This window comes from Amphiprion ocellaris, chromosome 6 (assembly GCF_022539595.1).
Source record: "Amphiprion ocellaris isolate individual 3 ecotype Okinawa chromosome 6, ASM2253959v1, whole genome shotgun sequence".
NCBI lineage: Eukaryota > Metazoa > Chordata > Actinopteri > Pomacentridae > Amphiprion > Amphiprion ocellaris.
In genome coordinates, this window is record NC_072771.1 from 37,013,151 (window position 1) to 37,085,239 (window position 72,089).

The window sequence follows — 72,089 nt, forward strand, 5'->3', positions numbered from 1 at the left end:
AAACTAAAGAACATGCCAATTAACTCTGTGAAAAGGTTATTGAAAAGCATTAGTCAGGGGAGGAAGACTCCAAGACTCCAGCCAAGAGGAGCAAGAACACACCTAAACCTCTGAACCATCCCACTATGATCGAGGAGTATTTTGAAGCTCATGGCAGTTCAAAAGTCTTGACATCAGATCGTACACTTAAGCCTTTAAACACTCCTAAACTCAACAGGGAGATGTTGGTGTGCCTCTTAGGAGAAAAACCATCCTACAACTCAAAAGAGACCTTCTCTATTCCAGAAATTTCCAAAACACTGAATATCCCTCAGACTAGAGCAAAACAGAATGACCGAGCAAGAAAGAGACGAGTGAGGTGAGGCCACCAGGACACCTAAGACTTCTGTAAAGGTTCTCTGTGGCTGTGCATACAACAACTGCTCTTCACTAATGACAGCTTTATGGAAGAGTGGCAAAGAGAAAGCCACTGTTGGAAAAAAAAAACCTCGTATTAAATCTAGACTAGAGTTCAAACAATATGTCTGACAGACACCAAACTGCACATCAACACAAACACACCATCCCCACTGTGAAGCATGGTGGTGGCAGCATCATGAGGTGAAGCATGGTGGTGGCAGCATCATGAGGTGAAGCATGGTGGTGGCAGCATCATGATGTGGGGATGCTTTTCAGCAGTAAGCACAGGAAGGCTTGTAAAGGTAGAGCATTAAATGAATGCAGCAAAATATGGGGAAATCTTAAAAAACAACCAGATGCAGTCTGGAAGAGAACTGCAACCTGGAAATAGATTTGTTTCTTACCAAGACAATGACCTGAAGAATACAGTCAAAACTAGACACAAATGGTTTAAAGACAACAAGGTGAATGTTCGAGAGTGGCCGAGGCAGAGCCCAGACCTCAATCCAACTGAGAATTTGTGTCTAGACTGAAACAGGCTCTTCACCAAAGCTGCATCTACTAAACACTGACTTGAAGGGGGTGAATACTTGTGCAATCGCTTATTGTACGTGTTTACTTTGACGTGAAAGAGTCATTTTTGGGAATTCGTATCAAAGTCAAATTATATTGACTGGGATTCAATATTGAAAAGCAATACTTTTTACAGGCACAGTATATATGAGGAACAGTGACCTAGACATTAGAGAAGCAGGCTAATGGACCAGACTAAGCAGGCTGTATCTGGGTCGTGAAAGTCAATCAGCAATGCTTTCCATTAAACAAATGTGCACCTCAAATGTACCAGCCTCTCATGTTTTTTTCATTTTGTCATTACCATTAACAAGATACACTTGAGCGAGGCCCTGAACCTGCGGCTCCTCCAGTGAATCTGTGCAGCAGCAGTATAGAAGGCAGCTTCCAGGTGTGAACATGTTTTAACTAAATGTGATCAGGATGGATTTGCAAAAGAGCCCCACGCTGTCCTGAATAAACACTGGTTTAAACAGATATCTTCAAAAAACGGCTAGACAACATTCCAGTATATTTGATCAGATTACATTTCGCTGTTCCAAAAACACAACAAGAACAACTACAAATGAAATGGGGAAAGGGTAGAAATTGTGAGGAACTAGGGCTGTGATTTATAAACTATGGGTAAGATGTATTTTTTGGTTATATAGCTTATACATTTAAATGCTAATTCTAAACTCTTGAAACATACCAGAGCTTAAAACAGCAGATGAAGCACCAGACAAGCAGGCGGTTAGGGTTTTTTTCCCTACTGTATTCAGATTGTGGCATCATCTGAGCAACATTTCTTTTTGGTTTCAGAAACATTCTGAGAAAGTTCTGCAGATTTCTTCTAATGGTGGGATAACTGAAGACGTAATGGGTTATAATATGTTTCCTCAACAACACTCCCAAAACATGCTCAGAACATTACAGTCACAATGTTCCACCTCTTATAAGGAATATTCTGTCATCTGACGTCTCAAAAATGTCTTTTGAATGTTGTATTGAGGACACACTTCCGTTGCTATCATTCGGAAAACGTCTTTTTGAACACACATGATATAATGTGTTGCCTCTATAAAAAGATAAAGCGCTCTACTTTTTAATACATCACATGGCAGGAATGTTATAAAATGGGCAGACTTAAAAAAAAAAAGGCTGTGTGAAACTACTTAGAGTGTAGCAACACTATAAGGCAAACTATGCTGGTTATGTGGTTAATAAACACACATGTGCAGTTCCATACATGCAGCATGTACCGTATGTCAGTCGTATGTACGGAAAGGAGCCTTTAATTGGGTCTGAGTGTATTGACCACTGGCTGCATTATGGGCGGTCGATACGCCGAAGGGTAGCGGTCAAAGGTGAGAGAACCTGTCCTCCTGCCTACATCCTCAGGTTCATGTTTCCACCCCCGGGTCATAATGCGTTAGTTTGTCCATCATGAGCAAAGGTTCAAAGAGGGGATGACTGAGTTTCCATCCCGGTGAGCCCGGTGGAGTCGACCCAACGTGCGTACAGGTTGAATTTGACAGCTATCTGGTCCCTATCCCCAAAGCAGAAGTTCAATTTGATTAAGCATTTAGCCATTCCAGAGGTGCAATTTAATGCAAGGCGGGGAGAAAATACATCTGACTTCCTATTATAAGCCAGATGTTGCCTTATAACGATCCAATTCGGTGCTGAGCAAAGCTACCCAAATAGAACTACTTCACCAGTTTGCATTCATTCATTACAAATGCTTGATTACAAGATAAAATGCTCCATTTAAAAAGTACCATTGCTGCTTAAATAAGTTGCACAATTTCAATCGATGTCACTTGCCGTGAACTTCATTTTCTGGAGCACCCCGTGGACAAATATTCACCATGTTGCAGACATACCTGTGAAAAATCTCAGCATGTGTTAACATACTTCCTTCGTTGATGTCATGGAAATGCATCACAAAGCTTAGACTGCTGTTTACCAGACTTAACAATCAGATGGAAATGTGGCAGCTCCGTGTGATCAAAGAGGAGGTGAATTGCCATTTTGCATATCTAATCCTAGAAAAACAGCGCCTGCAAGAATATAAAGTAAATGCATTATTATACGAAGAAATGTATACGTTTAGGGGCTCTGCAGGACTTTTCTTCCCACATAAAAATGACATGTGAGTAGTAAGCTTCTTTTATGTATGTTTGTCAGCACAAACATACCCCACTGAAGCTTCACAGTGTTCATATATATATATATATATATATATATATATATATATATATATATATATATATATATATATATATATATATATATATATATATATATATATATATATATATGGGCACATATATACTGTATAATAACACTATACATTGCTTTTTCCAGCAGATGTGATTCACACCTGAAATAACCTGTTTCATTATCACAGCATAATTGCAGTCAACAACATGGCATGATTAATCAAAGTGTTTTTTCCCGAACTAGCTGGAATTGCCTCCTTCTCATTTAGAGGAGCACATCCAATCATGACATCACAGGCACATCACAACAAATTAGACGGGGCGGTTTCCATCTAATGATGTTTATCGCTTGATGTGTAGATGTAGGGACTTAATCACATTTCCTTCGCTTGGTGTGAAGCTAAGTGTTTATCCTTGAGCTGGGCTAACACGTTTGTGTTTAGCGATGCTGTAAGTGCATCATGACTGGAAACTTATCTACAGAGGATGTTCAATTACATCCTGACAAGAAGGGAGGTTTTTTTTTTTCTCAAACTCCACGCAAATGCTCTTCTGCTTTAAGCCAATTAAGGGATTTGACGAAAACACTTCTTTCATTATTCATCATAAAGCGTGTCAGACTTGTCAAGTAGGACTGCTCTCACCCTGATCTAAGTGCTGTTAAACACAACACCACCACGAATAGTGAAACGTGTCAGAAACACAGATACTGGCTCCGGGTGCCGCCGGTCTGTTTCCACCAGCTCCTGCCAAGGATTTAGTCCTGTGAAGATGGCCTGCCGAGCCGACGTTAATTAAACTCCACATTTCCATTGATCTCCTTCATCTCTTCCTACACCCTCCCTGCCTCCTCCCTCATTCCAAGTCTCGTCCTAAGGAGGGATTTCTGAATAAGTAATGCAGATTCCCGAGTGCGGTTGTATTAATTGGCCTGTCTTTATGAGCACAGAGCGTTCCTGCTGACCTTTTTACAGAGATAGCCAGTAGCCCAGGGCCGGACGCCTGCAGAGAGACAAACCGCGAGCTGTTAGTCATGGGACTGTATGGAGGCCGCCTCTTAGATCTTCATGGGATGAAGCCGGACGCTTGGGCTCATCGTGCTAAGCGAAAACATCAACCAACAGCCTCATTGGGTTTTCCATGCCCATGTGCACATCCACAACAGCGGGGCTTCATCAGTGATCCAGCAATCAATGAGCAACACTCCAGACAGAAGTGAAGCACGCCCAGAATCGATGGTCATGTTTTCGATCGATGCTGCAAATGATCAGAACCATAATTTCAAGTAGTAGCGTGCAGAATTGATTCACTTGAATTCTACACATATTTGCGTTGCGCTTCTACCCAACTCGAATCTTGCTACTGTTTTTATTGAGTCGAGATGTGCTAAAGGTGCTAACAAGTGGTCGATCCCTGCATGGGGTCTTGTTGTGCAGTTAGTAGCTTCAGGAGTCACATGTTGACATGTTAGCCATCAATCACAGATGCATTTCAGAAATGTTTTGGACATAGAGGCACAGTTATGGAGATGCTTCCAGAATATATGGCCCATTTGTTAGTGCATTTCTGTGTTAAAGTGGTGCGATTGGTGAGTCCATACCCCCTCCTCCTACCACTGGGGACCTGTTATGAGAAACATGATGGATTTCAGTTTCATTAACATTTACACTAAGCTCTCAGCTTGTAAGTGTTTTGTATTCAGATGATGGAACACTGTGTTCTTCTTTAGAAATATTAGTGTGAGCAGGAGTCAGTATTGGTTTTAATTAGAGATGGACCAATTATCGGCCTGAGCGATTACCATGGCCGATATTGGACAGTTTTCCGATTATTGGTATTTCCATTTTTATTGGCCGATTATAATAAATTAAATGCACTACTTCAGGTCTGATGCAGCCTCCTCTGTCTGTCTGTCTGTCTGTCTGTTGTCTCAGAAATGTCTCTCAAGAAGCAAAAACTGAACAAGAAATACAAGCCATTGCCACAAACCAGAAAATTAACTTCTCTCACAGTAACTAAGGCTACGCTAATGGCTAGCAGCTAAGTTAGAAGGTAGCCACAGATTAACTGAAATAAAATCTTGAAAACAATAACTAAAAAAGCTTTAAGATCTGGATGTTAGTGGACAATAAAAGTGACAGAACAGTGGAAAAAATAGAGTAGAACAGCAGATTATTATTATTATTTCTTATCCATATCTAAAACGTGTTATATAGGTATTTTCAACTTTACAGAAAAATCTGTGCAATATTACTTATACTTATGTCTTCTGTATTTCTATTTATGTGAGAAACAGTGCAATATCACTGGCATGTGCATGAATGTTATTTCTATTTAGTACTTATGTATGTCTTGGTTTACTTTTTTAAAAATTTTGTACTTCATTTCCTAGTGCAGTGGTACTGCACTATCTTTCCTGCTGTAACACTGTAAATTTCCCCATTGTGGAATTAATAAAGGCTTATCTTATCAGACGTACGTTCTATTTCTGTTTTATGTATTCAGTTATAGTCACCTTTATCAACGAAGAAGCCTAGTTACTAATGACAGGTTCTCCGCCGTTACATGCCGTTAAAACATTGCTTCTAATGAATATCTGCTCCAAATATCGGTCATCAGCCTTACTTCAATACCAGTAACCGGCATCGGTATCGACCCTGGAAAACCCAGTTTTAATGCAAGTAATTGCACCCATATGTGCCTATATAGATACTTCTGAAACGCAAACTGAGTCAACAGCAACAACCAAATAAAGATTCACTCTGGTTGGATTCACTCTTGTCTGTTTCTTGGGTATCTAGAGATTCCTCAGGCTAAACCCCATGTGATTTTCTGTCAATTTCATAGGTAAAGTTGGCAAAAGTAAGCAGATGCATCCTGCCACACTCAGGGCTACCTATCTTCTACTTTCATATCTTGCTCTGGGCTACTTTGAAAACCCCCTAGTAACATGTGAAAAATCCCTAAAATGAAACAAACTATCCCTTATCTGAAATTCATTCGGGCAGAGTACCTGTGAAATGGATAAGGAAGATTTTTACACAGTATTTCTGGGGGAAAAGGAAGTATATTATATGTTCTGCTAAGAGGCTTTTAGTTTTCAGTAGACAGATTTCTAAAGAAAATGAATAGTTCTGTCTAGATGAACAGATTACACAAAAAAATTCTGAGAAATGTCACATTTTTTTGTAGTTAATCATTACGTAAGGGTCATTCTTTTAGTGGCCATGGGACTGCAATCCTTATGCTCACGTCTTTACATCTGTTGTAAGCTTTAAAAAAAAGAATTCAGATTCTATGCAGGACTGATTAAATGCTTTCAGAGACTCTCAGTATCTCACAAGCAACCATTAATTCTCAAAGATTTAACAGCAGGCCACATTTAACTTCAAACATGGACTCGCCATCAGATTCTATCAATCAGGGTCTATCATTGTGCGATACATGTATGCAGCACGTTACTGATGTTGTAGTTTGATACCATCTATGTATCTAGGGAGTAAAAAGATCTCATTATATGATTTCACATCCCAAAGTCAGTAACATTTGAATTTTAATATTGGACTGAGATGGATTGGAAGATCTACTGTTGATAAAGGCTCTCCAAAATAACTTTGTTGTGTATCGTGTGCTGAGAAAGGAATGACTTTAAATGGTAATTGTCTTGAAGGAATACAACAAATCTGATTATGAGGCGAAAAAGCGCTGCATCATTGCACTCCTTGTGATGCTTTTTCCCCGAGACTAATACAATGAGAGGAAAAAAAAAATAGACTAATCTCATAATCCAATCTGATTCAGAACTACAATGAGATCTTAGCTTGTGAGTAACAGAAGTCCCAAAACAGCCGGGAATCACAGGCAAATCCTAGACTCCGTTAATGATTTGGAACTGATGTATCCTTTGTGTTTTAACTGTTTTCGTGGTATAGTGAGTGAGCCTTCTGCATTTATAAATGACAGTTGGTGTATTTTGTACACATCTTGAATAGTTTCTCAGGTTCTAAATTTGATAGAAAGGTAAAAAAGATCAAGTCAAGTGAGGTGAGGTTGGAGATTACTGTAACTGAAAAGAGGCAAATTGCCTAATTCCATTTAGAGACGTGTGTAATCAACTTTATCTGCTGCAGAGATGGTATTAGACCCCTAAATAATCAGGAACAAGAAGGATTTTAGAGGTAAGGAACTAAAGAGAGTCATGCCTCAGCTGGTGTTTGTCAATGAGATTTTCTTTTTCTTGTAACCTGGAATCCAAGGGAGAGCAATATGGCTTCTTTATGTAAGACTCAGTTGTTCCGAGTTGTTTCTTTGTGCAGGGTAAATCAGGACAAATTGTTCTGTGGTAGAACTGTGCTAGCACAAAGCAGACTACATAAAAGACAAGTGTTTGATCTCAAGGGGGCTTGAATAGCTTGGGTTTTTTTGAAAACGCAATGACCACACACACTCCTAAACACTAGGAAGAATAGAATCCTTGTCCTTTATGAATAAAAACATAACATGTTAAAGAAAATACAGTTTAATCTCAGCTCTAATAGAAAAAGCAGGTCTAAAGATGATTATTATGTATTTCTAAGTCATTTCAGACTAAGATGTCTCAATAACTATTGGTAAAAGTTTCATTTTTTCAATCCAAATGTGCCAGCAGCTGCATCCATTGTTGGGTTATTCCTGCACAGTTATTGGATGGACTTTGTGCAGATGTTCATGGTGCCCACAGGATGAATCTTAATGACTTTGTTGATCCCTCTGACCTTTCCTGTTGCGCCAACATGAAGTAGACATTTGAGGGTTTTTTTTGAGTGAAATGCCTCAAACCTAAGTGGACGGATTAGCTGTGAAATTCGGTGCAGACGTTCAGGATGAGCTGTAATAACTTGTGTGATCCCCGACTTTCTCCACCAACGTCTGTCATTAATTCACAATCTTCCCACCACTCTGATGCATGACTAAATACCGGCAGAGCTAGATTTCCATAAGCCTTAGCTGTAACTTTTAGCGCTGATTAGCTAACGGTAGCAGGCTAACATGCTAAAATGGAGAGGGTTATAAGCGACGTACCTGCAGAGCATCAGCAGCTCAGCGGTGTAATTGTGCAGCGGTGCAAACTGACATTTACATTTAGCCCTCAGCACAACTGTAGCTCAATATAAGCCTCAGGCAGCCCCTAGTATATGACATGCCCTCAATTCACACAACATACTACCAACACAACATCACACACATCATAAACTGTCACAGTTTACTGATTTACCAGTTTGTACACACAAAAAAACAAGCAAACAGGAAAACATCGTATTTTACTATCTTGTAATAAAAATGGGAAATTATGCAGCATCTGACATGAATCAAACTGCAACTTTGCAATGTCACTGCCAATTTAACTTGTGGAAAAGCCAAGAAAATTACTTCATTAATATTTAGTGGGTATTATTTCTTTTTTCCAGTGTCTTACTACAACCCCTCATTGATTTTTGTCCATTGCATTGCGGGAGAATTGTGTCCATTTTAAAAAGGACTGCAATGAGTATGTTGGCTGCATGGTTTCTTCATTTTGTCACCTTTTCTATTATGAACACACTAAATATCTGCCTGAAATTAGTGTATACATTGGATTTGAAACATGCCAACAGCCTTGTTCAATTACACGAAAATTCTGGAAATTAGAATCTTGTGAAGGCTGTGCAATTTTCTGATAACATTTGCACTTAACGGCATAAACTCTTGTGTTTTTAATGACCCCATGTCCTTTCCTCACTTGGAACCCCAAAGAATACTAAAAAAAAGCAGTTTGCACCAGGCCTAAGGACTAAAAATATTAAGTATGTTGTTCCAACCTTCCAACACTTCTCCACTAGGTGTAAAAATACTTTACCCTCTGGGAGCTGCTAGACTTCTTTTTTCCAGCTGTTTAAAAATAAATATACTAAAAATATGAACATTTGTGTACTTGCTAATAGGTTCTCACAAGTTTGAAAAAGTTCATTACAAGGAGACAAATATTCCTCATTAAACACTTGACTTTAACGAAAAAGTCACACAGAAACTGCAAATGTCAAGAGTGGCGAGACGGGATTATTCTATTATACTCAACTAGTGTTGCAATTGATTTTAAAGTTCAAATTGATTTCTTTACATGTTATTTGTATAACTTCATTGTAATACAAGATGTAAGATAAAATAAGCCTTTATTAATCCCACACTGGGGAAATGTGTGTGTTACAGCAGCAAAGACGGTGCAAACATTTCCAGAATGTAATACAAATATAAAAAATACAGCTAAATATACAGAAGCACTAGTTATAGAAATAACATCACTGCACATATTAGTAGTGTTGCACAGATTTTTTCATGAATAGAAATACTGAGACAAGTAATAATATTGCATAGATATTTATCTATATTGCACAGATTTTACATAAATAACAACAGCAAACATTCTACACTACATCAAAAGTTTGGAGTCACTTAGAAATGTCCTTATTTTTGAAAGAAAAGCATTTTTCTCAATGAAGATAGCATTAAATGAATGATAAATCCAGTGTAGACATTGTTAATGTGGTAAATGACTATTGTAGCTGGAAACAGCTGATTTTTAATGGAATATCTCCATAGAGGTACAGAGGAACATTTCCAGCAACCATCACTCCTGTGTTCTAATGCTACATTGTGTTAGCTAATGGTGTTGAAAGGCTCATTGATGATTAGAAAACCCTTGTGCAGTTATGTTAGCACATGGATAAAAGTGGAAGTTTTCATGGAGAACATGGAATTGCCTGAGTGACCCCAAACTTTTGAATGGTAGTCTTCATAAGTACTAGTTCTATAAATGACAGTCCTGCACATAATAGTGGTATTGCACAGATTCTTTTATGAACAGAAATACTGAGAGAAGCAATAATATTGAATAATTATCTATACTGGACATATGTTGAAAAGTAGCAATACAGCACGCATTCTAGTATATGTAGAAAAATAGATATTGCACAGGGTTTACAAAATAGTACAAAATGTGTTCTACTTGGAGATTAGAGTCAAGGATCTGCTCTTAGCAGATCAGTAGAAGTAAGAGATCTTATTACATGTTCCTTGCACCAAAGGGTTATTTTTTTCTACAATAATATATCAGCTCTTGGAAATTTCACGCTGGCAGGCAGGCAAGCAAACCTATCGGTAAAATCATGATCTTTTAGCTACAGGTAATAAGTTGTCGTCCAGCGCAAAACACACATTTCTCAGCCTCAAACTGAATCTTAAAGTCATGGTTTTCTTTATTATTTCCCGAGGAGACGTATGTGCGGCGAAAAAAAGAGGCGGCAGGAAGGAGTCATGGCTGACATCTGCTATCTGTGCTCACATCGCCCAGCAGACAAGATCAAATCCACATGAGACGGATGCACAAAGCCTGTGTTCATCCAAGCATCACTCTTTCTTTCTGTCTCTATCCTTCTTTTCCCCCTCCTCTTTTTTCGCCCCCCTTCTCTGGCTCTGACTTGAAAAGAAAGAGAGAGAGGAAATCAAGGTCAGGGAACTGAGCACGTGAAGTTGCAAGAGAATAAATTTCCACATACTTGTCCTTTCCGACCCACTGACAGTCTCAAGGAATGTAGCCTTGTCAAGCCAGGTAATGTACGACTAGTGAAGACACATGGCATGTTTGCATGGGGCCTTTCCTTCACTGTCCACCTTCCTTTTCCTTTCTGCTTCCACTCCGCGCTCTCATATACGAGACACTCAAATGTATATGGGAAGTGACGGGTAGGTGGGTGCTTAATTTATGAGTCAAAAGCAAGTCCACGTTGTCAATGTTTGAGTAGAGGAGAATCTAATTAAAACGGCAATTGGATGGAGAAGAGAGAGAGAGCGGGAAAGTGAGTGAATCAGCATAATTACAGCTTAATGCAAACAACTCCACATTGTCTTTATTCCAATGAGTTAATGAGGTTACCGACTGGAAAAAAACAATTTGATCACTGCTATTGTCTTCTGCAGGCCACCAAGGAAATGAGCTGTCACCCGATCTTAATGGCGACAGGGTTTTCACCCAGGCCAGAATTAATATCTAACTCCCAGGCCTAATGAGCAAGAGCTGGTGAGAGCAGAGAGCGAATTCTTTGTCCTGCAAATTTTGCAGAAGAAGAAGAGAAAAGCAAAAAAGAAAGAATACAAATAAGAGATGGATGGCACAGAATGTAATAGCACTTGTGAGGGGAATATATTGCTGTGATTGGATTCTGCTCCTGAAGGGCAATTTCGGTTCAGAGATGCCTCATCAGCTGCGCGATCAGAAAAAATTAACAGCATTCTCAACGTGTTACTCTTTACACTGCAAAGCTGACATAATTAGGTCGTAATAAAGTTGACTAAGGCTAATTTTTCTGTTGTTTGTCTAGCAGCTGCACCTACAATCCTATATTCAGGTAAAACAGCAAATGCATTATTGTTAACCGCACAAGTCCATACACATATGCTCACAGGCCACTTGATTAGATTCACCTCGATAACACAAATATCTAATCAACCAATCACATGGAAGCAACTCAGTCCATTTAGGCATTTAGACATAGTCAAGACGACCTGCTGAAGTTCAAACCAGGCATCAGATAAGTGAAAAAAGGTGATTTAAGTGTCTGTGATGAGTGTTCAGTTCAATTCAGTTTTATTTTTATATGGCGACATTTCACAACATATGCCATCTCATAGCACTTCACCTACTATAATGAAGACCTTACAAATTTTAAACAAAGAGCAAAGAACCCAACAATCCAACTCAGCCTTTGGCGATGGTGGGAAGGAACCAAGGGAAAAAGAATTTTAAAAAATTTAACAGAAGAAAAAAAAATCTACAACAGAACCAGACTCTGGAATGCGGTCATCTGCCTCGACTGGTTGGGGTGTTGGCGCCAGACAGGCTGGTCTGACTATTTATGAGATCTACTGGGATTTTTACCCACAAGTCCAAAAAAAGTGAAAATATCCAGGCACTTCTCTGTACGAAAATGCCTTATTGGTGTCAGAGGATAATGGGAAGACTGGTTAGAGATGGCAGAAAGGCAAAAGCAGCTCAAATAATCACTCACTGAAACCAAGATAGACCATCTCTGGAGGCTCAACACATCGAATCTTGAAGCACATGGACTACAGCAGCAGAAGACCACACCAGGTGTCCCTCCCGTCAGCTAAAAAACAGGAAACCGAGGCCACAGTTAGCACGTTGCCTGATCTGATGAGTCTCAATTTCTGCTGCAACATTCTGAAGGTCAGAATTTGGGGTAAACAACATGAAAGCATGGATCCATCCTGCCTTGTATCAACAGTTCAGGCTGCTGGTGGTGTATTGACATTAGGGATATTTTCTTGGCACAATTTGGGCCCCTTAGTCCTAGGAATAGACCAATTATCATGGCCGATATTTGGCATTTTTCTGATTATTGGTATCTGTACTTTTATCGGCCGATAATTGATGAATTAAATGCTCTACTTCAGGTCTGATGCAGTCTTCTCTCTCTGTCTCTCATGACTCTGTAGTCTCAGAAATGTCTCTCAAGCAGAAATTGTAGAAACTGAAGAGGAAACACAAGCCATTGCCCCAAACCAGGAAAATAGCTTCTCTCACAGTGGCTACCATAGTTCTACGCTAACGGCTAGTGGCTAAGTTAGAAGGCAGTGACATATTACCCTGAAACAGAGTCTGGAGAACAATAATTAATAATGTTTTAAGATAAGTACCTTTGTGGATGATAAAAGTGGTAGAACGGAGAAAGATTAAGAAAACAGAGAAGAAAAGCAGACGTAACTGCAGTAGACAAACTGATGAGTCTCAGTCGATCCCACATAAACAGAGGAGAGTGTCTGAATTTAATCACCTGTCCTGGTTGAACCCTACTTAGCACCAATTGAGCATCATTTAAACCTTTATGACCACAGTGGACCCATCTTTAAATAGCTACTTCCAGCAGGGTAACACACCATATAGCAAAGCTGAAATCACCTCAAACTGGTTTCCTGAACATGACATTGAGTTCACTGTACTCCAAAGACCTCCACAGTCACCAGATCTCAGTCCAATAGAGCACCTTTGGGATGTGATTGAACAGGAAGTTACAGATTCTGTCATGCCAATGTGAATCAAAGTCACTAGAGACTTATTCTAGCACCTTGTTGAATCTATGCCACAAAGAACAAACTCAAAATCATCTCATGTTTTGCCACTGCAAAAACAAGCATGTACACACAAATACAGCTCACTCTGTATATTTGTATATCGTTTTGGAGAGGTATCATTAGACAGCTGCTTTCCCTCTGTGCTGATGGTGCAGCTGGGGATGTCATCTACACATATTTGGTTTTTTTTCTGTATTCTTACTCCCAGTACACACACTTCTCTCCACATCTATTCATACAGTTTTTGTTTTCAGCTAATTTTGGTTGAATTATTTAAGGGGAAGACTAAAAATGCTGCTTTGTTTTCCCATGTCTTAACCTTAATCGTTCCGCTCCAGCTCCAAAGCATACTTAACACTGCCTTTTTACCACTTTACATGATGCTTTTTCTTTATTTTATGATATTTATCAACACGGTTAAGAGGTCATCACATAGAAAATGACATATTGCATATGTTTTAAAAGGTACAGTTGCAAAACATGTTTAAATAGAATGCATTGTCCTCTGCTGTTTTATGCAGCAGTAGCTTTCCTAAATTCAAAAAAGTCAACCAGAGATTTTTATTATTGGAGTTTTAGACGATCTAAGAAAAAATTAGCATTATCTGCAGATGACCTCCAAAATAAGACGATTAGTCACACATTTCATCTATACTTGTATTTATAATACACCAGTGCAATCATTTTTATACAAAAACATCCTCTGAAAGTGCTCAGTTATTAACTTTTTCTGTTTGTGTTTGTTTAATGTAGCCTACAAGAACAATCAGACAATTTCTTTATTATGCACAGAATTATGAGAGCAATAAAAAACTAACTTTTATTCCAACGATTAGCGTAAAAAATAAGAGTATTGCCTTGAAGTGATTTTACCTATCATATTTCACAAAAACATAGCACGGACCTCAGTCAGCAGGGATTCCCTCCCCGAGGAAGATTTGCATTTTCTTTCCTCTTCTTTATACTTCCCTTTTTTATTAAATTCCAGCATTTTCATTCTAGCTGCCCCATACTGTTGCTTTGAGGGAAGAAAAAGCGCCTTAAGTGACAAATGTACTATTCCAGCTACAATTATGGCCGAATGCAGCCAAACGCCTGCATCTGTTGTGCTATTCTTGAATATTTATATAGCTTGTAGAGCTGTAGAAGAAATAAAGGATGCTCAAGTGGGAGGAAAAATGAATATCCCCAAGTCATGCTTACTTTATGGACGGATTGGTGGCCTTGAGGAGCCTACATGACCTTTGACCTTTCGCTTAACAGGACTCACCAACCTCATTCTGTAATCTAAAATGAGTGAAAGCCTTCAGTTTCCATTCATGGTAACAATGGTCCTAGTGTAGCTCCTGTGGCAGTGGGACACAACTAACTTTCCCATTACCAAAGGAAGTCATTTATGCCCCTGTCCTCCTTTTGATCTGTCAGACTCGTGATGAACAGAATAGTGGAGCCCCAGCCCAGGGATCCGCTGCCTTTGAGACTCAACAGCTTGACTCATTTCATTACTGTCATGAATTAAAGATCTCCAATCTCCTTTTTTTCCCATTCACATGGCAATGATCCACCCTTAGTTAATTTACAGTCGCTCGTTGTGCTAGGCCTCCAGCCTCAAAGCTCCCATGACAATTTACCTGTGTCCTTTTCACTTGCTGGCACATATCATTGTGATATACTATAATGGAATGAGTGGAGCTCTCAGTAGTGAGTGGGATTGTTGCATAACGAGGAGTGGGAGGTGGAGTAATCAGTTGCAGTGCACCCTTCACTCCCTGGTACATGGAAACGTCTTAACCAGTAAGCCATATTAGGGGTTTCCTTATTGCTAGAGATATATTTAGTAAGGGTTATACTCTGGGAATGTCTTGTTGTGGCAGAGTTTGCGTGATCGTGTCAACAGTGTACGCAGTGACTCAATTAAGATCCCTTTTTCATATGTTCTTATCTGTTTAATGATGCTCTAAGAGTTACACAAAAAAGCCATTTCACAGCAAGTATGTAAACATGTCTCTGGAAGTGGGTTGCTCTGAAATGCAGCTTCTATGCTGCATGCAAAATAAAGATGCATGGAATGAAATGGTGCAGAATCCAAGCATGCACGCTCTGGTTGTTGTTGTTTTGGTGAGTGTGGCTCATGATTATTATTTTTACTCATGTGAATGCAGCACAAGCGATGCCACTACGGGACACAAGAGACATACAAAGAGCACGTCAGGATTACACACATGCACACGGATGGATAAAGCTGGAGGCGACTGTAAAAAGGTGACAGCATTTCCTTTCTTGCGGGGTGACCTCGTTCTCAGCAGGGGTTGCTGTGGCGGCTTTGGACCGAGTCTCTACTGGCCATCTGGCCCCGCCACTCTCCACTGTGAGCAAATACCAGCCGAGCGGCTCGCTGACATATTCTGATGGTGTGATTCAATACTGGTGGTGGTTGTAAGCTTGGGATTAGCCACTGCTACCTCTGTTTCACTCTAACTAAACCACCCACCTGGCTGTGGTTCTCATTCACCTGCTCCCCTGTGGTAATCCCTTTTTTTTTTCTGTCTCGGTGTATATACTATACTGTAATTAATGCAAGCATGAGATCTCGTGCCAGTGCAATACGCAAGAGCTTTGAAGTCAAAAATTCCAAGTGTATGACTCACTGATGTGTGCAATTTGGAAACTTTCCAGGAATTCATTATAAATGCCAGATTCTCTTATTAAAATAATAAAAAAGAAATATATAAAGACCATAATCCCCACTGTATATTCAGTAATTTCTCTGCCAGATATTCCACACACACACACATTCATGGTTGGATTCCTTGTTGGGAAAAGAGGCTTCTCTGTCTCTGGATATGATGCTGATAATCTATGTGAATATTGGCCGGTAGGGGGCGTGTGGCACCTACAGATAGTAGCCCTCTGCTGTGACTTCAGTCCTCCTGGGTTTCAGCAAAAAAATATATATTTAAAAAAACAGCACAGGTGCAGACCAGAGTGAATTCTAATCAGCATTGACACTGCTGCTCAACAGCCCTAATCACTTCGTAAAAGCAAACATTAACACGTCTAGTGCAGCCAAAAAAACAACAAAAAAACATGCGTAATGCTGGGTTTTGGGGAGGGAAATAAAGGAAAATACAGTGTTTAAGGTAGGAAAGAAAGCAACCAAGAAAGCAATTGTAGCTCCAGTCTCAGCTCAGGTAAGGATTTAAGGTGTTATCCTGTCTGTCCAGTTAACCAAGCAGAACTGAAATCTTTGTTTGGTTTGATTTTTTTTATAACAACTCCGCCTCCAACATCCGAGCAGCCAAACTGTCCAGTCCTCCCCCCCCCACCCCGGAGGAAGCGCACCAGCAGGGCCTGGCTCTCCGCCTGTCTTTACGGAGGTGGGGGGGTATTTTCGTATGCATGTGCGTGCCTGGCCGTGTCCGATCCAAATAGATTCGCCTCACGTCACCTTCCTACCCACCCACCCGCCACCCACCACCCCATGCACATAAAAAATTCATTAGAGCGCAGCCCGGTGCTGCAAGAAATGTCTGTCTGACTGAATAACTCATTGAGTCGAAATTCCTCCAGTTAATGTGAAATTATTTCTTTTTTTCTCCCTATTCAATTTTCTTTCTTTTTTTGCTGCAAATAACTGGAGGTGTCGCGAAATGGCACCACAATACGCGCACGTCCCCGTCCCGTTTCTGTGCCATGATTAATATTAAAACTATCAGAAATAGGAGGAATATTTTTTACAGCGTGATACAAACCCCATAAAACATTCATCTTCGAATTCTCACCCCTCTCTCTCTCCTATCTCTCTCTTTTCTGTCTCTTCCCTGCCAAACGCACCTCGCCGCTGCCCCGCCCTCCCTTTCTCCTCCACCTCTCTCCGTTGGTAAACGCACACTGATGCGCACCAGTGCGGCCGTACATCCGTGCTCACAGGCTCGACCGCACACTTTTTTTCCCTCCCTTTCCGTGCACTTGGGATAATATACAGCAGCAGTGTTGTGGGTTAGGAGGAGGAGGGGAGAGAAAAAAAAATCAAGTGACGGACTGGATATTGCGCTGCGATTTCAGAAAAGAAGAAGAAAAGAAAAAAGAAAAGAAAGATGGATCCAATACTGTTTTTTCGCCCGCGTCGCTGATTCTTCTCCACTTCTGCACTTCAGAGCTCCTACTCCAGAGCTGTCCTATATTTTTGGGGGGAGGTGTCGACTGGTGTTATCCCAATTTGGATGTTATTGCTGACTGCTTTTCTTTTATTCCTGTGTGTGCGCTTGAACCCCTTCGTCCACATGACTGAGCCAGGGTGCAGCCGGAGACGTGGCTCCCCACTCGGGAAGACCTACGGCTAAAGTTTGAAGGGTGGGCAAAGGTGGTGCTTTTGTCCGTTTCCCTCCACCTCGCTCTGGATTTGCAATCACCCCACAAAAATTGCAATAAATAGCGGATATCTTTTCCCCCTTCCCCTCCTCTTGCGCACGGTGGGATTCACTTGGATTTTATACAGCAACTGGATTTCACCCTCCCCGTCTAAGGCTAAAATCATGAAGACCGTTCTTATTGATGGTGAGTATGAAAGGCTGCACATACACGGAGACAGCAGGGCGTCTTTTCTGGTAAAGTTTCCACACGAGGCAGGCAGAGACAGGAGGATCCCGCTGGGTTACTGCGCACTGATAAAAATCGGTTGCAGTGTCATATCCGCTGTGTGGAGACACAACCGAAGACAAATCAAGTGTCCTAATTGGAGTTTACTCCTCTGGCACCCCGGTGGTTTGATTAAACTCGTGCAAGAGAGAGAGAATAGAAGGAATCTGTGCTGTATTTTTATTTCTGGCACCAATATCAGATGTGGAGATTGCGGCTGGAAACGACCTTGAGTCTTAATTGAGTCATAATTCAGAGCAGATTTTGTGCGTCCTGGCTTTGTTTTTCCCCTCTTATGTATGTGTATGTGTATGTGTGCGTGCGTGCGTATTAGTGCGCAAGCGTGCGAGTGACAGGCCGTGTAGTGTTTGTGGCAGTCAATATGCTCTGCATGATATCGCAACTTAACCCGGGCGTCCGCTTCAGCCCGTCTGGACGCTGTGGGCTGAGCTCCTTTTTGATGAAGTCTGCAGATGGTCCGCTTGGCCGCCCAATAATACCGCTTCTCCAGCTCCTTGGCTTCTAATTGGTGTTTTCGTGGCATCATCCCACTCAGGGTGCCCTCGCCAGAGTGACAGGGAAATTGGGCCTTGTGGCTTTTTCTTTTTTCCCTCACTGGACTTGGTGTGAGCAGGAATGCTCCACCTCAACTCCCGCCAGAAATGGCTAAGAATGTCTTCTTTTTCTTGGCAAAAGGCGCATGTGTGGAGGCTGTGGGGAGTTTGTGTGCGCACTGATAGGTGAAGAGAGGGAGGGGAGGAAAGGATGAGGCACCTGGCGTGTCAGTGCGTGTCTTCCTGCACCTGATTGTACACAAGCCTGCTTCTTCTTTTTTTTTTTTTTTGCAAGTGGCTCATGTTTAATGCAGTGCAGGGAGAACAACAAAGGCATGGCGTGTGCTGGGTGATAAGCAGCACAGTCAGATAAGTGCATGTAGGATCTCCAGTTTGTTCCATCAGGAGCGTGTGTGGATGGACACCCCCCTCCCACCACCACACACATTTCCACCCTGCCCCACCCCTGCCTCTCTCTCTCTCACACACACACACACACACACACACACACACACACACACACACACACACACACACACACACACACACACACACACACACACACACACACAGCTTATGCAACACGCTGTACACACTCACGTTGTTCATTACTTGGCTGAAACTGCAGGATTATGGTAAGAAAGCCGCAGATTATTGTGTGGCCCACGGAATAACTTTGCATTTTCACAACTGGCACAAAAAAAGAAAAAATCAAAGAGGCACATCTGCTTCTGCATTCTCTTTCATATGTCACAGGGTGATGCAAATTCAAGTGCACACCCCTCCATTGGCACAGAATGGCTCTGGGTCCCTCAGAAGCCTACAGGCAAGTTTTCATCATCCTGACTGCTGGCGTGATTTAGCGCCAGGCACTTGACACACACCTATGTCTGATTCCCCTCTTCTTCTTCTGCTTCTTCCTGCTGCAATTATAATTGGTATCCATCTCTCATGCTCCTGATTTGGCTGAGAACATATGGCCTGTCGCGTCTTGTGTTTGTAGTGTGAGAGAGAGGAGGGACTTTCATTTACACTCTTTTTCACCCAGTCAGCATATGATCAAATGCCTCTGTGGGAAAGCTGTTGCTCGGGGGTGCCATTGCTCCCTGTCTGCTGCCAAGCAAAGCCAATAAAGTCCAAATGAATGGATAAAACCATTATGGTGGAACTAAAAGCTTTCTCTTCAGGAGTTTTAAACCACTACACAATAACGCCCCCTTTTCCCCCCTCTTTTCTTTCAATTAGTTAACTTTGCTGTTTTTTCGGTTTTTTTTGGCAGCGCCTCGCCAAAATAAAACACTGTCCTATTTTCGAAAATAGGCCACAATGATGCAGCTGAGGTGGCGAGATAATTGTTCAGAACGTATTAAAGAAAAAGATGCAACAACAAACAACAACAAAAAAGAAAGAAATAAGGAACAATAGCTGATTTGCATTGCAGCATTAGGTGGGATCAAACATCATGCCATAAACGCTGACAATGAGACGAGGCATCCTGAAAGGGAATGTGAAATTGATCCATCTTTGTGTTTGTATGGATGTTTATACAAGCTGGGCTGGGAGGGATAATGTGTGTGTGGGTGTAGTGATGTTGCGTGAGTTTATGGGGAGGTCTGAGGAGGGGGGGGGGAGGCGGGTGAAGAAGAAAGACAGGAAATGCGTGTTATTGCAAAGGTGTCTTTCATCGTGCGAGATGAAGAATTAGAAAGTAGCTTTGGAGATGTTGTTTACATCCTTGCGAGTTTCTTCTTAATTGGTCAACAAAGAGACTGCTCTAGGGGAAAAAAATGTAGGATTTTGACATCCCTGCTGTACAAATCACTTGATCCTCATATATCTGTAGCTGGTGAGGCTGGTGATCAATACAACCTCGATTACTCTGGCAGGTGCTCAGCTTTCTGCCTTTCATTTCGAGCTTTTCTGCCTGAATTTCATCACACTCCACCATCTCCCCCTCTCTTATTTAGTCACTTTTCTAGTCTAGGGTGGTGCTACAAGCAAGGCCTTTAAGCTACGAGGACTAATAAGCCTCATTGCCTGTGCCAGAGACCTGAGAAGCTCTAAGAGGAAGAGAGTTCTGCTGTTGTTGCAGTTTCTGTTGGCCACCAATAGAGGTCGATAGAGGTCACTGATTGTATTGTTGCACCTTTGTGATGGACGTTTTTGGGGTCAGAACTGTCATGATGGAAGCAACAGGTGGTTTGACAGCAGAAATCACACTGAAGGAGGTAAACAGAGTGGTTTGCTCGGCAATTCAGCAACAAAACACAGCAGCACTGACGTCTGGATTGTCAGTGAATGCAGCAGGAACTCAGAGTAAATACAGAAAGGTAGCCTCACTGGCTCTAGAAATTCAGGCTTGGATCCACTTGTCTTTTCCTTGTATGAGCAACAGTGCAATTTTTATTTGCTCCATCACAAGTCAGTGAAATTTCCTTCTCATGACTCATTCACCTGTGCAGCCAGATAAATATTTAACACATCTCACTAACAGATAGTGTTATAACCGTTTGGTACATTTATATTTATAGTTAAATCCATTTAATTACGTCCAAAATCTAACTGTTCTCCTCATGTAATGCACTGTTGGGTGCTGTAATAGCATCTCAGGGGAGATCCTGTTGCATTAAGATAAGAAAATCTAGTTTTTACAAGCAATTATACATTTTAGCAAGTTTTATTTCATTCTTTGAAGCTCAATTTGTTTTTTGATGTTACACATTGCATATTTTGACAGTCTTATAAACCATTTTGTACATGTTTTATTGCAATTTCATCAATAATGTTGCAATGTTTTAAATTTGGGTGTTTGGGTGCAGCAGGAACTGAGAGTAAATACAGAAAAGTAGCCTCATTGACTCCAGAAATTCAGTCTTGGATCCACTTATCTTTGTCTTCTATGAGCAACAGTGCAATTTTTATTTGCTCTATCACAGCAAAAATCTCACGTCAGTGAAATTTCCTTCTAATGAATCATTCACCTGTGCAGCCAGATACATATTTAGCACATCTGACCAATACATAGTGTAAGAACTGTTACATTTGTAGTTTTAGTTAAATCCATGTAATTCTGTCCAAAATCTAACTGTTCTCCTCATGTAATGCACTTTTGGGTAATAGCATCTTTGGGGAGGTGTTGTTGAATTAAGATGAGAAGATCGAGTTTTATTTAATTCTTGGAAGCTCATTTGGTATTTTGACATAACATATTGCATATTGTGACAGTCTAATAAACTATTTAAAAGCCATTTTACTGCAATTGCATCATTAGTGTCATTGTGTTGTTTGAAATTTGACTATTTAATGATGATTTAACATTTCCAATTAATGGATAATTGTATTATCAGTCAGCACACATACCCACAACATACAAGAATTTGCAATCCATTGTATTCATGCTGCATTTTTCATGGATCTGCTGCTGTTTAAAGGATAAAGATGGTAATATTTTGTGCTACAGAGCCTGGTGGTATTCATGCCTTAGTTACAGTGACAGACTGCAGCAGGCTATCTGAGAGTGGATCTGCTATGTTCACTGCATCCTGATGAGCACGCTCCTTCAGGGGCTTCTTTTAATTGGCCGCGCCCTTCAAGTAGCACTGCATTTGTTTATACAGTACATGCCGACGCACTCACACACACACACACAAACACACGCACACACAGTCATGCTGGCCTGCGATATCCTTGGAACCATCCACTGTAGGTTATCCCAGTCTCCCAGCCCTTCACTGCTAATCAGCAAGACAGAGGAACTAAGTGGATAAACGAGAAAAAAAATTCTATTTGTTTATACAGAGGAAGCTAAGGGGCGAAAATTTACAGAAAGCAGTGGAAATGAAATACACTATTCCCCCAGATTACCAGTCCTTAATCCTCTCTGTGGGTTATTATTGTTCTGTCAGCATGTATGGAGAAACAACCAGCAGAAGGCAGATTCTAACCCTCTTCCTCCACCACTTAAGAACAGAATGTGTTGGCTCATGTCTTGAGGATGGTGTTGAGGAAGGACTGGATGAATTACGGTTATGCAACTTTTAGGGTGGTGATGCGGGCGGAGTCTTTATGGGGGGATTTATTTGTGTTTTTTTCTGCAAAAATCCACTCTGACACTGTACCATAATCCTTTAAAGGTGCCTATGCTTAACAGAGGCTCAAACCCTCCAGTGGAACCAGCCCTTAAGAGAAAAGACAAGGAGTTGACACACAACATGTAGTAGCAGCAGCAGAGGGATGTTGACCACCAAGGAGAGCAAAAAAAAAAAAAAAAATATGCATCTGTTGATTCCTTTAACACGCCAGTAACATTCTAGCCCTCCACCCACTTCAGCATGCACAAACAGATCCAGCTAATTTGTCCGAACACGCTGCCCAGCTCATTCCGCTGCACGGTGTCATCTTTCAATCTGTGGTTTCACGGTTGTTCTGGCTGCGACCTTGGAACTCACAGTGCCCACTTTTTTTCCCGTTTGTGTATCCATAAAAACGAAGAATAAAAATAGGTTGCACGGTCGCACCTAATCCCATTGCAGATGTGAAGGTGTGCGCTGAGCCGCCTGAACGTCGCCGACGCTGATTATACCACAATGGGAGAGGCTGACTGATGGCCTAGTAAATTGTTAATTAGACGGAGCAGAAGCCGCTCTTAAATTAGACGCATGAATGGAGCCATTGTCAGAGTTATAAGTCAACCGCTGCTCCTGCTTCTCCACTGCCGTTCACACAAAGTGGCCAGCGGATCCAAGGTGAGGATAACTGATCAACACCAAAACAAATATAGATAAATGTACAGGTCAATGGATTCTTCTGGTTCACGGTGGTGCTTCAGGCAATAAAAAGCTTGTAATATGAAAGAAGCATAATAGTGAAAACAGTGAATCCAAAAAAATCCAGTGGTCTGAAGATGGATAGATAGATAGATAGATAGATAGATAGATAGATAGAAATTTACATTCAAAACAGGAAGTAAATCGCGCTGGCTTGAAAAAATAAGGTCAAAAATGCTGATATTTACAATAAAAGGTGTAAAAATGGCTGGTATTTACAATGAAATAGACTATTACAAAAGTACAAAGAGTACAATGTGAAAATGTAACTACTAAAAGCATATTGGTAAGAAGTAACCTTGATCGTGAGCTCTTAGGTTGTCATTTATTAGTTTTTTGGTCATTTTATGTCTTTGTGGGGGAATAACTTCAATGTGAGAAGAGCAACTTTAATGTAGGATAGTATAATTATGGAAGAGTTAACTAAAGGTCAAAGGGTTAAGAAGATGTGTTTGCACCCTTAAATGTTTTTGTCTTTGGGAAGATGGGCAGGAAAACTACCACAAAACTTACAACCTTTTTACAACGAGCCAATAGGAAGGAGTTTCTGTTCACTGTAAAAGCTGTTTGCACTTCCGATGTACAACCTGATCTGAAGTGTGCACCCAGTTAGTTGCTCTTCAAGTTTTTTAGAGGCAAGATAGCCTGAAGAAGAACCTCAGATTGATTTTTCTTCCTTCCACAGATAGATAAATAATCTCTTATTAGTTATTTTTAGCTGCGTTGATCTCGTTAGCGTTGGTGACACAAAATGAACTCTCAACCAATCCTTCTGATCATCCCGAGTGCCTGTTGTTGTGATTATTATTGTGATTTATTTTTAAAAACTCGACAGATGGGGAGTCGTGTGTTTTTGATGCAGCGTCTTATATACCGAATCCCCATGGCACTGCATACTGGAAGTGCTTTAAACAATGGGCTTCACCTTTTCCTCTACTGTACCCATTGTTAGATTCTATTCTGGTTATGTATCTTCATTCAAAGTGAAAGTTCTAAAGGATCACTTCAGGGTGTTTTATGTGAAGGACATATACTGTATGCTGAAGATTGCATATATTAGCAAGCTTTCAAAAGGTAGCTCTGCAGTGAAAGCACAAGAAAAACAAAACCTTGAGATGATGGCTAACCATAAGTTAGACAGAAAGATAGGCAGATAGATAGGTAGATAAATAGACAGACCTCCGTTTAAGGGGGTGGTAGAACAAAAGTTTTCAGAGATACAGTTGAGAGACTGCACTTTCAGTCACATTGCAATACATCCAGAACAGCAACTTGTCTTGCAGTGGAGCCTGGTAGTTGAAATATGTATGGGGAGCCCTTCAAAAGAAATAAGTCATCACTCCTCAGATTGAGGGGAAATTGATCTGTTATAGATGTCAAAGCTCATTCCGTAGGTGCTCATCATATAAAGTATATACCAGTTCTGGTGGCTTTATGCGGGAATTCCACAAATTTTAAGCGGCTGATAACTTTCTTTCATGCACAAATCGGTGTCTTCAGTGGCAGGTGGGAGTAAAAAAAGGATTTGTACAGCGGGGAATGTATAATCCTGCAACTGCTACAGGAGGAAAGAGTTACTAAACATACTCGCAAGTTTAAAAAAGGGGAGGGAGAATCAATGAAGATCCCACTCGACTGCTGCAATAAGAGTAGCCTATAACCTTCACTTTGAGAGAACAACACTTCTCTGTATCTGCATGTAATTGGACAGGGCAAAGGGAAAACGAAACAAAGGAAGGCGACTCCATTCGAGCTGAGATGCAAAGTCTGTGTTTAGGGATGTTCATGAGCATCAGGTTTTGCTCTCAGTCCTACCAGGAGGCTCCAGCGTAGGTTATTCTTATTAAAATGCAAATCTGATGAGTGTGCTTCATCCCCTTTTTGTCCCTGTGGATTGTGTTCCAAATACATATTCCTTCTTTACCGTCTTTCCCTTTTCTCCCGCTCGCATTGTGTTGGTCATTCTTCTAATTCCATTGCGCTCTCACCCACGTTGTCGCTCATCTTTCCTGTCTTCACTCTCAGGTGTAAATGCTGATTATCTTGTGTCGATATCAGGCCACGGCAAATTAAATGTGACCGCAGCTGGCCTGCCAGGACGTCCATTATAATGATATCTGTAATCTGCTGTGCTCAGGGGAAGCAGCGGGGAGGGATGGCAAGATAGTAGGGGATGATGATGATGGAGGGGGGATTCGGTATGGATCCGGTTGGCTGGCAGGAAAGTGGTGGATTTTAGCCGCTGAAGTGGTTCAAATGGAGTCGTATGAACTAAAGTACCATCCAAAACTGTAGCAAAACCCAAAGCTGAGGTCGTGAACTCTAGTTTTTCCTTTCAGTCTAGCTTTTTTCAGTTTTTAAAGTACAACTTGCTCTTTGTTGACATATTTCGGCACCGGTAATTGTGATTTCACCACTTAATCTGTTTCTTCTCTGTTTTAGACAGAGAAGAAACCCGTTTCATGAGTACATCTTTGTCTGTTCAAGGGATGGACCAATCATCAGCCTGACCAATTATTGTGGCTGATGTTTGGCACTTTTCTGATTATCAAAATCATTCTTTTTATTGGCTGATTATCAATAAATTAAAAGCTCTACCTCAGCTCTGATGCAGCCTCCTCATTGTGCCTGTTATCACTGTGTGGTCTCAGAAATATCTCTCAAGCAGCAAAAACTGAACAAGAAACGCAAGCCAGGAAGTTAGCTTCGCAGTGGCTAAGGCTATACTAGTTTATTTTAGTGCATAATAAAAGCAATAGAACAGACAAATATTAAGAAAATAGTCAAGAACTGCAGAAGATAAACTGATCAAAGTTATCAGCTTTTCTTGATTGCCAAAAATCAGCATCGATATCGGCCCTGAAAAATCCATATCAATCGATCCCTAGTGTGTTCAACCATATGGAGACTATAAGTGATCGTGATAAGCACACATCAGGATATTTTCATCCTTATGCCAACCAATGCAGCTACTAGATTTTAAAAAAATGCACCACTTCATGTTGCACAGACCATATTTTCTTCTCCCTAAGAAAGATCTACACCGAGCGTTAGCAAGTATGGGTGCTTTATTTCTCCGTAAAATGTCATCAGTTGGTGATAGAGTCTCAGAATGGAAATGTATCCATCCGAAAGTATTGTGGATGATTATACCGGGCTGCTGTGCAAGACAAGAAACAACAGCGTTTAGATCCTGCAGTGCAGCACTTTGACACGACTCTCGGCGCATAAGAATAGGCAGAGCATCTGTGTAACAAAATTCCCATGGAATCCCTTTGACATTCAGGATCGGGGAGCACAAAGACGGAATTGATCAGATGAGCGGCAAAAAAAAAAAACAAAACACAGATCGTACCGGGGATATGTCAACCGTTTGCGGTGCACGTCAACTTTGGCTCGCTGTCGGCACCATCTAATCTAAAATGGTGCTTGTTTTCACGTCTGTACGTGTTCCCAGCAAAGCCTATCATCACAGCAATTATTCCAGGGAGAGAGATGAGCACTGCCAACACTCCATCTCTGAGCTGTAAACAAATTATGCTGAGGGGTCTTGATGATGTCTGTGTGAGGAACAAAATAGTCTGAAACCAATTCTGATGGTCCCACTGCTCCGTCTTGGGTCCTCAACCGGCAGATTCCCCCGGGGATGGAAGCTGTGCCATCACTCAGAGAAAACTGGCTGTTATAACGATGCCTTGCAATGTGTAGCATTCATGATGTATGTTTTGTTTTTTTTTTTCCTGAGCTGCATTTATCCATTTTCCATCTCTCATCAAAAGTCCTGACCCCGCCTCTCCATTTGTTTGGATAATGAGTTCTGACAGATCGGGCCTTTCCTCTGTTAGCATAAATCAAAGCCGGAAATTTCCACCTGGCACTTTCAAGAAGTAATTGATAGAGATAACAATTGCCATATGCTTCCTTAAAAAACACAACGCATTTCAACTCGCATGGCAACGAGTCAGTGGAGGTTAATTCCGCCAACATGATTTCATAATTAGTAAAACAACTGGCGGCTCGTGTTTTTTGATCATGTTTAAGCTCTTTTGTCTTGGCGGTTTTCAATAAAACTTTCGGTGCTTTTTTTTTGTGCCGTGGGTAATTGACAGGTTATGTTTTCTCCCCCCTCCATCGCTCCCTTGGAAGGCATTAGCATATTGAGTTTTGTGCCCGACTGAAGCGATTCCCACCATGCCTTTAAAAGGCATCGCATGAATAGGCGGCACATTACACCACAGAGAAATATGAGACGGCAGAGAGAGCACGCTCTTCCTCCACTTTCCCTCTCGGCTCGTACGCACTTCAGGACGAGATCAACAATCCGTTCAGGTACACACAAACACACAGATAAATCGCCCCCCCTCCCCCAATTGCTTACTGACTCACACAAGGCTTTGGCAGGTGGACCATATTTTCAGGAGGGGGTGAGTGTTACATTTCCATCTCCCACAGTTAACTCTGGAGAAACAGCCGTGAAATAGTTACACCTACCCCTCCAAGTTAAAGGCACTTGAGCCTCCCCAGGTTTCTCCCTAGTTTATTGTTGCCTACTCTACCATGATGCTGGAATTAAAGCTGGAAACTATGGAATCTGATCAGCAGTGCAAAATCACACAGAGGCTTTAGGTACAGGGCCACTGCAGAACACTGAATTAAAAGTACTCTCCACTTTGATTCCAGGGTTAATATCTAATATCAGCATCCCAGTACATCAAACAATACCTTTCTACATACATTATTTGCAATATCATGTTTATTCCTCTTAGAAGTATTGACTTTTCTGGGTTTCCGTGCACAACAATGACACAGTTGGTTGCCTTTTCTGTAAATACCTTCCCCAATGTGGAACCATATGTCGTCTAAATTGCCACCCTGTATACTATATAGGAGGAGGCATTCAAATCAATTATGTTACGAGCAATCCGCATGAAAACATGCATGAACGGAATCTACAGAGAGGTTAAGAAAGGTCTCCAGCGTCCATATGTCTCCATTTGCTATTCTAGAAGCCGGCAGATAACAAGAATGGCAGAGCAAAGATCACAAAGCATAAAAAATTAATGCATACATTTAAATAGCTAACGAGAGAACACAAGGATCCGTCTCAATCAGGTTAATTAGTTAAAAGGCAAAAAAAAAAATCATTCGCTATAACTGTCCTTGAAGTTAATGTAGTAATAAATTTGATAGAAAATCAGTTACAGTGCAAAAGTAACATCAGGGGAGTATGCAATTTCCACTGAGATTACTGCAAGACCGCCGCATACTGTACTACATGCAAGCATGAGATGGCTGCCGTTGAGATTTTTATTGCCTCCACTCGACCGCAGTGGAAGCGAACGCCTTGAGTTTTGCTTTTGATGCTCAAAGATTCAAACAATCACAGCTGAAAAGAAGTGTGTCCTTCCAAAAGCAATGCCTTTGTCAGTTGAACTACTTTAGAATGATCCAAAAGACCTTTCCTGCAACGATCTTTATTCAGTATTTCCATCTTCTCAGAGTAGAAAGTGCCCACAGCTAAGACATGGTTTAATCACTTTTAAGTGTTCAGAAGGTTTTGAACATACGAGTAGTTTTTGCATCATCTTTGTTTCCGTTTTTGTATTTGTTCTAAAAATATTCAGATCTTGATTTAAAATAGTATTTTCTCTGATATTCTGTGTATAGATTTTCCAAATTTGTGCTCTTTATTCTTGATTCAGACACTTTGGGAGAAAATGGCAAACAATGAATAGCAGACTCTTGCCTGTAGAAGTGTATTGTCGCGTATTGCAGTTATTAAATGGAGATAACCTTTTGTTTGTGCCTTTTATATTTGGGTACTATCAGGATTTTCTCAGGTAAGTTTCATTTGGATCAAGACATACACTACCATTCAAAAGTAGTTCAAAAGTAATCAGAAATACAGTCTAGACATAGTTAATGTGGTAAATGACTATTGTAGCTGGAAACGGCTGATTTTTAATGGAATATCTCCATAGAGGTACAGAGGAACATTTCCAGCAACCATCACTCCTGTGTTCTAATGCTACATTGTGTTAGCTAATGGTGTTGAAAGGCTCATTGATGATTAGAAAACCCTTGTGCAAATATGTCAGCACATGAATAAAAGTGTGAGTTTTCATGGAAAATTGCCTGGGCGACCCCAAAGTTTTGAGTGGTAGTGTACATTGTACATTTAGTTATTCTGCAGGGTCACTTGTGGTATCACAGTGTTTCCTGTCAATGGATTCTATCCGCACACACCACATCATAATAGAGACCTACTATTTCAGAAGTTACATCATCATGCATTAGAAACCATAAACAGCCATTAGCTTCCTCCAGTGTGAGAGCCCTGCACCTCACCAGCAGCCGTTCAAGGCGTTACTCAGCAAATGGAGACTGGAGACTGGAAACTTTATTGCAGGGGAGCAGATGAAAGGAGATACAGTTTACTGACATGGACTTTATTGGCTCTTTTCCTCAAAGCCGCCTCATTTACTGAATATGCAGGGGTTTTTTTCCTACTGTGCAGGGTGGTGGTGGTGAAAAGCTTTCACTGAGTGAACATCGTCAACCAAAGCTGGAATAACATTGATGCTGGCTGTATTAGTTTAGACATCTTTCACTCCCAAAACACTGAAAACACAGTTCTCTTATTACCGTTTTTATTTTATTTTTTTCCAATTTCTGCGGTACCCATGTTCTTTGTCTTTCACATCATCCCAAGGATATGTTTGCTTTATAATGACATGAAGATGGCTCCCTTTTCTCTCCAGATAATAGGCCCTGCTGATGTTTCATCTGCTCCACTGGAAACTTTTTTTTCCTTTTCCACATTATGTAACTGACATTGAAACAGCTTCTCTATAAGGATTCCTCTGTCAATACAGCTACACACTAATTATGTCTTTTTCATATCAGAGCAGTGAGTGAGTACTGCCTGTGTGTGATACCTCCTCTAATCATTGAATGGGGGTTTATCCTGCCCGCCCTCTGCCATTGCTGTGCAAACTATCCTCCCGTGCACCACCTCCGCCTCAAACGAGATAAAGTCAGAGTGGCGCATATTGGGACTGTATTACAGTATCGACTCCACATCCACTTAACAGGAGAATCAGCTCCGTTTACGACTAATTAAAGCCATTAAAGGGGGCACACGCTAATGCATTTTTGCACAGATAACAGAAACATGGGCGGCAGTGGCAGCCGCTCTCATTTTACCGGCAGGTCAAGATGAGAGTAATTAACTGCGTATTAAAGTCGCAGCGTGACGTGTTTAGGACTAGTCAAGATGGTGGCTTGGGTGCAGAGTGCTAATACGGCTGTCATCAAAACCGGAAGATTGCTTCTTGCACTTAGCTCAAAGCTCCACTCGAAAAAAGAACGAAAAAAAAATCCACGTCCATAAGAAAACAAAGAAGAACATCAAATATTTTGCTGGTGGCAGCATTAGATGAGTGGATCTCCTTTTATCTTCAGCAGTGAGTCAGTTTCCAAGCATCTGCAGTCATACCACATTTTCACTTGGCCTTCGTAAGAACACGTATAGATATAAATACAAAGCTTGCAGCAAGTTTTTGTGGAAACCAAGTACAGTGACAGCTGTTTCCAAGATGCTACTGCTGATTTTTTTGAAGACACCAATTCTCTATTACAGTATTTGCTGAAATTCTGCCCCACTTTGGAGCAACACTCAAGAGTAGTATCTCTTGGGAAAAATTACAGGCTACATCATCAGAAATTACATAAAATTGGCCGGCGAGTTCTGCCCTGCAATGTACCAAGTTGTTTCTACTTCATAACACTTTCATTATCTGCAATTCTAATGGAGGATTATGCAGGTTAAATGCATGAAGGACTTGCATAATGGCTATTACTAGTCGTTTTTAACAGCCTGCAGCCCTATGAGAAGAAAGTGCTCCATTTCCCCTCTACTTGATACACACATATTCCTGTCATACAAACTGCACTGGAGCTAAATCTGCACCTTTGAAAATCCAGCCAGACAGGTGCAGTCGGTGTCTCTCTGCAGGGTAAAATGTACGAATAAGCAGAAATTACATAGATAAATATTCAGCGTCCAGATGTCGATTAAAAAGACAAAACAAAGCCCGCTTTCTGCCACAAGGAGCAAGATAAAAGGAGAGGGCTTTCAGAGTTCCTCCACCTAAGGTAAGCTGTTGCTAAGCTGAGTCTGCAGTTATCTCTTATCCACTGTGCTGAATACAGGAAGAGAGGAAAGGGAAGGGAAAATAAGGGCCAGGCATTCTGTTGCCAGATTGACTCCATCTTCAAAGCGATATTAACATAGCACCAGTTTCCCTTTTATCTTCCTTTAATTTCAAGGATGCCAGCCCAAATTAAAATGCAATGCGACTGAAATAAACCTAAAACATCAGAGACACAAAGGAAGGAGAGAAGGAAGGAGAATAATAAAGAAAAGGAAGACATGCAGGTTGGATACACTGATCTGGTTGCAAGACAACATGGGTCTCGGTAACTACTACCAGTTCAGGTCATACTGCGTCACTATATTCCAGTCTGGGATTGTCTACAGTTTATTGTATAAAACCAACTCATGTCAGATGAAGTTTCTCAAAATGCAAATATAAAACACTAATTGATAAATCCTCCTTGATTGACTGAGTAATTTAGTAGGTGCTGTATATGACATTCAGAGCCACTAGACCAACAGAATCTTAGACTGAAACAAACATGGCAACCACATCTCCCCCTACTTTCACTTTAAATTCTACAAATGTTTTGTGCATAAGAACCAAAATAAAATAAATTTAAAAAAAACAAAACACAAGCCTACATTAGCATTGTAAGATACATTAAATGGTCAAAAACCCAACTGCTGTCAACTCAAGAATTGCAACAAGTGTGCATAAATTTGATAAATTAATGAAATAAATGTTTTTTGTTAAAAAATTGTTTTTTGTTAAAAAATTGTTTTTTGGGGGGGGGGAGGCACTAACCGAACCCTGCATTTTTGCCTTTACAATGCAATGTTAGAGGTCCCTTTTGAAATTTTTCCTGTTTATGAATGACCAAAAGTTTCAACAGGAGGGGCTCACGTGCACAAGCAGAGAAACTCAGATTCCAACGCATACAGAGGGAGAGTGACTTTATCCTCTGCTAAAGACTCTATTTTCCCACTATATCTTTTCATAGCAGAAAGTTGTTTGTTGCTCTATTAATGCAGTATTTAGATACAAATGCTTTAACATTCATCAAGGATGAGATTAGATGTGTACGATTTGAGCTGCAATGGATTTTTTTCCTCACTTCTCACAGAATTTAGTGTTTGGTGGTAACATCAGAAAGTAAAGCTATTAACTTTCTAATAACACTGTGTTGTGTTCCCTTTTTTAAAAAAAATCCCTGGATTCCCAGATGACAGTGTTATTTTATTGGTACACAAAATGTATTCCACAAACACTCCAAGTAGCTGCTTTAATGACTGTTTTCCATGTTGGCAACAGAAGCTAAAGACTTGCAGCTGTTCTCTACTCAGTTTTTCTTTAAAAAAAAAAAAAAAAAAAAAAAAAGCTTCTGATGAGGCAATGATTCCTCCTAAATGTGTTGTGGAAATTAAAGATAAGTTAAGTCACTTGGCCTGAATACAAAATAGAATTAAGTGAAGTTTGTATAAGTCCCTGCAAGCTTCCTATATGTTCATGTCAGCAGCGAGAGGCAAATAAATAGCCTGTTCTGGATTGACTGCCACCACACAACAAAACATACATCTAGCAATGCGACTACAAGACAAAACCCTCATTCTCACTGTCACCTCAGCTCCACATGTACATATATATTTTATTGCCTTTGCGTTCCTTTGAAAGTTTCGTTGCCTGAAGTGTTTGCATCTCAAAACTTGCAGTAAATTTTAACCATGTCCCCTCGGCAGCAGCATACATCCTCCTCGGCGGAGTCAGCCGGCAGCATAATGTTAGAGATCGAATGTCACAACAGCTTCCTGAGCTTCTCAAAAAAGAAGATTTCAGCTGCTCCTTCCCCCATGCGACATCTGCTGTCACAGACATTGCATGTTTAAGATAAAGCAGGGAATAAAGGATCTTGGAAGATGATGTAGCGGGGCTGGTGATGGCACAGAAGATCAGACTGCAGTAGAAGAACTCTGGGAACTGAGGAAGACAGAGAAAGAGGGGGAAAGCATGCATATTAATGCTGCCCTCTGCATTCTCTACTCTCTCACTACTTTGCATAGGGGGTCTTTAGATTTCTTCATTTAACGGCGCCTCCTACACAATATTCCAGCTTCTACATAATGTCCCCACTGAAGCATTCATGAATCACCAAGCTGAGGTTGTTTCAATTCTGTGACATCAATCTGTCACCCTAATTTCCATCCAACTGCCTTTACCTTGGTGTCGACCTGATAGAGGTCTCTGCACTGCATAGAAGTCATTTACCTATGGTATAATGTGGGTAATAACTGACACAGCATATTGACTGGGCTAATTGACATAGAAATTATGGTAGCAAGAAGATAAATGACGGGGTGTCTGCAGTATATTTGTGTCATTAGCTGCACACTGTACCACAGTGAATACCCGAGGAGGTGCTCAGATGGGTTATCTGTCTGAGAGGACGTGATGAAAACAGATGAAAGTGACTGATGCCGAGTAGCTCTCAGCTTGGAGGAGAAGCAGAGACTTAACAAGCAATTTTCAAAGCCCCATATGGCCGTGCATAGCCTTGGCATGTTAGATACACTGCAAGTTGGGTCATCAACCTAGTCATGTATAATGGCAGTTTAATTTCTATTATTCATTGATTATTTGGTCTATAAAACCTAAGGAAAAAAACTGCCTGTTGTAATTTCACAGAGCCTGAGGTTGTTGCATCAGATGTCTTGTTTTCTTTCTGATCAACACATGAAAACAGGAAGATATTCAATATTAAATAATGTTAAGAAAATTTAAAAAAGCAGAAAGTCCTCACAAATAAGCACGTTCTTTAATTAGAAACCTTCTTTTTTTTTGCCCCCACACCTTCAGCTTGAAGCTCAGGCTTTCTGGTATAAATTTGTAGTCTTGAAGCTCGAGCAGAAATAACCCCGTTGGCACCATGATGGATGCTTCTTCAGACTTTAGAGCTCTGCCTTCAAAGCCACAGAACACATCATTCAACTATTTTTACATGCTGAGTAGCACACCTAATGACTGAAATGAGTAAAACTCGCTATTGGACTCAAATAGCATGTTTTATTCCCTATATTTACTGGCTTTTTTTGGTCACCTCCAAATCCTTTGGCTTTTCATACCTGGAAACAATGCAGACTGCAACTGTGGGAAGGCATTTTTGAAATGAGTGCACTGTGAAAAAGATTGGGCTCAACTTGTGTTTGAAAAAAGAAAAACGAATGGTAATGTTTAACTGCGCGATTTGATGTTGGACAGAAAATGTCAAAATACGGTTCAGAAAAAGGGAGCAAGTTAGAGGTTGGTGTGGAACCTCTTTCTAACTGCTTTCACACCATCAACACAATGCCTCAAAACCAGTTCCAGGACTTCCTGACAGCATAAAGGGCTTCTAAGTGGCTCACAGACACGTATTCAGATTTTGGGTGGCATCCGAAGTCAACAGGTGCCAGAATACAACAGCTGCTCCTCGGATGCTCTGAAGTTGCCCTGGGGAGCCTAATGCCAGAGCTGGTTTGGGTTCATCACACGTCCCGCTTTGCATTCCTGTGAGTTTTTAGCAGCAGAAATGGGACATGACAATGAAATGTCGGAGGGAAAGTAGACGTTAGAACAGCAGAAGGAGGGTTTGAACTGGTCCTTTTTTTTCTCCATTTGATTTCTTTCCTGAAGGCATGAGCAGACGTTTCTTTGAGTTTAGAAAAAAATCTGCTTCAGTGAAATAAACAAGGGATGAAAAGAGGGAGGGTCAACTTTGGAGTTCAGGAAATATTTGGTTTCCGAGACGCTTTGAAGTCAACCAAAAACTGCTCGTTATTTATTATCATGATGATTTCCCAATATGAACGCTAAAAGTGGTGCGTTCAGGTGTTGCTAGGAAACATCAGACATCATGACGTCCAGTTGATCGTGCGACCAGACCTCAGTGATCCTGATAAACTGCTACAGAAAACTGAAGTGAGGTTCTGAGCAGAAAGTTCGACCTACAGGGGTTCTGGAGGACGGAGAAGAATCTTGGCGTGTTATTTTAAGACGGAACATCTCAGTGGAAACAGTGTGAAAGAAGGAACATGTAGTTGGGATGTTGATGATTAATTGATTTACTGACATTAACAATTTAACTCCAAGACCAACGACAGGCGTGTTGGAAGGTGTGTTGTAGAGCAACTGTATGTTTTAAGTTCTTGATGGGATAAAGACCTCCTGACCTCTCCAAATAGGCGAGATGGAGAAGGTCTCCGGTTGGTTCCTCTGGTGCCTATTTAAGGAGCCTGCTCTCCCTATTTTATCTGAGCCTCAGAGTGGCCATTGGAGTCCACATGATTGATGTGGTCTCATCTCTCTGGCTGTCACGCTTTCCTGATTAGCAGATACTTTATCGACTGCGTTTTGGGGAGTGTGTCTAGTCTCGCCGCTCACAGGGTAGTGTAAAGCTCTTTTTAAGGGAATAAACTCCAAATGGTGACCTCAGCCCTGATCGTCAAAGTGTCGATTTAAGGTCCCATCATCAGATAAGTTCTCCTGCTTGGATATTAGTCTCGAGGATAAGGGACAAACTGGCAGACTGTTAGTACTCCGAGCCAGATCCTATTGACCGAACAGGAAATACTGGAGTTTGAATAATGGCATTTGCTAAGGTGACAAGCCTCCACTGATGTTTGCTTTTGATGTGGAGTCTTTCTGCTGCCAATAGTATCTATCTGGTCAGCCTGCAGAGCACATCAATCCTGCAAGCCTCTCAAAGAATTAACTCTTTTTTTGCATGTATGAAAAATACCAAACAAGAAACTATTTCAAACAGGCCTGATAGTACATTTAAATATACAAGCGGATTTCCTGCTGTTGTTTGCTTATCCCTGCTTTGTGCTTCATTTCAGGAGGAAAAAAATATATATATTAAAAAAAATAAATAAATAACTGTAATCCACAAAGTCTCTCTTTCCTCACAATAAGGTGATGGCTTAGCATTTTCAGCCCTAAGCTCTGCTGGCTGTATCAGAGGGCAGCCTTAACAGAGGAGATTGCACGGCCCTGTGTAATAGGCCACTTCACTTATAAAGAGCAGGTGCTTATCTTGTCCATATAAGATCATTTGGTCAGGATGATCGGGCGTGCAGACATTAGGTCGCGACCCTCATGTTCACTTCTGTGTCGGCTGGCAATCTCCAGGGCAGAACAAGCTCTCAAGTGAGGGGATACCGAGGAAAAGTCCATTGAATTAAATACTTTATTTAGTTAGAATCACAGTTTTCTTTCCAGAGCCTTTTTCTTTCCCTTCCTTTTGTATCTTGCCCTGTGTAATGGAGTCGTGGTTAAGAGAACTAATTTGTTCCACAAAGGGAAGCAAGAATGCTTAGATAATAGGTCTGAGTCAGGGGGATTGTCAGCATTGTTTTTCTATGCCCTGTTAATTCATAATGAGAAGACAAGACAAAAGACTCAAAGTTAGAGGAGGGAGGTGAAATCAGTTAGCAACTTTTGATTAGGATTTACTAGCACATGGCCTTCTGTCACATCATGGCACCAAGGCTGTCTGTTTTATGTCGTTACCATGGCAGTCTATCACATTCCTTCCCCGCATTCACGACACTGCTTTGCTTGTCTACTCATTACTCAACATTAGAGAATGCCTTTCATTCTGGCATTTAACCCAACGCATCTCTGAATTGAAATGGAGAATTTTTTTTGATATGTGAAATCCTACAAACCAGAAACAAGCAGCTTGGTGTAACACAGACGTTGCATGTAGGCGTCTTTCTGCCCCAAACCAAAAAATTTGCCCTCATGAAGCAAAGAGTTTTGACAGGGAGCCAGCATCGTAAACAGTCAGGGTTTTCCAGTGTTATGACGGCAAAGACTGGGATGAAGATGAAGCAGAAATCAAACCACGGCGGTGGCGGCGGCGTTGCACCATTCATGCCCAAAGACACACGTGTTAATATGGAATTACATCGTGCAGAATTATGAGATTCTGAAACAGTTGGCAGCGGCAAAAAGGATGCTGCAGATGTTTCTGTGCAGTGCAGATAATCACAATTTATGCTGATGTGTTGTATGATGTTAGTTTTGTTTAATTAAACTTCACTGCTTCCTAGTGTAGCGTTGGATTGTTAAACTTTACGATTGCTGCACATTAATCCAACAGCGTCTCGGTTCAATTTAATTTCTGTCATTTCTTCAGTCCAAACATGTTGAAACGGGTTTCTTGTATGTTTTCTTCATTTGGCTCGCCTGGTGTTGGCATTTCAGTGTTGAATCATCACACGTTATTAAATCAAATCTGCTGCTGGCAATGCACAATGGAGAATTTCTAAAGTCGAGCGGAAGAAGGTCTCGTTAATGGATTGCATTCTGTTTTATCTCGCACATAATGAATCTTTCTATTAATGTTGTGCTGACTTTGATGTTGATCCACAAGCGTATACACCATTAGTCATCAAGCTGTCTACTTCGCACCGTATTATGTGCTTCTTTTTTTTCTCGCCACTGTAGCACACACTTTTTCACAGCCTTTGATGCCAAACTGCTTTATTATTCATCAACATACTTGTAAACCCGGTTACAAAAAACATTCATCCACCTGTTTCCAGTTTTCACACCATCCATCCATCCATCCATCCATCCATCCATCCATGAGCACTGAAAGAGGCACATGGCAGTACTAGAATCAAGGAACTGATGCTGGTACATAAATAAATCTTCATCCTCATAATCACTTCAATTGTGCATGCTTTCAAAACATGAGATTTTCAAATGTAATGGCACAAATAACACGCTGTTAAGATTAACAGTACTTTGCAGTGTGCAGCTCTAAAGCCATAAGGGAGTAGGATGAACACTAGGGGGCAAGCTTAAGCCTTTCTCCCATGTCCACAGCATATTTAGGCAATTGGATCTCCCGTTTCCTCTTCCAAGACTTCAGATTGTGTGTGTTTGCTTCACAGTGGTGTACGCCTGCGACAGACTGTGAACTCACACGTATTTGTTTGGGTGTGGGCTTGAGCCACCCACGTTAATCTTAATCCAAACAAATAAAAAACACCGTTCATAAGGTCCCTTAGTTTTCTGATTGAAGCAAATTGTTTGGATTTCTGGCATCTTGGATTAAGAATGAATTGCATCCCCCAAGTCTTTCTTTTTTTCTTTCCCTCTCTCCCCGTGCCCCCTGCACACCCTGTCAGGTCTCTGTTGTTGTAGGTTGTCTTTTCAGATACACTAGCCTTTCTCTCTTTATTCTCCTCTGCTTTTATACTCCGTGTTGAGGCTTCCTCATTGTACCGAGGCTGTTTTATTTCTCTCTCTCTCCTGCCTCAGTCCATCGACTCCCTTCCTCCTGCTCCTCTGCTATATCCAGAGCCTGTCTCGTTGCACGGCGGCTCCTTTGCAGTGTCGGCCTCAATTTGCATCACTCCTCGGTGTGGCGGTGTCAGCTCGGGCCTCCTGATCAAATCCTAGCAGCTGATGACTGCTTTCATCCCATGCTTAGCCACCTTGTGTTTGTGCAACCGCCTCCCCTGTTTTCCCACAATTCTTTGCTGGTGCAGGAGCGGTGGCCGCCTGTGTCTGCTGGTTTGTCTGCTGTGTTGGTCTGTCTGTTGTTTGTTGCCAGGGATCGGAGAACAGATGGTCCGCTACGTTTCCCCCTGCAGAGGGTGAGCGCTACAAAGTGCAGCATCATGCAAGATGGGGATTTTTACTGCAGAAATCTCTTCAACTTTGTGTGAATATCAGCACAAATAAATACTACTTTATTATATTCTGAGCACAAAGGTCTCTCTGTGTACTTCCCTGCATTCTCTGCTCATTCTTTGAAAGTTTTATCCTCTTTACATATTTAATTAAAGACTGCAATCATTGCTCTCGACGGATTTCAACATGCAACCAGTAAATTCTTAAAACCTCTGTTAGGGAACTCTTTGTACTATAGCAGTCTGAAATCCACAGCTACTTCACAATCCCAGCGTTATGGGTTTCAGCAGATCTCCCTGGGCATTGCTGTTCTAGCTAGAAATATATTTGTAAGAAAGTAGCATCGGTTCAAGCATGTAGGCGGGACAACCCCCTCCCCAAACACACACATACCCTGAAGGATGAGTGGGCTCAGCGTGGTAACTCTCGAGAGAGACGAGCTCTTGCTAAAATATTAACAAGGTGCATGAATTCATTTCACTTAAAGGACTTAATTTAATTTCCTGCCAGTGACTGTTGCCACTGATACTGCCAAAGCGCATTGAGTGGCGGATATTGGTACACTGGCTGATATAACATTTCGTGCATCCACCATCACGCTGCACTGAATTGTGCCGCTCACAGCAGAAGTGCATTTTTTAACTGCTAATGAATCAGTTGTGTTTGGGCCAATGCCAGGCACTCAGAAGCCAAGATTAAAACTCTGCTCTTGCTAATCATAACAAAAGCCATGGGATTAGTCATTGGAGATAGAGTCAAGGTCCTTGCCCACACAGCTAAGTGAGCTCTTATCTTGGCCCAGCCGGTAATGCCATTAATCATAAATGGCATGTCATGTTCATGAGCAAGTGTGGAAGCTCCATAAGCTGCCGATGAGCTCTGAAAGTGCATCGTGCTTTGTTCTAGTGAGTTCATGCAGAGCCGTGTGGATACTGTATGAAGATGAGCCAGGGTTCTGTAGGTTACTCATGCAATAAAAAAGGTAATATCAACACATTGAGGCTTCTTCTCTTGGTGCCGAGTTCATTGCAGACTCTTGTCTTGGTATTGAGAGTAATGATAATCTGTGTGAGCTTAATTTGCTCCTCAGCACAGACACAGAGCCTCCATGTTCTTGTTTACTCTACTTTCCTGGAGGCGGTTTACCATAGATATAGCCAACAAAAGTGGGAGAGTAAACGTAATCTATTGTTAACCACGGCAGTTGCTGCACGGCTTCTATCTCTAGATGCCCTGTAGAAATGCACTGGTGTACCTGTGAAGATACATGTAGCTACAGTAGCTCACCCTGCTTTGTTTCATCTGACTCCAAGCTATTTTTCCTCAACGCACAACACACTGTTGTTCTTATGACCTTTGATTGAGCAGATTTCCCCCAGGAGAGAGCAAAATTATCATCTTTGGTGCTCCCTGTGTAAAATCGTGCATAACTTTAATTGCCAGCCAGTGATGGGGTCTCTGAGAAAGCCCTAAAACGTGAGTGCTTACATCAGCGGGCACTAGTAAATTAGCATGACAGTGGCAGGTGGCTGCGTTGGGAGTAAAGGGGGAGGTGGCGGGGGAGACGTGGGGGATATGAGCTCAGCACAATGATTGAAATCCCTGCTGTCAGGTGATGGCTGCTCAGGTGATGTGGCACAAAGCAAGAGCCTCACTAAGCAAGAATGCAGAGGAGACTTTAAAGGTTTTCATACGAGAGGGGATCAGGAGGGATTTCGTCCAGTGCTGTCGGTTTCTGTCTTGTTTTTCATCAGGGCCTCGTGTCACGCAGCCGGCAGACGTATATGCATAATGTGAAGAGGCACGTGTCCAAACCAACCAGCTAATACAAACACATCAGAGGAGCAGGAGAGTACACATCCTGCCATAAATGTTAACACAAACAATCAAAGGATGTTAAGTAGAAAAGAGGATTAACTTGAAAAGACTTGATGGCTTCTTACAACAAGTACTTTGGATATGTCCATGCCAAGTGAGCAATATCTTCAAGGTATTAGCTTAGACCGGGATATGTGAACATTTGAGATAACGGTGGTTATCTCAATTGTCCATGGACCCATGTAACTTCCTTTTCACACTCATCATTTATATTTAAAGATCCAAATTTTCCTCTATTGAGCTTAGTGAGTCAGTGTTTCGCAGCAATGAAAAAGTACATTTGTTCAAACATCTTGCTGCCCAAGGACAATTCTGATGTATTGCCAATCTGTTACATTTTCAACTCATTTATATAGATATATCTCAAGGCACTTCACATAGTAAAGTGAAGACCTTAGGAGCTTTATGCAGAGAACCTTTGCAATCCCTCTGAGCAAGCAGTTGGCGACAGCGCAAAGGACAAAAGAAACCTTCAGCAGAATCAGGCTAAGGGAGGGTGTTCATCTGCCTCGACCAGTCGGGGTGAGGGGGTCAAATATTAAATTTTAACTCCACAATAATTTGCTTAACAGCTGTGATGAAGTAGTTTCAATACTGGTGAAATAACTGCAATAATGTTGGTGGTGTAAGGTGCACACAACAATCCAGAAGTTGCTATGCTAAAGATGCTAGTGTGCCAATCAGACATTAATGATCAATTTCTTACATAAAGATTGAACTGATCAACTAAATAATCTATTTTTCATTTCTTTCCCTGACATAATATGATACATCTAGAGTTTTGGCATTTGGGTACATCTTCAGGACTTTAGTAACTCAAATCTGAACTGAGCTTTACTTTTATAGCCTTATATTGCACATAACACAGCAGAACCGAAGTTCTTCCCCACACATGCAGAGTAAAATGCACAAAAAGAAAGGAGAAAAAGCACAATATGCATTAAAAGGATATGGTACTTCTTTTGCAGATGTCATTTTCACAATTCCTGATATGATACCTGCTACATTTAAAGAGAGTCTTGACTTGTTCTAATCTCCTAAAGGTAGAACATTTAATGCTTGATGTGCTATGTAACATGTGGACAGAATGCCTTTTTAAAATTCACACTTGGGCAGATGGGAACTCTACTTTTTCACGCTTTAGTAATTCTAATAGCATTTCCCTCTTTTTTTAAAAAAAATTCAAAACATTTGAGCATAATGACCTGACTGCACACTAACAGCACCAGTCCACTGGTTTTAGTAGTTAAACTCACATGTATAGGGTATTTTGTTGCATTGTCCAGAGCATTAAGTCTAAATCAGCGGGGCATGGATGGACCAAGAGCACCATTAAAAGCTCTGTAATGCATTTGTATTATTCAGACATATCAGGCCCATTAGCCCAACCACTAGAAAATAGCAATCATATTACAAGCCACCAAGAGCTTACAAGCTAGAGCTCCAGGGAGAAAAGGAACAGCTGAAGGATGCAGTTTAAAAAATACCAGATTGTTTTTCTCCAGGGCTGAAATGACTCATTACCCAGGCAGCAAAGCAGGAAGTCTTGTCAGTTGGGTCATCCCGCAGTACGCCGACACGCGAATTGCGCCAGCGCATCGTTTTATGGCGCTGCAGTCATTCTGGGATTGTGACAACAACAACAATGCACACAAATACACCACCTTCACACACACAAACACACCCAAGTTGGAATCCGGTTCAGTGATGTGTGCAAATTGCGGGAGGTTTGGGTTTTTCTGGGAGGCAGGGGGAAAGTCTCAGGTGGCAGCCATATGCTAGCATGTTTATCCCTTCCACTCATCTGGCTTGTTCAGAATGGAGAGGAGATAGTCTGACCAAGCCATCGCTCAGACACTGCAGCTGTGAGATTGCCACTGTTGGATCTTCACTCCGGTCTTATCTGATGGCCGCTCTGCCGCGAGGTGTTGTGAAACCGGCGCTCGTATTCCTCCCTCTCTCTCTCTCTCTCTTTTTCTATCTGGGACCAGCCCAAGGAGGGAGATGTTGAAGGGGTTGGAGGGCATATTGGGGGCAGGCGGGCATGGCACTCAGCCCTGGATCATCCCTCACTGGGGAGATAAAGAGCAGGAATGATGACTTCCCAGCATGAACAAAGCTCTGGGCCAGTGCTCGACCTTTTCCAGAAAAGGAAAAAAAAAAAAATGGTGACTGATCCGTGGAGGCCTCTGATGTAAAGAACTGCCCTTATCAGGCCAACAGGGATACAGAGGGGGAGATAGCAGACCGGCCGATGTGAAGAAATTTAACTGATTGATTGACGGCTCGGCTAATGCCTCTCCATCTTCCTTCCCTCCTTTTCTGTTTTTTCACCACTGTATACCTCTTATCTGAGCTCATCTGCAGGAAAATCCATTTTCCTGCAGCAGGCCGCTTTGTCTGCGCAGGGTGCGGCGGTACTGAGGCGGGTGGTAAATAATGCACAAGTCTTTCTCCTTTCATTCTTCCAAAGGAGGGAGTGCTCACTTTAAGACGCTCTCTGAAGTGGGCTTATTAAACCAAGAGGGCTGCAGCCGTTTCTTCCCCTTTTTCTAAGGGGGTGCGTTGTGGAAAAAAGTGAGAATATCTCTGAAAAAACTGAAAGAAATACCCATTGGAAGTAAAGGAAGAATCCAAATGGGCGATACCGAAGTCAGCAGCTATGCCTTTTGCTGGAGGTTGTACCTGATCCCTAGAAGAGAGATAAAATGGCCGCCTTGCTTGTGGATTCTGTTTTACTTTGTAGGGTTTGGTTTATGACATTTGCATCACAGGATCTAAAAAATAAGAGGAGCAGAGGGCCATGCTTAGAGCAATGGATGATGAAATTTAAGTATGCACACCTTTCCTCGCAGGCAGAGCTGTATAACCTTGACATGAAAGGGCTGAGACTAACTCTGGCAGGTCCCTTTTAGGATTTTCCTCTCTCTTCGAAGCATCATTATGGATATTTTTTGCTCTAGTCTATTTTGAGTCCGATCCAATTCTCCTGTTTGACGTACAAATGAAGATGTTTTTATAATTCACCTTGTGTTTTCACCTAGTTCTATAACTCCGCTCCAGCTGTGTTCCATTTTCCGACAAGATGCTGCAATAGTTGTCATTCGCCTTTAAAGCAGGCAGAAACCTTCTAGCATGGGCTCCATTCTCTGCTTACGCTTTAATACATACAGTAAATAGTGAGTCAACCGGCCAAATTCAGTTTCAAAGCTCCGGTTTTTCACATGCTTTGAGTTTAAGTGCAAGGTCTAGCATAGAGAATGAATCAGATGCATGCGGAGGCAGAGGAAGATGTGAGATCCTATACCTCACTAATGTCAAAAATCCACCTACATGCGCTCACAAAGAGTATTGAAGCCTCCACAAATATTTACTGGATTTTCAATAGTTTTTCATTGCGCAACAAAATCCTGGCGTATCCCTCCGAGGACACTATTTTGGAAAGTGAGGCCAGTAAAACAGTAAGGCTGCTGCTGTTACAGGGCAGAGCAGCAGAAGTAGGCTCCATGATATTGCCCCGAATACATTTGCTTGCAGGAACTGACTCAGAAAGATGAAAGGGGAGAGGAGAGGTTTGTCTTTTTTAGGTCAACATGCCTCCAGGGCTGCCTACACATCCAAATAGATGGATCTACATGAACGCCGGACAGAATTAGTTAACGCTTACACAATGATCCACCCAAATTTATTTACCCATTTTCACCCCCTTTTCTTTTCATGCTAGTCTCAGGACATCTTTCTTCCTCTGGCGATTTCTTCGAGATGCTCGTGGGCATGTTGTGTCTCTGTATTCTTTCCGCTGCGTGTCTGATGAGTCATGCACAGAGGGCTGAAAAGGAATTAAACAGCCATTGTTCGAGATAATGGATAACTAATGGCCACCTCGTGAGATGTCGTGCATATGTGTTGTGCGAGATGCAATAATTGAATCTGCTGTAAATATGAGTTGAGAGATTAAACTTGCTGACATCCTGCAGGGATGGAACAAGCCATGTAAATACCAGCCGCAGACATGTAATCTCAAGAAGCCCGTCAAACTGGGCACCACCTGCCCACCTCATCCCAGTTATCTGCCTCGTTCATCTTTCTACTCTCGAGATCTCATTGATTTCTCTTTCTTCGGCGCCGATCCAGTCACTCCTCTCTGTCATTCACATGTCATTAAAACATCCCGGGCTTCTAGAAAGGCATGGGCCATATATCCCCCACATGATTCCCCCTTTTCATCTCTCTCAAATGAATACCCTCCCATATGTCACGGTGCAGCTAAACTGCTCTGTGGCGAGTATCGCAGACAACAGCTTGATGAGCACTGTTCTGTGTGACATGTCATCTCATGGTGAGCTATGTCCTTCTGTCTGTCCGCTTTTATAGTGTGAAAAATAACTCTGATGCACTCAAATAGTCTGCAAGTAGTGTGTTGCAAAACAGCGTGTTGCACAGAGAAGATGAAGCATATTGAACAGATATTTTTCAGTTAGACAACAAGGACTAGACATGTAGATGGTTCGCTTTAGGATATTCCACCTTTAAATGTAGAAATTGGAAAATAATATAACACAAAAGTCACACAAATACTAAAAAGAGAGGATAAGAGCAAAAGTGTAAAATATCGAATCATTATTCATCCTAAAACATCCTAACATTTTAGTTCAGTCAAGTTCAGACTACATTTGAATTCATTTTTGCTTCAACCTGCTGCTTAAAACTGATATTTTGTTCCTTTAGAGCATTGAAAACAAGATACAAAGACAACATTCAAATATATTAAAGCCTTGAAGTAAATATGATGAATTTCTTGGCAAAGAAACAGATTTTTTCCACATTCATCAGCAACATTAGCAATGATTTTTGATTCTAAGTTCTTCAGTTAAACAGCAAGGACTACACATGTAGATGGTTGACTTCTGGATATTCTACGTTTAAATGTGGGAATTTGAAAATATTAAAACACTAAAGTCACACAAAAAGGGAAAACAGGATGAAAAGCGGCAAAACAAGGGCTACAAAATCATTATTCATCCTTAAAAACACCCAAATTGTGCCAAAACACTTTAGTTCTATCAAGCTTAGACTACATTTGGATTCATTTTTACTCAAACCTAATGCTTAAAACTGATATTTTGTCCTTTTAGAGCATTGGAAACAAGTTCTAAACACAACATTCACATATATTAAAGCCTTGAAGTAAATATACTGAATTTGTTGGCAAAGAAATAGATTTTTTCCACATTTAACAGCAACATTAGCACTGATTTGTGATTGTAAGTTCTTTATCAGATACACAACAAGGACTAGACATGCAGAGAGTTTAGTTCTTGGATGTTCTACCTTTAAACACAAACGTCACAAAAAAAGGGAAAAGAGGATAAAAAGCTACAAAATAAGAGCTACAGAATCATTATCCATTCTTAAATATACCCTAATTGTGCTACACTTCAGTTCAGTCAAGTTTAGACTACATTTGGATTCATTTTCGACTAAACCTGCTGCATAAAACTGATATTTTTGCCCCTTTATGTTGGTTGAAACAAGCTATAAAGACTACATTTTACATATATTAAAGCCTTGAAGTAAATATGTTGAATTTGTTGGTAAAGAAATTGATTTTTCCACATTCAGAAGCAACATTAGCAGTGATTTGTGATTGTTAGTTGTGTGTCTGACAATCTAATGCTTGTAAGTCCAGTTATCACACTCCTTTAATCTCCGTTTTGCTCTCCACCAACTCCTCGGGGGGAAATCTGGCTCTTTAGAGGCTCAGAGCTGCACTATTTCCTCGTATTTGCCTGAAAACAAAGCTGATGAGAGACGTGATACTAAATGAAACAAGTAAAATTGCAGCCTGTAAGGCCAAAGCTATTTGATTTGTTAAAAAAAATATGCAGAAAAAGCCCCGTAGAGCTGCAGAACAGGGTGATCACACTCTCTGAGAGCATCACAACAAGCAAAGCAACATATTGTTACATAAAAATATAGATTTTTATAGTTTCAAATAGCTGTTTGAATTGTGTAGTGACAGTCCATCCATTCTACTTCTTGTATTTTTAGAGAAAGGTGTCTTCTTCTAGTATTATCAATGAGCTCTCTTAAACGCTATGACATATGTGCCTAGTTTGCATCGTATCCACCTCAGTGAGGACGAGATCAGTGCGGTTCTGCAGCGTTTGAAGCCACGTCCGCTGGTTAAAGCACGTTTTTCTTGGCTTGTCCAGCCTGAGTCAGTCTGAGGTGATTGCAGATGACACATTTGCAGCCAGTCTGCATAGTCAGCCGGCCAATCTAGCAGAGTGCAATATTGCAAAAACCGGAGAAGACTGAGGAAGGTTAGATGACGCATTATGGAAGTAAAGAGGCTGTCAATAATGATTTGTCTTGTGAGGCATTCTCAGGCTCATTTTCGCTATTTTTCACCCCCAGGCAGTGGAAATACCTGTGTCATTCATTGCAATTTCACATGAATGAGTAATCTGCCTACTCAAAATATGCCGTACAGTATCCACCTATGCAATAACCTTGGAGAGACTAATGCATGTGTGTGCAGTTGTTTCCGTCCTGGTTGAAAGGGCTTTGCAAGGTTCAGTTGAGCGTCCGTGTCAAGAACAAAGCAGAAAAGGTGCTGGCAATTTAGAAATGCTTTTTTGGTTTCCCCCCCTACAGCTACTCTTTTCTGCACAGTAATTCTCCAGAACAACTAAATGGGTTACTCACAGAATGACTTTGGTTTAGTCTAGACTGGTCAAAGATTAAGTGCTTGTTTGATGTATTTTTTCCCCAATTGTAACTCACACAAACACAACACTTCATCCGGAGCTAGTTTCTCTTCGACAAGCACAACAAGTGCCAGTCTAAGAGGGGCTGCTGCCAAACACGGGAATTTTGTAGTAATGAAGCTGTCAGAAAGGAGTGGAGTGGATAATGTTTGCACCCACTTCGCTTCCAGGCTTGGAAAACAGAATATACTATTCTTTGAGAGCTCAACCAGCTCTCTGTTCTCGATGTTCCCGGCTCAAAGTGTTCTCTTCACATGCACAAATACATACGGGCTGCCTGTGGGTACCGTCACCGCTCTCTCGCTCTCCAGCTGACACTTAACACGAGGGGGGTTTTAACATTATCTGAAGCTTTCATCCAATATTTACCGGGGCCGTTATCCTCCTCAAATAATATAGCGGTGATTCATTAGGCCTCATTTTGCTTTTATGGCAGCACAGTGCTACTAACTGTGAGGGCTCGCCGTTCTCACCGGTTTCGAATTGTTGACACAAGACCCCCAGAACGGCGTGAAAGAACATGACTCAGTTTTTTTTGGAAACGGTGAATCATGTCAAATAAAAATGCAACAACCTCCTGCCAAACACATGATGCACATTCTGCTGGACTCAACACCGCTTATTTATTCCAGTGATACAAATGCCTGTTGACGATAAACAGCTATAAACCAATTTATAACTCATTGTAAGCCATGGATTTCAGTGCAAAGGCAGAAATTCCAATATGTAAACAAATATTGGTGGGAAATAAAAAAGAAAAACAGGCTTCAGGCGTAGTCCGAGGTAATGTAATGCTTCCTATTTGCATCGCACAAAGCATTGTGCAAATTGCAAGTAACATAACTCAGGAAACATTCATATGGAAATAAGAAAATGAAGTGGAAAGCATTCGTCAAAAAATACATCCCGTCTGTATCAGTAGGAATAAAATGTCTCTCATATCACTGCGAGAGTGATGTTTTCTTTCATCCATTTGTACGCCGTTAACTGTGGTGTGTTGAAAGCTTTTGGACATACAGAGATAAACCCCAAATTGCAGGAAAACATCTTCTTGAACAATAATAGCACCTCTCAGATAGCAATGACATTTCAAAGTAGCCTAACCTATCTTCAATATACCTACAACAACAGAAAACATACTGACAAAAACAACTGAGCAAACACGGTTCTGTTATGTCTCTTTTCAGGGACACTAATCCGATATCATTCCTATTGTTGAGTATTTCTGTGCAGAATCCCCCCTTTTTTTCCCAGATTCCCTAAAGTACTTTACGACACGCTCTATTTTAACCCAAAAAAATAAAAGCACGCCTCCTAAAATGTTGTTAACACCTGTGCTGAAGTCTGCCTGAGAGCTAAGCAACATCCAGACACATGGGGCACGCACTGAAGCAGCTCCCCTCATTTATTTTCTTTGCAGCCATGTGCAGATAAGATAAAGCCTTATGCACTCTGTTAAGCAAAAAAGTGCTCGGCTGCACCAGTGGCAGCACGCAAAAACCTAAAGTAGGGCATCCCGAATTTTTTTTGGTCTTCTGTGGCTCGAGGAAGTGCATCTGGACACCCCCACATGCTCATGCTCGGGAGAGGTCGGCATTATTTCCAGCTTACATTATTTGAATTATGCATTTTACATGGTTTCACATGCGGGAATTGCCCATGTCTGTGACACGAGGAGGCGGGCATGGCGCTGGAGTCGAGCCATTCTGCAGAACCTCACGGGTAGACTTGACTCCCAACGCTTTCCGTGGATTATTTCACAGTGAGCTGCAGCAGCATGGAGGGGCCACTTGGTCGGCTGCCAACTATACAATAGTGTTGTGAGCAATATGGCATTTTTGCCCCCCTTATCTAGTGGCGCTGTGCCACCATGCTGCAATTAATCCGTTTTAGTGGCATTTAGGCACACCTGACTCTATTTCAGCTATCATCATTGCAACTTGGAAGAAAAAGCACCAGCATTTTAGTAGATAAACTCATTCATAGTCGCAAAAAAAGTGCTGCCTGGTTGTGCAAGAAGTATACATCATTTAGTTTAGGACACTGGGGACGTGCATGGTACATGTTCCAGACTATACAATAGTCATGAGGAGCACAACACAGCTTGGGAAACTGAAAGATAAATCATGTTTTTTTATGGCCCTGAAGGAGCTTTGTCAAGCCAGGGTTGGATTTGAACTGTTAACCTCATGTTAACCTACAGTATGAGCTGATTTAATCTGAAAATGCATCATATTCTCTAAACTGATGACACCGTTTTTGTGCAAAGTGTAGCTGTGACAAGAAGAAAATTAGGCAAAAATGGCATAAAAATGAAAGTACAGTGCAAATGAATGTTAAAAGACGAGTTCCTTTGTTTATCACGTGCCATATAGCAGTGACAGTTTGCAAATGTTTGCCGTCTTGAATGACACCCAGCAGAGTGACGACATGAGGTCAGTGCATCATTGAAGGGTTGATGTAAAGTGATGGCAGTTGTTGAAAGGGATAACGCTGCACTTCTACTTTCCTTTCCAATTGCCTGGCACCGGAGCGGGGATTCGATCTGACAGCCTCTGATTGCAAAGCTCATTCTCTCACTGACATGGCTATTGCCAGCCCACTGCCTATTGTTACTGCTGTCACTTCTCAGTAGCTTGACACGACCACCTATCTGCCTGCTGCAGTTATGCTGAGCCAGAAGCATCGGCTGCGTTTCTTTCATTCCCCCCTCGCAGACAAGAAAAGACTTCCACGTGTGCACAAGCATGTAAATCTACGCGGGTTTTTACATCCACGCTGTTGCCTGGCTCTGTTTTTTCCTTGTGCCTGCCGACCTCCGGCTCCCTCAGTTATTCATGAGCCATCTGCTTGGGCAAGTGCTGTGTCAGATGTGTGTCAAACAGGACCTCATCTGTCCCCCCTCCAATCCTAGTTCGTCTTCTAATTGTGTCCTCGTCTGCATACTGAATCTGCCTCTGCAACGCTTTTGCTGAGGGACTCCGGCTCGACTCTCTGGTCCGTTGTGCCCCAAATAACCAGTTTGATCTGATGTGTGCATCTATTTAAGATCATGGCATCTGGTTCATCAATGTTGTAGAGACGAGCGTAAATCTGTCTTTGTGTGCTCGTCTATTTGTTTTGTGCGTGTGGGAAGTGTGTTGAAAATGAAGATACAGAAATACAGTTTTTCAGTTTAAAAAACAACTAAATCGACATGTTATTGAAGTAAAAGGTAAATGCTACACTCTGCACCCAGACGGTACAATAGTGTAGTTCCTGCAAGACATGAAGTACAATTAGATAGTATTAGGGGTTGAAAAGGTTTTGGAATGTGCAACTGAAAAAATTCTACATGCCTTAGAAGTTAGAATAACCCTCTGATCCTCAAGTAGCTTCTGGGTGTTTTTTTAATATTTTTTTTCTCCCGTCACATTTTTTACTCTGTATGGGCTCATTTTTTCACTGCAATATTAAGTCCTGTATCTCTATGGAAACAGCACAGCTATGGCTAGAGGTACAGAGAACTCAAAAATGTCTTTTTATGCAGTACAACATAATTATGATGCCATAAATTATTAAAAAGTGAAAAAAATGTTGAGTTACTTTGATTATTTTACAAAAAGCTTAACATTTACAACAGGTGTTAGCAATATTGAAAAAAGATGGCTCTCCATACTATAGATATTTTATATTTTTAATTTCTGTCCATACTTGTCTCCCATCTGCTCTGTGTAAACACATTCTGCAGTTTAAGCCAATTCAGCCAAAAACACACTGAATTTTTGTGACGATTCATAGTTGAGTCACTTATGGCACCTTAAGAGTGTCAATTATTTTATTTTTTTTAAGTTTTATTGCAGAATCTGTTTAGTTCAAACAGGGTTTTGAAATGAAACATGTAGAAAAAAGTGACTTCGATAAAATATCATGATTTAAAGCATAAATATGGTAGTTTTCTGACTAAAAAGCGCGTCACAGATGACTGGTGGTTAGTTTTCGCAGGTTTTGGTTTGATAAATGGTGTAATTTTGATGATTTCTTTGAAAGATAACCTGCTTTTCAACCCAACTACCTGGTTTTTGAGGTTCAGAGGGTTAATTGCATTGAAGACCGAGTAAAAGAAGAAAAGTAGCTCCTTTGAAAACTCTCCTCTCAGTGACAGGGTAAATACAGTAGCAATAAAAGGGTCAATGTGGCCTTCTGATCACAACCCTTTTTCATATGAATATGCCCCACCAACCAATCCCTGCGCGATTCAGCGGTGCTCTTGAAAGTGAGGACCATTTCTTCTCTGTAATAAAACTTTTCACTGGCTTATAAAGGAAAAGAGCTTCAAAGCAAACTTAAATGGAATATTCTCCTGGTCTGCCATGACAGTGTGACTGTAGGCGACTCTGTAATTCTCACTTCTTCCAAAAGTAGCACTTTATCAAGAAACTCTACATGACTGAAAGTAGAAGTACAAAATTTAGAATGTACTGTTAAAAAAAAAAAAAAAAAAAAAAAGTTGAAGCAGACAGTGAGCCGATTTAGTTACAGTGGTGAGAATACATGCGATTAGTTGCTTTAATTGAGCATAGGGCCGGTTTATTCGTGCTCATAAGAGGGCTGAATGTCTCAGGTGAAGTGTCTGTACTCATCTGAGAACAGCATTAGTGCAGAAATATTAAGGTTACGTATCATTAACCAGTTATAGTGGCTTTTTGTGGGCATGAGCTTTGATAAAATCCCTGGTAATAAGGAACATTTTTACATAATTACACTCTTTATGCAGAATTTAAAAGGATACTGCTCTTAACAGGTTGACCACGTGTCATATAGAGGAAAATGGAAACGAGTGAATGAGAAAGCAGTGCAAACAGAAACAGAATAATCAGTCATTGATGTTAAATTTATCACAGAAAGAAGTGGTATTACATAAAGAAGGTTTTACTGTAGAGTATGGTAAGTAAGTGAAGTCAAGCTGCAGTTTAAGAAAGACTTTAAAGGATAAAAAATATAAAAAAGTTGCTCTTTCTATTAAAAAAAGTAATTTTGTTCTTAGTAGTAATATGCATGGTCTTTATATTTTGTGTTCTCTTCTCATAACAGCTTTGCAGCTTTGTGATGCATCAAGTTATTGCCCTTTATTACTCTCAGCTCAGAAAGTCATTTATAGCCTAGCTCTGGCTGGGGTAAAAAAAAAATTGGGCTTCATACGACTGTCATATCTCACAGAGTTCCATTATGTTATTCATTTAAACACGAAATAAAAAACAATTTATGCACACGTGGACGGGTTCACACAAGATGCATGACCTCACGGCGAGGCATCGTGACTATATTAAATGCAGGTCTGCCTCTGAGCACCACAATAATGTATAATTTCAGAAGGAGGGCAGGAGGTCCCTCTGGAGAACCACCGTGATTCATCTCTGACAGAGACATCACTTCCACTCTGGGCCGAGGGGATAAGACTGTCATGTTAGCTGTCCCTGCCCGATCCCCAGCCCTTCAAAGTAAAGCCACCGTGATGAATCGGAGCCCCCTTTCGGATGTGCAGCTGTCCCGGCATGCCCTCTGTGCTCATTGCATGTTCCAGAGCATGAGAAAGCGTTTAGGCGCATGTCGCATTTGCACGACGAGACAAAAAGGAGCGCAGAGAGTCTGTTCGGAGCTCTGAAACATGCCAGCGACAAATGCAAATGACTGAGGAGTCTGGCTAAGCGATGCAGTCAAACAATAAGCAAACAAAGCTGTCTGCGCCCACTCATGGCGCTCCTGTGGACGTCTCTCTGTTTTTGCATCTGAATGTTGTGTCCTCTAGCTACTACTGGGGCACCGATGCCAGTATTTTTGGACTTGAGTTGCTGTTTGCTGATATTATTTCTCCACAACACTGACTGCTTTCATGCCAATTTCCTCTGAGTATTAAATTTCCCTTTTTGCCAGATCTCCTATAATCCATCCCAATAATTTAGTTCTTTTCCATTCTACCACTAAGAGTGTACTTTATTTATTAAAGGAAGACAAAACAAGAGTCTGCCACACGCTGAAAATGGATCAATAAACTCAATCTTTGGAGATCTGCGTCCATTTTTTTTTTTTCATGGAAGATCCATATCAGCCCAGTAATTTCTAACCAGAGAGTCTGTCACATTTCACATGATCCTCACAAATTTGTTTTGGCAGATAATTCAATTTAGCCCAGCAAAGAGGCTGCATCACCCATGAATACTGGTCTTAAGCATGCCACATATTGTCAGGCTCTTGTTCTAAGCACAAGTGCTTGTCTTGGAGGAGAGGGAGGAGAGGAAATCATGTACTTTACTCAAAGCTAAAGGGACTAGCAGTGTCACTCAAGAGAAAACAAATAAGCTTGTCTGCTCTTAAACAGAGTGAAGATTGCTATTGTGCAATCATATAGCTCTCAGAAAAGAGGCCACTGGCAGGGTCTGAGAGAGGGAAGGCAGCACTCTGAGCCATGTTTTGACACAGGAGATAGGGGAAGATTAAGCGTTGAAACCAAAGCTGGCAGAAGATGATAAGGAATGGATTTTTTTTCTCTCCATAACCTTGTTGTGTTTTGTTTGTGTCAACTTAACTATCAGGACAAACTGCCAAGCATCATTTCTTTTCTCTGTAATCTTTTGTGGATTCAGATCTGAAGCAAAGACAACAAAGTAGTGATACAAAAAAAGAGGAAAGACCAGCATTGTTGACCAATCGATAGCACAAACTCAGCTTTCAGTGAAAGGTGAGAGGTCCGACTGTGATGCAATGTGGAGATTACTCAGAAATATGATTATGAAAGAGTGAAATAACACTAAAATGTCATGGTGCCGGACTGGTGTTTGTAACGTATGGTAATGCAGTCAGTGAGACGCAGATGTGAAGATGCTGTTAGCGAGGGAAAAAAATTATTGGTTTGGAGTTGATGACATTGTGGGGCTTATGCTCTCATTCAGCAGATGCTAACAAAGACAAGACGTATTATGCCGCGAGCTGAGGAAACCAGGCTTTGACACGTAACGCGTGGGTGGAAATAGCCTGTTAATGAATAGACAGCAGAGAGGGGAAAAAATGAAGACGGCAGAGGAGATACATGAAGCGTGCTGTGCGATAAAATATTGCTATTGTTAGGCAGTGCTGAGGGAAAAGTGCTGCGATGCAGAAAGAGTGGAAAGTCTTGACAGCTTTCCAGTGGCAGTCTGACGGCTGAGCAGGGAGATTGGAAGGAAAGTGCAGCAGAGGGCTGCTGTCAGGCCACACCAGAGCTCCGTTTAACAAGGTCCATAGATGAGCTGCACCACAACACATTGCAGGGGAATGAGAGGAGGGAAGGAGGGAGGGCAGAGTAAGGCTCATGCATTTCTTTTCTTTTTTTTTTAAAACCAGAGTCTCACTGCCTGTCATGCCAGCAAGTCTGGGAGTCCTCACATGTACATGGAGGCAGAGATTGGAAATCCTGTGTAAGGACAGGAGCTGAAGAGGACTCAGAGATGCCGAGTACCTGTCATTATACGATGATCCCAGATATGCTTGTGACACTTTGACACCGTCATCTCTGCATGAAGGATGTATGAGCACCGGTGGATGAATGCCTCTTTTTTTTCCCCCACTCAGCTGTACCTACAACAGTGTAATGTCAGAAATGATCATTTACACGTTGTAATCCCGCCCATTTCAATTATATGCTAGCGTGCAGCTGGCTCATGTGAACCATGGTGGAGGACAATCACAAATTATTCATGGGAGCAAATGCGGAATACGCCTTATTTTAAACATGGATGCCTGCAGGGCAAACACATGCTATAATCTTTACAAACCTCGCTCTGAGTGCTACCTCACCTCACGCAGCACTTAGAAGGGAAAAAAATGCTCCAGTGGAAAACTAGCAAGGCCTCAGTAGCCCTCTTTCCTTACCTTGGGCCCCAGGTATCAAAATCCTAGCTTGGCATGAAAGTTTATCTCCCACTGTCAGGCTAAATGTCAACCTCAGGAATGCTGAAACACCACTAGTTATGTCTGTCCTATTAGAGCAGACTAATTCCATATAAAAGCCGACCCACCCGACTTTAAATAAGTCTGCCTTCACGGGACTCTCTCTCTCTCCGGCTGCTTAGGTCTTTGCGTCATCAGAGGCAGCAGGGAGGAGATGTGTCCCCAGATCCACCTAACATCGCTGCTAAAAAGCATGCTGAATCACCATTATGAGGGAGATTAACTATTCTGTAGTAATGTGCTGAACATTGCACTTCATGCAGCAGAATGTTTTGGATTATTGTGTTTTAATGCTGTGCTCTGTCTAGCATAAATTGTCCAATTTATTTATGATATAAGCAGAAACTATACATGTATTTCTTGCATGCTTTTTGATACCAGCATGCTTTTTAGCAGACTAATTCTCCAATCTGCTGTCTGGCTGTTATTTCAAGGGTTTATGCATATTACATCCTGACCCGGATTCATCTATTTCTGCAGATTTCCTGTGACTGTGACTTTCGATATTTACATACATTATTTACTAATCCACTGATGTCTTTTTCTGTGTCTTCGTAGGGGGGCGACTCCTTTTTCTGGTGATGTGGCTGAACCTTGTGCCTCAAACTTACAGCTGCCCTGCCAAGTGTGTGTGCTACAGTGAGCCCAGGCCCACCGTGGCCTGCCAACAACAAGGACTGTTTTCCATCCCTACTGAGATCCCAGTGCGGAGCCAACGGATATTCCTCCAGAGCAACAAGCTGACAGTGGTGAGGTCCACCAGCTTCAGTTCTTGCCACAATCTTACTGTTCTCTGGCTCTACTCCAACAACATCAGCTACATCGAAGCTGGAGCTTTCTATGGGTTGGAAAAACTGGAGGAACTGGACATTGGGGACAACAGCAACCTCCGCACCATTAGCCCAACGGCCTTCCGAGGCCTAACTAAGCTGCACACCCTCCATCTGCACAGGTGTGGCCTGTCAGAGCTCCCGGTCGGGGTTTTCCGAGGAATGTTCTCTTTACAGTATCTTTACCTGCAGGACAATAACATTCTTACCCTGCATGATGATACTTTTCTGGACCTTGCCAACCTCACCTATCTGTACCTGCATAATAACAAGATCAAGATAGTAACGGACAACATGTTTCGAGGCTTAATCAATCTGGACCGGCTGCTGCTACACCAGAACCGAGTCATCTACGTCCAGCCCAGGGCTTTTAACGACCTTGGTAAGCTGAAGTCCTTGTTCTTGTTCTTCAACAATCTCACGGTGTTGACGGGGGAGACCATGGACCCATTGGTTACCCTCCAGTATTTGCGTTTAAACGGGAACCAGTGGATCTGTGATTGCCGGGCGAGGACCTTATGGGACTGGTTCAAACGTTTCAAAGGTTCCAGCTCGGAGTTGGAGTGCAACGTTCCTGAGTTTCTGGCAGGAAAGGATCTGAAACGACTGAAAAGTGAAGACTTGGAGGGATGTGTGGAAACACCCCAAATCCAGACCAATCTCTTCAACTCCAAATCACATTCTGGGAAATTTCCTTCCACCGAAAGCCCTCTGGGGGACACCATTCCCAGGTGTTGTCTCGGAGATAATGACAAGTCTTCTATCCTGTCTGGAAAGAGCCGCCAGATCACTAACAACCCCCTCAAGGAAAAGGAGAACATGTCCAAGACTAAATATAAAGAGCCGGAGCGAACAAAAAATGAGACCCAAAACAAGCAGAATGATGGACCACTGGGAACCTTGTCCAACACCCTGGACAAGTCTTTGGAAAACTTAAACCCTGAGCTTATAGACACTCTGGAATCATCTACAGCATCAAACAAAAAGAAAAAGAAGTGTTCCAAAAAGCCCAAATCAGACGCCCACTGCATCAAAGGCCGGGGTTCTACTTTGCAAGTGCTACGCTCTCTCTTCATTCCCATGATCTGGATATCTCTAGCCATGTCTTAGGACTCCTGATCTCACTCTGAACACAGGACTCAAGAATGTTGATGCTCATGACAATGATACAAAAAGATGCAGCGACATCTATGACAGGCAGTGACTGAAAAAGTGAGGAGTCACTTTGACCCGACGTTGCTGAGGACAAACGATAAATGAAGATGTTAGAGTACATTTAACAAAATGGATGCCTTTACAGAACACTACAGATCTAATGTAAATAATGAATTGGTGCCCAAAATTGTTTGTTCTCTATGTACTCAACTGTACTGTGTCTAAGCTACACTTTGGAGACTCCTCCCTTTTCCCCTCTGAAAAAGCTTTTACTGCTTAGACAGACCACTGGAAGACTTTAAAAAATCTACAAAAAAAAAAAGACAAAAACAAAAAAACCTAATACAGGAAATCGGAGACAGAACGTGCACAAAGAATGTTGGGTCTGTTTAAAGAAGATAAACGATCTCCCCCACCCCCCATTATTTATTCAGTCATGCATTTGTTGGGTAATGTTTCGTTTTTTTGTTTATAAAAAGCAAATGTTTTACCTCCCCCTGATTTTAGTTCTATTTTCATGACAGAAAGGATATATGGGTAGCATTTACCAAAAGAATGCTTTCAGTTTGTTCATGGAGATTGCAATGGTACCATAGATATGCATTTTATTTTACTTGTGTACAAGTATGAATATATTATGAATAAAAGTTCTTATTTCGTAGATCTTGTTGAGATTGTGTGGTGTTTTTCAAAAAAGATGTGACAATGTTGCTGCCTTTAGATTGGTAAATTAATGTTTCAGGTTTAAAGGAATTGATTGGAGACTTGAATGACCATCCTATTATTTGTAACGGACATTTTTCACCAATTTCAGTCATTTTATTGGCTAACTTTTCATAAAAATAGATGAAAATCATCATTTGCTGTTTTCTCTGGGAAAACATAATTCTTGCAGCTCATGAAGATCCATTCTGCTCCATTTCTGGTGTGCTGTTTTAATGAGGTGCAGGGAAGCTACATTAGAGGGGACTTTATTCTAAGATTGTGTCAGCAAAACTGTTCTAAATGAGAACCAAACGCATTTGAATTTACAACATGCATACGAATTTAGCAAATAGCAGCAGCTCACATTATGTCTCACTAACCACGCTGGGAGCCAAACAACACTCCTTCTCCAAAAACAGATGGTGGACCCACTGTGGCATGGTCATTGTTTTCAGGATTGCTGGGAGACCGATGACTGCCTGCTTTTGTCCAATCTGGTCCAATCCCAAACCTCAAACCTGGACGCCTCAAAGGCGTCCAGATTTTGGTTGCTTTCCTCCTCAAACTCTTCAGGATACTGGCATTGGGAGAAGCAGTGAAATAATGAGCAGACATAATAATATTTTGCCCTTTAATAGATATATATTGTGAACTTTTCATCGCCCCTTTTCCAGCTGATATGACTGCTTACGTCGACTTTGATCTTCCATCGGTCAAGGAATCATTAAATCTAAAAATAAGATTGGAATTACATTATCAGGGCCTGTGTTTGATCTTCATTAGCTACAACTTCTGTTCTCGGGATATTCTCCTTAAGGATTTCCAAGAGATCAAACAAATCAATGATTATGCTATAATTTGCAATTTAAAGCAAGGTCAACATCCGACGTCGACATCCATCCAGGCAGCATATTTACTGATCTTAAGTGATGGTTGCACATGCAGTGGGACGGCGTTGAATGAAACGCCCCGGGCAGCTTGATAAAATTCAGATTAGAGCTAGTTTTGTATATTCCAAAACATCGCCGCATCTTTCATAATTTTTTGAGTGAATTATTAAACAGCTCATGAAAATGATGTCGGAATATTCAAAAAGTGATTCCTCGCATCACGACCTTGACTTTGAAAAGAGACCCTCAAGGCGTCATATTAAAAAGCTGCTTTGCCTTTTCTTGACATCCAAAATACAGTATGAAACATCTGAATATGAAATGCAGTTTTGAAACGGCTCTGCAAGCTGCCTGCGGTGGGTTCGAGTGTCCACAAGCGGAGGATAACGCAGATATATTCTCCACCAAATTAAGCCAAGATCTTGTCAACAGCCCTCAATTTACCTGGCACAAAGTGAAAGCATTAGAAGGCCAGGTCTCTACAAATCCCCGGAGCTTTCCATTGTCGTCGATTAACCCTGGAAAGTAAGAGGACTGAAGGGGACCTGAGAGGATATTGATCTTGAGTAGGAATCAACAGGAAAAAAAAAAAAAAATCAACAAGGCCCCTCCAACACAGTGCCACCGCCATCTGCTGATAAAGACAAGCTGCAGCTGTTGTATATGACGCGGTTGCGTATATACATGCAGAGATACACATCAAAAACAAATTTTCTGAGTCTTTTTCCATTTTAAAAGCAGTATCTTGTGCATAAGGGCCTATATAATCTGTGTGTGTGTGTGTGTGTGTGTGTGTGTGTGTATATATATATATATATATTTTTTTATATATATATATATATATATATATATATATATATATATATATATATATATATTTATATATATATATATATATATATATATATATATATATATATATATATATATATATATATATATATATATATATATATATATATATTTATTTATTTATTTATTTTTAACAGATTTTTTTTAACAGATGTTAATATTCCTTAATAAATGGTGGATGCAAGGTCATTATTAGCTCTTAAGAGTTTGTTTTCAGGCACTTTGCTTTTTGTTTTTTAGCGGTACAACTCCAAAAGAAAGCTAAAACTGTAAAAATCCATCTCACATTTTAATAGTGGTCCAAATTTGTATTCAGAAAACATTTCCCATTCCTCCAAAAGCTTGTGCTGCCTCATTTTACCACAAGCATTTAGGACCTAAATTAAAATTTAATAAAGCCTAAAAAAAGAATGCTTTTAGACATGCATGCCTGGTTGACCAGTATGCTTGGGACATTTTATTTTTACCTGCTTCTCCCATCTCAGCATCCACTCATCTTCTGAGATTTTGGTTTCTGTCTGCAACCTCGACACAACTCTAGCTTGAAAATCTCCGACCTGAAGCGCTGAATGATGGATGTTGGTTTGTCTTGTGTCAGTGATTCAGCTGTGATTCAGCTCCTGGTGGCATATCAGCGCTCCTGCTGCCATTTATATTCCTCAGTTTATTTTAAAACAAATCACTTGTGCTCAGAGAAATCAGCATTTATTCCGCTGCAAATGTATGACCTATCTAGTGCAGCAGCAGGAAGCGTCACTGTGTTCTGTGACAGAAGTCCTTGTCCTGGATTACCGCTTAAAAGGCACTTCTCTGATAAAAATATGATGAAGTGACTTGACTTCAAGAGCGCGCTTTTAAATTAGCTTGATCATCAGCAGAATTTCCATTCTGGCAAACACAAGGCCTGTGGATTTGAGAGTCTGCAAAAGAGACTCATGCTGGGAGGAAGCTAATGTTCCTCCTGGCATGAAAATTTGGAACATTTGGCAAAGATACATGGCTCCACCCTCAACAAGTACATACCATTCATATTCTCATATCCCTCTACATTCACATGCACATAATAGATGCATTTCACGGTTCCGCTGAAGCTTGTGATTCCAGATTCCTGGTTGTTGTTCATTTGGCTGTCTCTGGACTTCTGTGTCCTTTTGCAATATTTTAACAACTTTAGGTTTAGTAGAAGATTTAAATCGAACATGCAAACGCAGGGCATTTGCTTTAAATAATCAGTTTTAGGGGGAAAAAATTATCCTTTGGGTTAAAATGAGTATTCTGTTGGGGTTACAGGACCTTCAACATAGCCACAAAAGGTGCATAAGTTTTGTGAGACACATATTTTGAAAGATATGTATGAACCCATCCACCCATGCAGAATTGCATGCAGGTCGGTTGAGCATAAACAGACCTGCAGGTATGTCTGCTGTCCACGTACATTTCAGTGTATCTGCAATGCATTAAGGATGCACACAGCCATGACACATAGAGGAGACCCACCATTCATTTCTGTTTACCTGATAATGGAGAGATTAATCATTTTGCACCGTGTTGTTTTATAATTTTTCTCACAATATGGAAGTGACAGAGAGTGATTACTGCTGTCATAACTAGCACAGTGTTATAATAACTGTACAAAAGTGTTGATCTAAAGCAGCAGTCTCCAACCTCTTTTGCACCTCAGACCGGTTTCAAGTAGGACAGTTTTCTACAGGCTGGTCATTGCGCACATGCCAAATAATAATATTTTTTTTAATTAAAAAAACAAAACACACTTCAAACAAAAAAAACTTCCTAAATGAATAAATTTACTTTTTATTGCTAAATATGTATTTGCTTTTCCTTCTGTCTTGGCATTAAATCTCTCCCTCTTTTCACAGAAGCTCCCCAGAGACGTTTGTTATTCATTTTAGCAGGGGTTGGACTGACGGCTTCATTTAATAGTCAGACATGAAAACTGACAGAGTCAAGTCTGGGAAACAAGGACAGACGGAAAACTTCATTTTAAAAAAAACTAAAACGATTATTCTTTCTGTGTGGCCTGGTAGCAAATGACTCGTGGCCCAGGATCGGTTCGCAGCCCAGTGGTTGCAGACTGTTGATCTAAAGGCCATAGCATGAGCTAATTAGACTAAACTGGAGCAGTGTAGCAACACTAACAGATGGGCGATGAATTAAAGAAAAAACCTAACCTTTGACTCCTACTGTGAGGGGATTCGGTGGTTCTGTTATGCTGTGGTGAACATTTTCCAAACTTGGTTTGGCTCCAATTGTCCCCTCACAGGAAAGGGTCACTGCAAATCAATGCAAAGTTGATCTGAGTGATCACCTTTGTCCTGTGGAGAAACATTTTGAGCCAGATGGGAGTGGTCTCTTTCAAGGTGACAGAAGAGATCACTGGATGATTTGATGAATATGAAAATAAGCATATGTTGCAGCCTTTGTGGCAGTAGAAGTCACAAACTGCCCTCCCTTCACCATCAAACAAACCTTTCTTGATAAAATGACATTCCTAAACAACTAAACTTTATTCTCAATTATGTTTTGAGGGGACCATTTTCTGCCATTTGTTTGTGGCATGTAACAAACATGTCAGCATATCATTGGAATTTATTTTACTGCCTTTTCAGCTCACCAATCATATGACAGAGGCAGGACTGCTCACTCAGAAAATGAATCAGAAGTCTTAAACATCTTTTCAAAATACCCAAGTAATTTTAGTGGCCAAACTTAACCAAGTTTTTTATATGTAGATATTCTAAAAGTGCCAGCCAACAGTTTCCAAAACTCTTACCAAAAAGTTCAACCGAAAGGGAACAAAAAACTTCAGTCTAAAAAACAGTGGTTACATCTTCCCGACTTCCTCTTCATGCAGATTTTGTGATTCTGTCAAACTGAAAACATTTTCACAGAATAGGTTTCCTTCTAAACATGACTGCACACGTTGAGGAGACAGAGTGGCATCAAAGCGCAAAATGAGACAAAATCTTTTGGAGGAGTGACGTTCATCGCTCCAGAGAGTTACATAAACTTGGATTATCAATGTCAAGGCACACCGATGCTGTTTTGGTGGCAAGTGGTGACCCAACCCCTGAGTACGACACTTTATGTTGGGTTTTCCTTTCGTTTCTCATCTGATTGTGTGTACACTACCGTTCAAAAGTTTGGGGTCACTTACAAATAACCTTATTTTTGAAAGAAAAGCAGTTTTTTCCACAAAGAAGATAATATTAATTTAATCAGAAATCCAGTGTAGACATTGTTAATGTGGTAAATGACTATTGTAGCTGGAAACAGCTGATTTCTAATGGAATATCTCCATAGAGGTACAGAGGAACATTTCCAGCAACCATCACTCCTGTGTTCTAATGCTACATTGTGTTAGCTAATGGTGCTGAAAGGCTCATTGATGAGTATAAAACCCTTGTGCAGTTATGTTAGTACATGGATAAAAGTGTTAGTTTTCATGGAAAACATGGAATTATCTGGGTGACCTCAAACTTTTGAACCGTAGTGTATATATGCACGCACTGATATTTTTAAAAAGCCAGGCCAAAACTGTGTGCATCAAAAATCTAAATTTTTATAAACTGTAATTTGTTCTTTTCACAATTTTTTTACTGTATCTAAATCAGCAAAAATCTTGTTATTTTACAGATATTTGTCATTATCTGAAAGAATAACTTGTTTTATAGATTTTTCCTGTTCTGTCAAATTACAGATATCTTAAAAAAAAATCACAGAAAAAATTACAATTTACATGTTGACTGTAAAAACAAAATGATGTCCACATTAAAAATCAGGGTTTTTACAAACAGTAATTTGTTAGTTTGCAATGTCTGACCATAAAATTACAGTTTTTCTGTATTTAAATCAGCTAAGAAATATATTTTTTTACAGATTTGCCATCATTTCTACACTTTTGGAACTATAAAGCATTCCCCCATTTTTAAATATATTTTTTTCTGGCACTCTCGCTGCCAGATTTTCACAGATTTACTTTCCCACAGTTCCCTGTATACACACGTGTATCGTTTTCCCTATTACTGGGCTTTTCAAAGTCGGAAACTCTGTCTTCCTTTCACACCACACACTGCACACACACACTGTCATCACTCCAATTTTCTTCCAGCTGCCCACCAAAGGGACTAAAAACCCATCAGCCTTGGCCTCTTTACAAGCCCCCAAAGTTCCCGGCTAGAGGCTGTGAGGTCTGACAACTGTGCCATGCTGGGGCCACAACTCCATTTAACAGTGCCTGGAAACATGATGACTGGAGCCTGCGAGCTCCTGCAGGATGTCAAGAACTTTCTCATCAGACGGTGCAACAACTGCAAAAAGCCCTCAGTTAGAGTATATTTCTAGGTCTCCGTAACAGTTTTTACCCTCCTTTTGCAGTGATGAAGGGAAATGAAGCTAATTATGGGCTCTCCATCTGCAGCGAGGGTCCGGATGCAACATGGTTTAGCATCTTGGCAGAGAGTCAAAATAACTACAGGCAACGGAAGAAACTCTGGTAAAGGAAAATAACCAGCAAAGCAAAAGTGTTGCGTTTAGTTGGTATTCTGCACTCTGCCGGGTGACATCTATGCAAACAGTCATTTGTTACATTTGACAGCATGTATAAAGTAACATCCTGCACAGATCTGATTTACAAATTGTAGGCAAATCTACAGTTCCAGTTATGGGTTTGGATTTGAATAGTTTTGGATGGGAAAAAAAACTCTTCACTCAGTATTATAATGCCAAAAATCTTTTTTAGAAATGGTTTTCTGTTCAGAAATTATGCACCTCATAACACAATAAGCCACTCCATCAAACTCCCAGAGTTTCTCTCTTTTGTGTTTTGATGGAGCCTCAAAACAGTCTTAAAAAAGCGTTAAAAATCCCAAACGTTTTCAGGCAAGGTGAGGCAGATGTTAGACTTTAAAAAGGAAAAGTCAAGGCTATGGAAAGCAGTGAGAGAAGCTCTATGGTTACTGCTGTAACCTGTTCAGTAATATCTCCAGCGTGCATAGCTTGGCAGCTTAAATCTCCAAAACAGCAGATATTAAATACATAAATAAAACATTGCAAAACAACCATACTAATGCAGAAGTAAAAATGAACCAATAAATTATGAAATAATTCAATAAATTATTAACACTCAGCTCAGATGTTTTTTCTTCGTTATCTTCATTGTATTAAGAAGGCCAGAAAGAGGATAGTGTGAAATTCTTTTTAGTTGCTTTAGTTTGCTGATAGCTGCAGACAGATGGAGGGATGTGATTGGTTGAAGGATGAGTTGAACAAACTAATAAAAAGTGACATGAAATATAAATCTAGTTGCCAAAATGCCTTTGAAAATAACCATCATATAGCATCCAGAATGGTTGGTGATTCTGCCCTACTCCTGACAGTGAGAAGATTCAGGCCTTTTCATTGGATTTATCTGGTGGCTCAGCTCCTTCCTGCAACTAGAACTCCAGATTAAGCCTCAGTATATACAATTAATATCTGTAACTGCCCTTCAGAAAAACATGTTTCCTGATCTGAAGCTCTTATCAATAGAACAGTGTCCTCAGTTGACAGTCATGTTTTTAGTAAAAACTATTTGCTACAGTTGGGGACCAGTCATTGTCATAAATAAACAAATCAAGGAATTGTGTGAGGTATTGTGAAATGTTCCTTTTTGTTACCTTTTCCTCTGTTTTGGGGACTTTTACCATCATCACACAACTTCCTCCTTTGGTGTGAAGTGGAGAAATTTATCAATTTTCTTGGGAGGACAGTTTGTCCGGCCCAAAACTGAACCAATGCCAGACACAATACAAGAATGCATTACAGAAGAAGTACCGGTTGTTGGATAGGAGTCAATAAAGGCCTGCATTTCAAACAGTAAGGGATTTATCCACAGTTATGCTTTCACTTTTTCAACAAAAACAACATTTTTACTATTAAAAGACACACAGATGAGTTGTATTGCTCCAATTCTGATTTGATGGGGCCTTGATAGTAATGAAGGTTCACAATAAAATGCTTCCTTTGCTCTCTCGGAATAAATTATTTCATCATTGTTATTAATTTTACCATTTTATTATTGTTCCTTTTAATTCTGCTCCGTAGCACAATACTCAGATTTGCTTTTTTCTCTTTCATGCGAGTCCACAGTGACTTGTGATGGTTAAAACTGTGCTTTCAAATGACACCATTTTTATGAAAGCCCCCCTGTTGTGGTATTCATGACCTCCTACACTGAAATTCTCTGAAAGCTAAGAGTTCATGAGTTATGATGTGTTTGCTGATTGTTTTTCAGAAAGGGTAGAGTTCAGGGAAATTATTTTTTGCTTAATTGTAATAGATTTTAATTTTAGTCATACAGTCTTTTTTGAAATTTCATAATTCATCCATGGGCATCACAGGGTTAAGACAAAAAGAAAGACAACCATGCACATTCACACTTAAATCTTTGGACTATTTATCCATCTGTCGACACACTATGGACAGTTTGCCAGTCCAGCCAACACAGTTTCCAAAAATGTACATTCCTATACAACTAAACAGAATTTCTGCATTTTCAATGACATTTAGAAGGATACGTATCATTTGTGACATCTAACGAATACATTTCTAATCAACATATCTCTGCCATCCATTTTACTGGTTTATTCTTGCTCCTTTCTGACCACTCATATATTAGATGGGGCTTGACTTGTCACCCTGGTAATGCAGAAAATGGAGGAGATGTTTCAAAAATGTAGTGAAAGGGCCATATTGTAACTCAAACCATGACACTTTACCGACCCTCAATCATGTAATTGTGGTCTCTACCATTAACTAACCTTCTGACATGTAAAAATGTCTGCCAAAGCATGAACTTTTCCTGAGTCTAACATAGTTTGTGCCGAAACCTAACCAGGATGCGAGTGAAAACTGAAAGTAAATAAAGACAGAAAACGAAACCTAATTCTGAAACTGAGGGTCTCTAATCCATCATGGTACTTGAGTCTTTGTCTTCTTGGTAAAAGTCTGATCCCAGGTTGATGCCACAATCTACACCTCCTATCTGGCTCCCTTTCCAACCACGTCACAAGTTCCATCCATCCATCCATCACAGGGAAGCAGGAGGACTGGAATCTATGCCTACCGACTTACAGTGAAAGGTAGAGTACACTGTTTGCCAGTCCAGTCTACCCACTTTCCACAAAATGATGCTCCAATACAACTAAACTGCATATTCTATGACATTTTGAAGGATACATATTGTTTGTGACATATAAGAAACAACATTTGCCATCCATTTTATTTATTCCTTGTTGCTCTTTTTCAGCCAACCATTCATTTATTAAATAGGATGGGATTTGTCACCCTGTTAACCCCAAAAATGGAAGAGATGCTTCAGAAAACTTAGTGAAAGGTTCGTATTTTAACCCATACCATGACACTTTTCTGAAACCTAATCACGTAATTTTGGTGCCTAAACTTAATCAAAGTAAAGTAAAAGTGAAAAACGTAGGACGTTACCACATCCCTTCCAAAGTGTGTCATCTTCCTAAACCTAATAATTTTTGTGATTAACCCTAACCATAAAGTGTGAAAACTGAAAGTAAACAATGACAGAAATCTGAGATTGATAGTTTGTCATCTATTACCACACTCTAGCCCTGTTCTTCTGGATGAAAGTATGGTTGCTGATTTATGCCACAATCCATCCTTTCTTCCTTCTAACTTGGACTTTGTCGCTTCTTCCAAATGGCCGCCTTTTCAACCACATCACAAGTCACAAATTACATTTATTTCATGACAAAATTAGGTTCCTTTCTAGATTTAATGGAGAGAAGAGTTTAGTTGTGGAGACTGGGTTGGTGGATCATTGGGTTAATACACAGAAAGACAACCATGCAAGCTCAAATTCACACCTATGTCCCTATTTAGGAACATTTTCTGTATCATCTATTATCAGCTGACCAGCAGATTCAAACTCAGAACTTTCTAGTTGGCCACTGCAGGAAATTTCAGAAAGTCTGAGGAAAATGTTAACATTTCCATTGATCTTTCATTATCCCTGTGGATTCCTGCATTGTGTTAGATGCTGGTTGGTTTACTATGTGTTAGCTTCAGTAGCTTCTTGACAGTAACGTCCATGTTTTGTTGCCTAGCAGCAGTGTTCTCATGACTTACAACCAACATTACCATTTAAAACTCAAATATTTAGTACATAGCTTCCCATGTCACATGTGGGAGAAAGAGAGATTTAACTCTTCATTCCTCATTCTCAGATTGAGATTTCATCTTTCCAGCCGTGTTTACCCATGTAAATTTGCTTCAAAGGAAGTGAGCTTAAAAGCATGAAAAACAACCAATCCCCACCTGTTTCTGGATGTCTCTTTATTTGCTAAAAAACGACCCGCCTTCAACTCCTAATGCAAATTCTAGCAGACGCTCTCTGTCTCCTCCAGAAAACACAAACTTTTGATCATAAATAATAAGACATTTTTTCCTCAGCTTCAGTGAATGTGACTGAAATATTTGAGTTCATGGCTCCAGGCGAAGGCTTATATGAGAAAGTTTAGGCCGCTCACTGCAGAGGAGTCCCAGACTTCGACAGAGGGGCTAAAAGTGATTCTGCATACTAAACGCTCAGACACTATCACACTTTCTTTCTGTCAAATCTCACTCCAATTCCCTCCTCTTGCTGTCCATTTATTTCTGTCACTCTCTGCCTCTCCCCCTCCTCCTGCTCACCTTTCTCAGCCGGTACACCCCTGCTGGAGATTCATACTTGGAGAATCTCTTTGAGCAATATCTAAAGCATCAGCTATTCAAATAAGTGTTTGATGTTCTTTGGAGCCTTTTGAATACTTGCAGGATTTGTAAACATTGCATGGAAATTAACCAAAAAGGTCAGAAAAGTTGGAAGAAGAAAAGAAGAAAATGATCTTCTATGAGAAAGTATATAAAGCAAACTGAGTTATTCAGAATTTGCAAAAGCAATCACATCCTGCTTATGTAATGCTACATATTTAACATTTAGTGCCATCCAACAAAATGCACTGCTTTTACCAAGTGCATTTTCTTGCACATAAAACATTTGCAAAGCCATGTTTTGAGTCTGCTGGTAGTCGCATATTACAGCTACCTGTTGAGCAGTGAAACACTTGTACTGCATCACATGATGTGCATGTGGTGCCTGCATGTGCTTCCTCTTGTATGTGCCAATATACCGTAAACTAAACCTGAACTCACTCACTGAGAAACAGCTGGAGGTCTAAAACTCCACAGGAACCCTTTAAGTATGTTGATTTGGTGCATGTGGAAAAAGTCAAGATAAACCAGATGAAACCTACTGATTGTATATATAATTGATGTCACCCATACTTTTCCTGAACAGCGGTTTTGAAGCTCAGTGTGGCCGCCATCTTGGCAGCACCCGGTTTCCTCTCAACTAGCGGCTAATGTGAAAATGAGCAAAGACATGGAGCATAAGCTGAGGGCTGCCATTAAAAGTCTCTAGGGGACAGATTCTACTGTGACAGTACCCAACCTGTTGCTGAAAATGGTCAAGCCCTTAATTATTTTGACAATTTTAAACCTTCATACAATTCAAGGAGGTGAGTTACATATAAATTGCCTTCAGTATAGTTTCCATGAATTGAGAATTTAGCTATAAAGACCAAAAAATAATCCACCAAGCTGTTAACATGTTCATTTTGTTTGTAAAGTTGGACATTTTATCATGGGGTCTATACGGATTGACTCACTTTTGGAACCAGCCTCAAGTGGCCATTGGAGGAACTGCAGCTTTTGTCACTTCTGCGATGGCTTCATTTTTCCACCATCACTGTGATTTGATGAAGCTACACTCAGATTATGTGTGATATAGACTGATTCAGTCTAACATTTGGTGGGTTTCTGATTTTAAACAACTTGGGAAATTGACTGAAAATGTTTCCATTTATTGTTTAGACAGAGCTGCTTATGTTGCATGAGTTTCATGCTAAAATCTGTTTATTTGCCCCAAATATATTGCCTCTTAAGATTCATTATGTGTGATATAGAGTGATTCACTCAGATAGTTGATGGGTTTCTGTAATATTTAAAAATGATATATCATTTTTGGTTCGAGCAACTGTGCAAATCAATTCAAATGCACATTTTGATGCTAAAATGTCTCAATTTATTATTTACAGAACCGTTTGTATTCCATGAACTTCATGTTAAATTCTGTTTATATTGACTCTTGAGCTTGATCATGTGTGATACAGACTGATTCACTTGAATACTGCATGGGTTTCTGTAACATTTCAATAAAATACATTTTTGGTTGAAAGCATCTGTGCAAATCAACACATATGCACATTTTGATGTTAAAATATTGTCAGTTATTGATTACATAGAACTGCTTATGTTACATGAGATTCATGCTAAAATCTGTTTATTTAGAATTCACTAAAATAGATTTTTGCTTTAAAGCATCTGTGACATGCATATTTTGATGTTAATATTTCCATTCACTGTTTAGAAAGAACTTATTGTGTTCCATGAATGTCATGTTTGCCTCAAATACATTAACTCTTAAGCTTCATTATGTGTGATACAGATGGATTCACTCTGATTTTTGATGAATTTCTGTAATATTTCAATAAAAAATGTTTTGGGATGAAAGCATTTGTGCAAATAGACTCACATGCACATGTTGATGTTAAAATGTTTGCATTTAATGTTTAGACAGAGCAGGATATGTTGCATACATTTTATGCTAAAATCTACTTTTTGCCCCACATGTATTGACTCTTTGGCTTGATTATGAGTGTTATAGACTAATTCACTCTAATATTTGATGAGTTTCTCTAGTATTTCAATGAAATAGATCTTTGCTTTAAAACATCTGTGCACACTGACTCATGCATATTTTGATGGTAATATTTCCATTTTATGTTTTGAAAGAACTTCTTGTATCCCATGAATAAGATGGTAAAAATCACTTAATTTGCCCCACGTGTATTGTCTCTATGCTGGGTTGCTTATGGCTCATGTTAGCCTGTGTGACAATACTCCTTCAGTATCTGGTTGCATTTAAGTTTAGCCAGATACTGTATAAACCAATCCTACTGGTGACTGTATCTGACTTCTACTGATCCAATATTTTCACATAATATGGAACTTTCCCGGTGGAATACTAAATTCCATTCATCGCCTGCCCCTTCATCAATTCCAGTGGTCTCTTGAGCCAGTGTCAGAATTGGAACTGTATTGGCTTTCGCCCCCAGCGTCCACTCTAAAGGTCATATCAGCAGGACCTTCATTCTTGATCCTCTTTTAAACGATGAGGATCACGGTTCTATTTTTGCCATTAGTGCTATCATAGCATGGAATGCAGTGAAGGGATAATCTTCCGGCATTTTAGATGGGAGTGGACTAAAAATGAGGCTTTCACCATCCAGGGAGGGTCAAAGTCTACGGGGCTATCGCTATATTTGTGCTATACTGAAAATGATGTGGGATGTATTGAACAGAAGGCTGGAAAACATTCTCCAAATGCTACGAGATTTATTACTGAGGGGAAGAATTATGGGAAGATTGACATTAATACTGAGGACCTTCGCCTGATAATGGTCACCCCATCCATCTCACACCAAGGTTTTATCTTGGCTTGCTACCTCCATGGTAAGTCTGTACATTGTGAACCCATTTGACTTCCTGGCCAGGACAGAGGTGATATATATATAATTCGGTGGGAGGATAATCTAGTGAACCATTTATGTGGGCTGAGCTGCTCATTATTCCTCAATCACGCCTGGATTTGGAAATGTAGAGTGGCAATTTGTTTTCAATCCTAATTCAGGCAAATTAATGCCACAC

General features: G+C 40.7%; 1 protein-coding gene across 1 annotated transcript; it reads left to right on the forward strand.

The window, feature by feature from the left end:
• The first annotated feature begins 17,210 nt into the window (after positions 1-17,210).
• Positions 17,211-58,465, forward strand: rtn4r (reticulon 4 receptor). Its single transcript, XM_023266438.3, has 2 exons — positions 17,211-17,897; positions 56,378-58,465. Exons 1-2 carry the CDS (start codon positions 17,876-17,878, stop codon positions 57,757-57,759), a joined length of 1,404 nt encoding a protein of 467 aa, XP_023122206.2. The 5' UTR covers positions 17,211-17,875; the 3' UTR covers positions 57,760-58,465.
• The last annotated feature ends 13,624 nt before the right edge of the window (positions 58,466-72,089 follow it).

Coding starts and splice junctions, on each gene's coding strand:
- rtn4r (XM_023266438.3), top strand. CDS start 17,876: ATGAAGACCGTTCTTATTGATG. Junction 17,898..56,377: donor GAAGACCGTTCTTATTGATG/GTGAGTATGAAA, acceptor GTGTCTTCGTAG/GGGGGCGACTCCTTTTTCTG.